This window comes from Mesoplodon densirostris, chromosome 16, assembly GCF_025265405.1.
Source record: "Mesoplodon densirostris isolate mMesDen1 chromosome 16, mMesDen1 primary haplotype, whole genome shotgun sequence".
NCBI lineage: Eukaryota > Metazoa > Chordata > Mammalia > Artiodactyla > Ziphiidae > Mesoplodon > Mesoplodon densirostris.
In genome coordinates, this window is record NC_082676.1 from 86,702,978 (window position 1) to 86,769,833 (window position 66,856).

General features: G+C 54.3%; 2 protein-coding genes across 9 annotated transcripts; one reads left to right on the top strand and one right to left on the bottom strand.

Moving 5' to 3' along the window:
- Positions 1-2,964: 2,964 nt before the first annotated feature.
- BRAT1 (BRCA1 associated ATM activator 1) lies at positions 2,965-17,144 on the bottom strand. 8 transcript variants are annotated; one of them, XM_060078106.1, is made up of 15 exons: positions 17,119-17,144; positions 16,116-16,303; positions 15,890-16,032; positions 12,135-12,289; positions 9,714-9,861; positions 8,840-9,212; positions 8,447-8,560; positions 7,315-7,406; positions 6,489-6,607; positions 6,228-6,414; positions 5,925-5,998; positions 4,761-4,863; positions 4,540-4,638; positions 4,194-4,360; positions 2,965-3,874 (listed from the first exon to the last, which is right to left on the bottom strand). In XM_060078106.1, exons 3-15 carry the CDS (start codon positions 16,014-16,016, stop codon positions 3,176-3,178), a joined length of 2,457 nt encoding a protein of 818 aa, XP_059934089.1. In that variant the 5' UTR covers positions 16,017-16,032; positions 16,116-16,303; positions 17,119-17,144; the 3' UTR covers positions 2,965-3,175. The 8 variants fall into 8 exon arrangements, with proteins under 8 accessions (XP_059934089.1, XP_059934090.1, XP_059934092.1 ...); XM_060078107.1 differs by lacking the exon at positions 17,119-17,144 and adding an exon at positions 16,890-17,112 and having other exon boundaries at positions 16,116-16,252; XM_060078109.1 differs by lacking the exon at positions 17,119-17,144 and adding an exon at positions 16,890-17,112 and having other exon boundaries at positions 9,714-9,858.
- An 83-nt stretch (positions 17,145-17,227) lies between these two features.
- IQCE (IQ motif containing E) lies at positions 17,228-58,584 on the top strand. The gene is made up of 22 exons (XM_060079540.1): positions 17,228-17,312; positions 18,300-19,523; positions 26,750-26,797; positions 28,066-28,111; positions 30,536-30,664; positions 32,209-32,279; positions 32,994-33,107; positions 33,245-33,295; positions 36,527-36,597; positions 37,928-38,000; positions 38,199-38,248; positions 39,472-39,635; positions 40,887-40,942; positions 42,375-42,574; positions 44,151-44,255; positions 45,525-45,615; positions 48,123-48,281; positions 49,890-49,913; positions 52,654-52,775; positions 53,430-53,530; positions 54,684-54,797; positions 56,069-58,584. Exons 2-22 carry the CDS (start codon positions 19,488-19,490, stop codon positions 56,194-56,196), a joined length of 1,953 nt encoding a protein of 650 aa, XP_059935523.1. The 5' UTR covers positions 17,228-17,312; positions 18,300-19,487; the 3' UTR covers positions 56,197-58,584.
- Positions 58,585-66,856: the final 8,272 nt, after the last annotated feature.

Sequence of the window (66,856 nt, forward strand, 5' to 3'; positions counted from 1 at the left end):
TTTTATCACCAGGCTCTCCTGTTACGCTTGTTAAAAATGAAGATTCAGGACTTCCCTGGTGGCACAGTGGTTAAGAATCTGCCTGCCAATGCAGGGGACACGGGTTCAATCCCTGGTCCAGGAAGATCCCACATGCTGTGGAGCAGCTAAGCCTGTGCACCCCAACTACTGAGCCTGCACTTTAGAGCCTGCAAGCCACAACCACTGAGCCTACGTGCCACAACTACTGAAGCCTATGAACCTAGAACCCATGCTCCGCAACAAGCCACCGCAATGAGAAGCCCACGCACCACAAGAGTAGCCCCCACTCACCACAACTAGAGAAAGCCCTCATGCAGCAATGAAGACCCAATGCAGTCAAAAATAAATTTTTAAAAAATGCAGCTTCACAGGCCCCACTGTGGACCTCCTGCTTCAGAAACTCAGATAGAGGGCCCAGAAATCTAAGCACTGCCAAGCGATTTACATAGTCACACACTGGCGATTTTCCAGGGTATAGACTAAGGTAGGGCTTTGCAAGAGACTGTGCTGGAGATGTCAGGTGCCCAGCCTGAAGGGTCTTGTGTGCCAGCCTGCTGACAATGGGGAGCCACGGTAGGGTCTAGGCAGGGGAGTGAGAATGACCAGGTTGCTTCAGCAAAGAGGGTAAGATTAGAGGAAGGGAAGGCTGCTGGGAGGAGGCCCTTTGAGAAATGACTGCAGGAATCCACGAGAGAGGCAGTGGATGCAGCTTAGTGTTGTCACACGTGCAGGGTCCTGGTCCTATCCCAGTGCAGCTGACCCACTGGCACTGGACGTGCAGGTCCAGGGCTCAGAGCAGTCTGACAGGAGTCCTAACCTTCAGTGTGAGGGTTGTGTGTGAAGCCAGGGAACCGAATTAAATCACTCAGAGGAGGTGGGCAGAGCAGGAAGAGAAAAGGCTGATCCACACAACCTTGGGAACAGCAGTTAAGGGAGAGGAGGGACTAAAGGAAGAAGCTAACACCTTCTTGTTGACTATCTTCTTTGTGAAAGTCACAATGTCAGGCATTTTATTCACCATGTCTCCGTCAGTTCTCAACAGCTTGGGGAGGTCCATCCCCATTTTATAGACAAGGCCAGGCTGAGCGGAATTAAATGACCTGCCCAAGGATAGAGCAGCCTGTAAGTGGTGAAGCCAGGGTTTGACCAGGTAGGTCCGTCTGATGGGCGTGTGCCTTAGTGAAGGAGTGAGAAGACAGACCTGCTAAGCCTGCACCAAGAATGCAAATTCTGCCCAAGAAAACACCAGCTGCTTTCCACAGGGCACAGGATCTCCTAGGAACAGGTCTCCTGCTGTCCATACACAACTATCCCTGCAGGAAGTTTCTATGACACAGCAAAGGACATGGGCCTTTGCAGAGGCTGTGGGGTCTTCACCTCTCAGCCCAATCTAAAAACTGAGGATAGTAAGAGGTTTTGCCAAATGCCTTTCCTGCAGCTACTGATATGATTGTGATTTTTCTGCTTTAACCTGTTGATGTGATGGATCACATTGATTTTCAAATGCTGAACCAGCCTTGCATACATGAAATAAACCCCACTTGAACTTGGTGTATGATTCTTTTTATACACTGTTGGATGCAACCTGGTAATATTTTTTTAAGGACTTCTCTTACCTATGATGATACTGGTCCCTAGTTTTCTTGGATATTTGTCTGGTTTCGGTATTAGGGTAATGCTGGCCTCATAGAATGAGTCAGGAAGTATTCCCTCTGCTCTATCTTCTGGAAAACTGTAGAGGACTGGTATAATTTCTTCCTTAAATGTTTTGTAGAACTCACTAGTGAAACCATCTGGGCCTCATGCTGTTTTGGAAGGTTGTTAATTACGGATTCAATTTCTTTAACAGATACAGGCCTACTCAGATCATCTATTTCTTCTATCAGTTTGGCAGACTGTCTTTCAAAGAATTGGTCCATCTCACGTAGGTTATCAAATCTGTGGGCACAGAGTTGCTCCGTGTTCCTTTATTATCCTTTCAATTATCATGGGATCTGCAGTGATGTCCCCTTTTATTTCTGGTACTAGTAATTTGTGTCTTCTCTTTTTTTCTTAGCCTGGCTAGGGGCCTATTGCCTTTACTGATCTCTTCAAAAACCAGTTTTTGGTTTACTTGATTTCCTCTATTGATTTCCTGTTTTCACTTTCATTGATTTCTGCTCTAGTTTTTATTATTTCTTTTCTTGTGCTTACTTTGGGTTGAATTTGCTCTTTTTCTAGTTTCCTAAGGTGGAAGCTTAGTTTATTGATTTTAGATGCTTCTTCTTTTCTCATATACGCATTCAATGCTATAAATATCCCTCTGAGCACTGCTTCTGCTGCATCCCACAAATTTTGCTAAGTTGTAATCTCATTTTCATTCAGTTAAAAATATTTTTCTCTTGAGATTTCTTCTTTGACTGTGCTGGGTGCTGTAGAACACTGAGACATTTACCTCTGGGAGGCAAAGAGTAAAATCCCCATTTTACAGATGGGGGAACAGGTCAACCCAGGGTCACATGGCTGGGAAATGGCAGGGCTCGGACTGGTGTACCATCTGTTTGGTCCCCTGAGGACCAGCCCAGAGCTCAACTCCCCTGACGTTACCGCTGACGACTCCACATGCCTGGTGAGTTGAAATGGTGAGCTCTGAACTGCTACAAGGTCAAGCTGATTCTGGGGGTTCGGAGACTGAAAACCTGGCTTGGTTAGACCTGGGGTCACTATCGTCAGGGGCCAGGGACCCAGGTCAGACACCCTCCAGCCTGAGCTGTTTGCTCTCTGACCTTGTGTGTCCCTGGGGCATGGTGGGATCCAAGCAGAGGAACCACCCCTCCATGCCAAGGAAGCACGTGGCCACTGCGCAGAGGGTCCCCCCCCACCCAATGTTTCTCCAAGCCCCCACCAGGCCTGGGGCCTACCCCTGGGCAGTCTTAGAACACTGTGCTCACCCAGTGGCACCGTCAAATCACATTTATTCTGAGTAGAAAATAAGCCACTTCTTCAGCAATACACCAAAATGTGGGGCTCTTTGCGCTTGCCGGACTCACCTGGTCCTGGCTTCCCTGGAGGGCCCCTTGTGCAGCCAGGCCAGACTAGAGCCCTCAGGATGGCAGGGCCCAAGGAAGGGACGTGGTGCAGCAGCAGGGTCCTGGGGAGGTTGCCACTAGGCTGGTCAGTAGCAGTCTGCCTCGTTCTCCCCAAGGACGCCCACGGCAGCCAGCACGTCCTGCAGGAGGGACTGGGGGCTCTTCTCCACATGGTCACTGCTCTCAGCCAGAGTGTCCCGAAGGCCCTCCAGGTCTATAGACCTCAGCACAGCTACGACGGCCCTGGGCTCCAGGTACCCCAGGGGCTGACCCTGCTCACCTGCCTGCCATCTCTGCAGGGTGGCCTCCACAGAGGCCACGTTGGGACTGTCCCCCGCCTCCTGCGGGCTGCCACAGGGAGCAGCCTTGGCCCTCAGGAATAGGAGAAGATCACAGGACTTCTGGGCCACAGCTCGGTCACAGTCAAACAAGGCACGGAAGGCAAACTCAAAGAGCTGCACACGGCAGAGCAGCTGCAGGGCCTGGGCCAGCATGCCAGGTGGGGCTGTCTCAGGCAGGGCCACGGCATAGGGACAGTGGGAGCCGCGCTGACCCAGCAACTGCCCCAGGAACACCAGTGCCAGCTCGAGGCCCTGGGCCCGCACCTCCCAGTCCAAGTCCCTGCTCGCCGCGCGGAGCACTCTGGCCACAAACCACTCCACGTCTTCAGCTACGTCACCACGGTCATCCCTCAGCCACTCAGTGAAGACCTGCATGACGGCCCTCCGGGGGAAGCCCTCCGAGTCTGTGGAGAGGACGTGTAGAAGCTCCGCGAACTGGCTCTTCTGGAGGACAGAGTGGGAAGAGGGCGGAGGGGCCGGGGAGTCGAGTTCCTGCTGACGGGCTCGGGGTGCAGCAGGGAGAACCCCCATGAGGACCCCCTGCCACGCTCGGCTTCCTTCAGGCGATGTGCCCTTCAGCCCCCCATCTGCCCACCGTCAAATGGGGGTGGCCGTGTCCAAGTGACAGGGCTTCCGGGAAGCGGAGCCGGAGATTCAGGGGACCCGCCTGACCCCGAATGCCACCCCTAGGCGGCAGACCCACTCCACCCTGGCATGAGGACAGCCGCCAGGTGGGCCCATGGCCACAGGACCCACTGCCTACCTGCTGAGCCCCTGGGCACTCAGGGCTGGCACACAGGCCCCAGGTAGACAGCTGCCCTGTGGCGGTCACTGCGCTCGCGCGGACGTAACTCTCAGGGTCTCGCAGAAGCTGCTTGGTGAGCTCGGGCACCTCCGAAGCAAGTAGCACTTGTCTGAAGCCGGCCCGCCCTGGGGGTCCAAGAAGCCACAACCAGCTGTGACCAAAAGCTGAGTCCACGGCCTCTCCTCGCTCCCCAAAGGCAGCCTAGGTAGTCCGAGTTCCCAACTACCTGGGACAACGGTGTGCCAAGGCCAGGCCAGCCCTCCCACAGGGACCCCCAGCCCCCGGCCCCGCACCCTGCACTCACCTCCCCAGTGTCTGGTCATTTGGGTCAGGAACTCGAGGCCTGAGTCCCTCACCTCCCAGCAGGGGCTGCACAGGCGCTTCTGTAGCACAGGAAGCAGCTCTGGGGCAGGAGGAACGGTTCAGAGGGGCCCGGGCCATGTCCACCCTGCCTTCCCACCCAGCCCCCAGTAGCCTCCATCCCTGCTCCTCCCTCAGTTCACCCCTGGGAGGGGTTGGGATCACCTCTGAGGAACAGCTGGGTGTGGGGGTCCAAGTCGCAGCAGCCGGGGGTCTTGGGTGAGCTCAGGAGCCACCTCAGCGTGGCCTGGAAGGCCTTCTTCAGAACCTGGAGCGGGAAGAGTGGGGCTGCAGAGCCAGGAGGGGTGAGCTGGCCCGCCTGCCCCCGTCCACCTTCCAGTGCCCCTGCCCCCGCCCCCACCCTGGGGTGTAAGATGGGGACGGGGTACATGGGGAGAGGGAACACTGGACTTCATTTTTACGAGGCAGAAGCCTCTGGAAGCAGCAGACTGGCATCCACGACTAGAGAGAGAGAAGAGAAGGGGGCGGCTCTTGTCAGGAAGCCCCGCTACCGGGGAAATGAAACTTCTGCACCAAAACAGGAGGAACTACCCACGGCACCTTTTCCTGAAAGCCCCGGAATCTGCCAGGCTTATCATCCAGTCTCCCCACTGCCTGCTCAGTACACGTGCTAATCCTGCACCCCCAGAGCATGACTCAACCCTGCGGCTACAAGAACGGGGAGATTTGCAGGAAACCTCAATGAGAGCTGGGACTCCAAGCGTTAAGGCCCACCTGGTTCTAGTTTACATCTCTCATGGAGAATTCCTTGTAAGACTGCATCCTCTCCCTGCTTTCCACGGCCCAGTGACTGCTCACTCAATCTCCACCAATGCCAGGCCCTGGGCCGAACCCTGTGCAGCTGCCTGCCCCTTGAAACTCACTTTAAGAAGAAATTCTGGGGACTTCCCTGGTGGCGCAGTGGTTAAGAATCCGCCTGCCAATGCAGGGGGCACGGGTTCGAGCCCTGGTCCAGGAAGATCCCACATGCCGCAGAGCAGCTAAGCCCGTGTGCCACAACTAGTGAGCCTGCGCTCTAGAGCCCGTGAGCCACAACTACTGAGCCCGCGAGCCAGAACTGCTGAAGCCTGCTGCACCTAGAGCCCATATGCTCCGCAACAATAGAAGCCACTGCAATGAGAAGCCCGCACACCACAACGGAGAGTAGCCCCTGCTCGCCACAACTAGAGAAAGCCCGCGTGCAGCAACAGCCAAAATTTTAAAATTAGTTATTAAAAAAGAGGCAATTCTGGCCCCCAAGAGGCCTGCAGGGGTGCCCGGCCTCTGCCTCCCCGCCCCTTCCCTCCACCCTGCACCCCGTGCATGTACCGTGGAGCTGGACTCAGGGCTCACGAGGTACTCCAGGAGGACGGAAAGCACCTGCGTCACCAACTCCTGAGGGCCTGAGGCAGACGTGGATGTGGCTGAAGCACCCCACCTCCGAGCCTGGGGCCTCCCCAGCCCACAGGTGCGGCCACCCAAGGAAAACAGGGGACAGAACCCATGGGTCAGCTGAATCCCAGCCCCTGCCCCAGAGGAGACATGCAGAAGACAGCAGTCTTGGGACATCTCTGAGTAGCTGTGGGGCTCGCCCAACACCCAAGCTGTGCAGGAGAAAGCATTCTCACTTACCGGTCCCCTGAGACAGCGCCCCCAAGAAATCCAGAGCAGCTCGCTGGACCCGGCCACAGCCCACCAGGATCGCACAGAGACGGCCGCCCACGTCGGAGGTGGGGGCCGCTGAGCCACTGCAGAGCCGCAGTATTCTCACCACAGCCTCAAGCAGGGGCGCCTGCGGCCAGGGCGAGGGGCGCTGGGGCTGGGGGAGAAGGGAGGGTCAATGCAGGCCACAAGTCCCACTGCCAGTGTGGACCTGGGCCGGGCCGTACCTACCAGCGGCTGCAGCAGCCCCAGGTGGGCCAGAGAGCAGCTCAGGAGACCCACACAGGCCGACTTGGAGGAGAGAAGCGTGTCCACCGTCATCGAGTCGCCTGCGGCCGCCTCCAGCAAGCCTAGAGGGCGACCAGAAACAGCTCCCGGTTAGCGGGCACCTCCTGTGTGGCCACTGAAGGCCTTGCCACTGGTCACTGCTTCATACCAGAGACCAGGCCCGGAGGTTCTGAGCAGGTGGCTCGTCCAGAGTAGGGTCCAGCCGGCCGGAGCTGAGGTCTGAACCTGGCTGCAGGGCTCTCGAGCAGTCCCACTCTCCCTGCAGCCCATGCCTGGGCCAGTTTCCGCCAGTCAGAGGCCCATCTCTACACTCGACGTGGGGCTCCGAGGCACAGCTGGGCCCCCTTCTCTAATCCTCACCCCATCGTGCGGTTGAAGCAAGACGAGTTGCAGCGAGGAAACTCACTCTGCCATCACAGACCTGACCTTCTGGGAGGACGAGTGCCAAGCCTGTGTGCCTGCTCTGGGTCAGGAACCATCCACGTGGCCCAGGCCCCCGGTCACCACCACCAACTGCCAGGGTCAGCTGCTCTGGGGGCCACTCCAGCTGATGCCCACAAGGGGCAATGCTGCCCTATGAACTCCCAGGTGGGGACGTGAGCAGCGGTCACACCTGGGACGGCAGCCTACACCGCAGCCACCTTCACTCTTAGGTGGGGTGGCAAGCCAGGTACCCCGCTGCCCATCAGCCCACCCTGGCCCCAAGGACATTCTCAGGACCCCAGGGTCCTGCCTTCCTGCACCTGCCCACCCTTCCCAAGCAGCCTACCTGGGGGTCCAGGGGCTTGAGCAGCAGCTTCCAGGACACAGGCCAGGGGCTGGAGGAGGAGGCCGAAGGCCTGGGTGCTCAGTGCCTGCGGACTGAGGGCAGAGGACACGGTGAGGGCTGCCCCGCCCTCAGGCAAGCTGGCTACCCTCCTAATATCCCCAGCGAGTCTGGGCCAAAGGGGTCAGTGCTCGGGACCTGGACACCCCCTTGAGAAACAGCCTCCCTGTAAGCACTGTGACCAGCACTCACACCACTGGCATGGGACTCCAAGGAGCTGCTCGAACGCGCCACCCAGCCCCCAGGAAGAGCCTGGGGAAGCCTGGCCACACCCACCCCGATGGGCGGTGCCTGCTCAGGGCCAGAGGGATGGGATGCCCCACCTTCTGATAGTACTCCCAGTGCTGAGATATCCTTTCCTACGTTCTGGAACGTGGTCTCGCCGATGTGCTCAGGCCCAGAAGCTGGTACAGAGCTCGCCCCCCAAGCCAGCCGCCCAATCCTTCCCTCTCCCTTCGGACCACTCCCTCTCTCTGAACATCCGGAGACCCTGGAGCCCAGAGTCAGGCTTGCATCGTGTCCCCAGCGCCCTGTGCCCACTTTCACCCCAGACCTGGGCCAAAAAGACCAGCTCTAGTCCGCCCGAAACCCTGGAATGATTTCTCTTCCTTCCCACCTCTCCGGACCCCACACCCCCTTCCTGGTAGGGCGCACATCTCTCTCCCTCTGGGAATCTGTCCTGTCACTTCTGTCTACTGGGTCCCCCTCCACCGTCCCACAGCCCCTAGTACCCCCCCCCCCGCAGTGGCATGCACACGGGACGGCCCAGGATCCACAAGGTGAGGCCACTGGGGAGGTGGAGAAGGCAGCTGAGCAGGTCCTGAGTATGAACCCAGCCCTGCTCTGAGCACGGCTGCTCCAAGAGTCTCTTTTATCTTTGGGGAGCCTGTGAAAAACCTATTCCACCACTAAAAAATATAGAAGCCGGAGCCTATGCCAACACCTTGGTGATAACCCACGGACTGCCCGGCCACGCCCCGGCCAGCTGCCTCTGACTGATCTCTGGTTCCAGGAGCTCCCCTGAAGTTCCCTGACCTCTGGGCCCGCCTCACACAACATGAACCCCAATCCTTACCAGTCCTGCAGTTTCAGGATCCCCAAAGCCAGAGGCCCTGCATGTGTGGGGCTCAAGCGGCTCAGAGTCTGGGCCAAAGTCTCCCACAGGCCATGGTCAGAGCTCGGCGCAGAACTGCAGAGGAGGAGCCCAGGAAGAGAACGTCATTCCCCCGTCCAGCCCACACCGTGCCCGGGGGGCCGCCGTGGCCTGGGCTGGGTGTGCCAGCTGAGACGGAAGGCCCTTCCCAGGTGTGCGGGCTTTCAGATCCCCTCTGGTGTCCCCTCTACTCGAGGCAGCGTTCTCGGGCAGCCAGGGAGATGTGGCCCAGGTGTGATGGCTGCCCCAAGACTTCCCGAAGAAAACGAGCCCCCCCTCCTGCCCACCCCACCAGCTGCGCCCCGGGGGCCTGACCGGGCCACGCTGAGAAGGAGATCCACGAGCGAGTGTGAGGCTGGGACAGGGTCTTTCTCGAGTAGGCGGGCCACAAGGGGGCTCAGCCGCACCCAAAGGCCTTGCGTCCAAAGGCCGTGGCAGTGCCCAAACACGGTGGTCAGGACACTCAGGGCCTGTGTGACCTGCGGGGTGGCTGTGGAGCACAGGGAGTCTTCGATGTGACCCACAATCTTCTGGGCACATGCTGGCCAGTCACAAGCCTGCGGACTACAGCGACCCTCGGCTGGGCCTCGCATTGCCAAGTCCAGGATGTGCACCAGGAGCTGCCCGGCTGCCGAGGCCACAAACAGGCTGGGATCTCCCTGCAGGGAGAAGATGGTGTCAACAGCACCTGGTGGGGGGAGGGACAACGGGTGGGGAGAGAAACAGGGTTCAACTGGACAGAGTCCATGGTGACAGCAGAGACGCTGAAACCGCTGAGCAGCTTCAACCACTGGACTTCAGACCCTCACGGGCAGAACTCAGAAACCACCCAATGCGGAGGCACTGTCAGAGGCCCAGCCTCCCCGCTACCCAGAGGCAAAGGAATCAGAGTGGAGGGTTCACAGGGCGAGGGGCTTTAGAACCCTGTGGCCACTTGGGATTCTTCTCATCAGTTTCCAAGCCACCCCAACCGCTGGGTCTCACCTACAAGCCACAGGACACTGTACACCCTTGAGGGGCCTCCAACCCTTGGTTACCCCGAATGTTCCTCACAACAGCCCTGCGATACCACAGCCACTTTCACGTCCAGAGGAAGAGAGCCGGCAAGGTGCAGTGATTTCCCAGGAGTCGCACAGCATCAGGCACGGCCAGGGCAGAGGCAGAAGGCAGGGCAGACGGGGGCACTCACCACAGGCGGCAAGGAAGCGCAGGGCACTAGGATGCTGTGCCAGGGTGTGCAGGCCCTGGATCCAGCCGCTGCGCACAGTGGGGGCCGTCCAGGCCGCTCCTCCCAGGGGGCCCACCTCCCCAAAGAGCATGGGCAGCAGCTCCCCCTGCTGGGAAGCAGAGAAGGAAGTGGTGACCTGAGCAAGTTCCCAGGGAACCACACATCAGAGATGGCTTTTCTATCGTTCACAGCTGGTCGAGGCACTTCTTTGGGGGAATTTCTCGTGAGCTGCCGACACAAAGAGCCCGTGAGAGGTGGCAGGTGGCCATCAGAGCCAGCCGATGGCGGCCACAGCACTGCGAACTCTGCCTTCCAGGGGAGAGAACTTCGGAAGGGAGAACTGGGTTCTACATAAAGGCGCATCAACCCTGTCACAGTTCACTTCAGAAACCCTTCCCCCAAATAGCCCACCAACTGCAACGCCAAAGGTCCCCCTCTGACGACGACATGCTGCGCTCAAGGACCCCCAAAGGTCTCCACAGCCTACTGGGCTCTTGTGCTTGGCACTCGGGGTCCTCCAGGACAGCTGCCCTCCTCCAGGTGTCCCCTACCCTGGATCACCCAGCATGCCCCGTGAGTCAGGCCTAGCCCCGCTGCAATACACCTGCTCAAACCCCTTACAACCCAGCTGCAAGACCACTGCCCCTACAAAGCTGACCACCCACGCCGTCAGCAGGCAGTGGCTAGCTCCCCGCTCAGTCCCCACCTGCTCGTGGACGGCCACGGGACAATAACGCATTGTCCTGATCTGCTGCCACGTGCACAAGATTCTTGTTCACTACACGGTGCCAACACAGTGAGTGGGAAACTCGGGGGCTGCCTCTTACCAACGGAGCCCCTCACTGGTGAAGCTACTAGCTCTGAGCCTTGTCTATCTTGACAATAAAATGCTGGTCCCCACCCTCAAGTCACCTCAGACTCCAGGGTAAGGGACCACAGGGCCTCGGAGACACGCTTCCAGTCACTCAAGGGATGACTCTAACTCCGCAGTGGCCTCGAGGCCTTGAGGGGTGTTGCTGGAGGCGGCAGCTCACAGGGCAGGCCCTCTGTGGGATCTCGCGTCACCGAAATGCGCCCCCAGAGATACAGCCTCTCCCTGGGGGAAGCTCGTAGCCAATGGGAAGGTAAAAAGGCTCAGGCCCCTGCCTCAAGTAGTTTGTCCACATGTCCCCTGCCCAGACACCATCTTCTGATGAGCATCTGGCTGCTGAAGGGCCTTAGGGCTGCCAGACCCCCTGGGAGTCTATGAAGGGCCAGGTGAAAAGGGAACGGGAGCCCAAGCCAGTGCAACGGGCCCAGGACAGAGAGCAACCTTCCACTGCGACTCAGAGCCCGAACGTGCCCGTGTCCCTCGTCCCCATGTACAGGGGGCCAACCACCAGACTGAAGTCAGTGGCCTTCTAAGCCTCTAAAGCCATGGTCAACCTTGGGAAGGAAGAGGCGGCCGTGGAGAAGTAGAGATGGGAACTGGGAAGTACTCAGGAAATCAGTGAAGTTGGGGAAGGCCATGGGACTGGGACTGAGGATTTACTTTCAGAGAAGCAGATGGTGTAACAGAGCATTCGAACAGTGTGACTCTTCAGGGTCTAGTGTGAGCTCTGCCAGTTCTGTGGGATTCTTATATTGAGCCCTCACTGTCTCCTAATCCACGAAAAAGATGAAGACTCCTGACCTGCTTACTGGCCAGGGCGCCCAGGATAACATGAATGTGATTTTGTAAACTGAGGTGTTTTACCAACCGCGAAGCACCAGAGGTATGGGTGGATTATCATACATGAAGTCACTTCCTAAAACACGCTTCAGTGTGGACCATCCTGGGAAGCCTGTCCCACGGCGAGCTGGGGTGGGCTAGGCCCCCGGAGCCTGCACTGCTGAACTGAGGGACCCCCAGGAAGGGCAGCGTCGGAGCAGAGAGCCGGCCCCAGCTCTGCCGTATTCTAAAATGTTCACCGTTCACCCCAACATCACTCCTGGTGAGTGTTTCAAAGGAGAATTCTACTCAGGAATAAAAACCTTGCGGCAGGGCTTCCTTGGTGGTGCAGTGGTTGAGAGTCCGCCTGCCGGTGCAGGGGACACGGGTTCGTGCCCCGGTCCGGGAGGATCCCACATGCCCCGGAGTGGCTGGGCCCGTGAGCTATGGCCGCTGAGCCTGCGCGTCCGGAGCCTGTGCTCCGCAATGGGAGAGGCCACAACAGTGAGAGGCCCGCGTACCGCAAAAAAAAAAAAAAAAAAACAAACAAACAAAAAAAAAACAACCTTGCGGCACACGTCAAGATACGGGGGCAAAACAAGCTTCGGAGACGTAGGGGTCATGGCAGCCACGACTGCTTTGTGTACCTGCAGGAGAAGGTGGGCCACTCAGGTGGGAGGACTCAGGCTCACCTGAAGATACTGGAAGCAGTTTTCCTGGGCTGCAAATATCCCTGCGAGGCGGAGTGAGAAGGAGAGGATTCTGGAACTTAGGTCCTGGGATTTCACCACGTGGAACAGCAGCTCTACCAGGCAGGGATTTTCCTGTAGTAACAAGAGACTGGACCCTGGAGACAGGCCCAGCCGGGAAGCATGTTACCAGGGGCACAGTGCACGCCTCCCTAAGGGACCATTCTTCTGGCAACCCCCAGACTCCCTTTCTCTCAGGCTATTAGACTTAGCAGTCCAACCGGGAGGAAATAGTTGCAACAACCGCCACAAAGGAGCCATAACTTTAATTCAATGAGGGGAGACAATATAGAAAGCCAATACCTTAACCACAGGCAAGGGACCTGGACAGAATATACAAATGGCCAGCAAACCACAAAAGATGTCCTGCCTTGCTGATTATGAAAAAGAAATGCAACTTAAAGCAGAAGACAATTTTCACCTCTCCAATGGGTACTTTTCTCTTCAACTGAGAATACGAAAGCAAGAAGCACAATGGAACAGGCATTCTTTTCCAGACGTGGCATCTAAAACGTCTATACGTAACTGCTCTGTCATTCCAAAGCACGGATAGGGTGGGGGAGGGGGAGGGGAAGGAAATCTGGGGCAGCACTTGGGGGGCTTCCACTGCGAGGCCCTCGTGAAAGGACAATGAATGGCACAGTAAGGAGGAAAAAAAACAGGCTGAAGGAGAGAGAAGCAGGAATCAAAGAAACCAAAAACGTGTGGGCAAACCTCAAAAAGCACTGACTTTAAACATTAAGTAACTTTTGAAGGAGTTTAAAACAAAACAGAATCAAAATACCAGACAACAAACTACGGAAGACTGGACTGAGCTGGAGTTAAAGTGCCCGAGGCTCCGTGTGTGGTTGGCGCAGAAGACAGAACTTCTAACTGACTTTCAACTTTTAAAATCCAGTTTGCATGTAAGAGTAACCCCTAAAAACGTAAGTGGACTGCTTCAAAACTTCACTTCAAAACCAGAAAGACTGAAAAAACAAAAGCTTTATTAATCCAATGCGGGGGGCGCAGAAAAGGAGGCAAAAGGCACAACGACAGGCATGGAAAAAATGTTTTAAATGCAAAAGAATATAGTAAAAACAGGTTCAAATGTAACAGTAAACTCAACAAACTAAACTGTCCATTAGAATAAAGAGCTGTGCAGACTAGATCAAGAACCAAAGGCTAGCATCACACTGTGTGTAAGAAACAATGAAGCGTGACAACACAGAAGGCCAGATTTGTAAAGGCTGAAAAGATACAGTTGGCAAATCCTAATTTTTAAAAAGCTGCTGCAGCAAGAGTAATATCAAACAAAACTGACTTTAAAGCAAAAAGCTCTGTTAAGAGCTTTAGAAAGAAACTCATTGCTCAAACAGCCAAATCCTGGAAGATACAACAGTCTAAGACTGTACATATCTAACCTAACTTCAAAATATACAAAGGGGGAAAAAAGACAGAATTTCAAAGAGAAATTGTTGAATCCACCATCTTAAAGATTTTCACATATCTCTCAAAAACAATTAAGCAAACAAATTAGCAAGAACATCACAGGTTTTAACAATGTAAACTTTAAAGGAACAAGTATGGAGACTATATTTTTTTCATCATGTACAACACTGAGGAAAATACATACAGGCTGGGGGAGGAGGGAATAGAGGTTAACTGCTAATGGATACCAGGTTTCTTCTAAGGGGATGAAAATGTTGCAAAAATAACTTTGGATGGTGGCAAAACTGTGTGAATTTACTAAAAACCAGTGAATTACACACTTTAAATAGATCAATTTCATGGTATGTAAACTGTATCTCAAATAAAGCTATTTAAAAATAATATTTAATAGAGTTACCATATAATCCAGCAATCCCATTCCTGGGCATATATCTGGAGAAAACCATAATTCGAAAAGACACATGCACCCCAAAATTCATCGCAGCACTATTTACAACAGCCAAGACATGGAAGCAACCTAAGTGTCCAGCGACAGATATGGATAAAGAGTGTGTGTGTGGTGTGTGTGTGTGTGTGTGTGTGTGTGTGTGTGTGTGTGTCTGTGTCTGTGTCTGTGTCTGTGTGTCTGTGTGATGGACTATCACCCAACCATAAAAAAGAATGAAATAATGCCATTTGCAGCACCATGCATGAACCTACAGATTATCATACTAAGTGAAGTAAGTCAGACAGAGAAAGACAGATATCATATGATATCACTTATATGTGGAATCTAAAAAAAGATGATACAAATTAACTTATTTACAAAACAGAAACAGACTCACAGACATAGAAAACAAACTTATGGTTACTAAAGGGGAAAGGGGGGTATAAATTAGGAGTTTGGGATTAGTAGATACAAACTACTATATATAAAATAAACAATAAGGTTCTACTGTATAGCATAGGGAGCTAGAGTCAATATCTTGTAATAAACTATAATGGAAAAGACTATGAAAAAGTGTGTGTGTATATATATACAAAAAAAAAAAATCGCTTTGCTGTACACCAGAAACTAACACAACACTGTAAATCAGCTATACTTCAATTAAAAAGATTTTTTAAAAATTTAACTACTAGGCCACAATTGAGGACTCTATAAATACCAAAAAATAATATCCTATAGAGAAATCTATAGAATATGTGCAAAAATGGTCTGTGTACTACGCCACGATAAAAGCCTCAACAGATATAAAAGAATCAACATACAAATACTTTCTAACTCCAATGAAATAAATTAGAAATCAGTAATAAAAAGACTGAAAAAAAAACCCATGTCATGAATCTAAAGATACCCTTTTAAATATTGATAATTTGTGGATGAAGAGATATTATAATGAAAAGTACGAAATATTTGGAAGTAAATCACAACAAAAGCACCGCATAGTAAGACTTGCAGGGTGCAGCTAAAGTGATACCTTCAGAGACATGTGTAGCCTTAAATGCATCTATGAGAAAACAAAACAGACCTAGATATTCAACTCAAAAGAGGGTAAAAGAACAGGGTAAACGAAAGAAACAAATAGCAGAAATTTATGACACTTAATCCACACTAAAACAATTATCAGTCAAACATTTACACGAGCAGATTTACGTCCAAAAAAAGCCATTATGTCGTTATTTATAATAATGACACATTAGAAACACAGACATCTAACAACAGTGGACTAATTGTAAAATTAACGTCCATTCACAGAGCAAACTGACATAGTCAATAAAATCAACGTGTCAGTGGGTAAAACACCCACTAGGACAGTAAGAGAGAAAAAGCAAGATATGTTGTATTTACGGTGTGACCTCATTTTTATAAAAAAAGTACAGAATTATGATGTGTTAAGAAAAAAGGCTGGAAGGAAAAAAATGTTTGGAGTGGTTTAATCTTCCTCTTTACTCCTCTATGCTGTTCAAGTTTTATTTAAAGAATATGTATTGCTTACATAATCAGAAAAAAAAAAAACCGATTTCTTAAAACAAAAAAAATGCAATGCAAACAAGATAAGTTTGTCCCGTGGCCTCGGCAGCCACCTAGCGTGGCCTGAATAACAGGAGGTCTGCAGCTCAAGCTCTCCTGATCATCCCCTTAGGTTCAGCTTGCCGTGCCCCCAAAGCCAGAGGGAATCTTTAAGATATGAAGGAAGGACACCGGATAGACAGTCCTTCCCGAGCACAGGGGAGCCCGGCACCCTCTGACCTCTGGGGAATGTCAACAGCAGCACCCTCACCCTTACCTGCTTCGGTTATTGTTGTAAACCAGTCCAGCAGCTTCTCCAAACAAGTGTCATCTGCCACAGGCTGCCTGGGGTCTGCCAAGACGGCACAGAGAGCAGGGAGGAGCCGGGAGCACTCTGGGTCCATGACGAGGCTGGGGTTCCTGCAAAGGCAATGTCAGGGCCAGACCCCACCTGCCCTAGCCACAGGCAGTCCCCATACCTGCCCAGGCCCCAGAACTTTCACCTCAGGCCAGCTGACCACAATCTTCAGACGGAAACTCCAAGTTGCCGGGATGGATGTAAAGCCTCAGCTCAGGTGGGACCAGAGGTTGTCAAGAGCAAGCAGAGCCCTCAATTCTAGCGGTGAACGTGGAAGGGAATCTAAAGTACAGCATGAGGCCTAAGCAGCTCAAAGTCGGCCAACCTGGGACTCTGGTGGGAAGGGAGAACGAAGGGAGCATGAAGCTGACCGAGGCTGCAGGCGGGCCAGAGCGAGGGGCGTGTGCGCGCTCTGGGGCCGGCCACGTGTAGGAGGCAGAGCGGCTCAGTCCAGACTGGAGGTGTGTGTCTGTCCCTCCCAGGGTCAGTGTAAAAACCCTGCAGCAGCAGTGTGCGGGGGGGAAGGCGCCCTGCCCACTGCCGGTTCCTCCCGGGGCGGCAACTGGACCTGCGTGTCCGGCCTGGGAAGGGTCCAGGGAGCCCGTCGGTCCTGTGCGCAGGGTGGGCTCTTGCAGGGGGGTGGGGTGGCCAATGACTCTGTCTGCCGGGTCAGGAGCAGGCCTGCCTGGGCTGGGGCGCCTGTCTGTCCATCCCTGGCCAGGCTAAGTCCTTGCGCAAGGCGCCCTCCCTGTGGACCCCGCTGAGGACGCCAGGCCGGCGGCCGCGGTGGTGCCGGGGCCCAGCCCGGGCCACGCACGCGGCCCCCAGGCTGCTATCCGGCCCTGGTCCCGGGCCCCGAACCCCGACCCCGCGGGGCCTGCCACAGCGACCGCGACCCCTTCCCTGGCGCGCGCCTCACCCGCTTCGCGTCCGTCACCGCTGCAGGCCCCGCCCCGTACAGTGCGACCCGCCGGGCTTGGAGGGAGCGAGGACGGGGACGGCGGGCGTGGGGAACCGTGAAATCGCCCTGGAGGCGATTCTGAGAGCCCAGAGGGCCCAGGCTCGGGGAACGAGCTCAGGCTGAGAAGGACAGGCCACCGCCGAACGCGTCCACCTGACCCATCACCCACCCCCACCGGGACGCTCACAAATACGCGCTCGAGGATCCGGCAGGCTTTGCGCCCGGAAGGCAGGGCTTTTCGGCGGAAGGGGCGTGGCTATGCATGAAGGGGCGTGGCCTCGCCGGCCAAAGGACCATGTGTCTGCGCGGGCAAGCGAAGCAAAGCGCCAGCCGCGAAGTAGACAGATCTTCCTCCGCTTGGAATGGGGTTTCATCCCGTTTGTAAGTCCAAAATGCATTTAATGCCCCTAACCCACCCAACATCATAGCTTAGCGTAACCTACCTAAAACTTGCTCAGAACAATTCCATTAGCCTACAGTTGGGCAAAATCATCTACCTCAAAGCCTATTTTATAATAAAGTGTTGAATATGTCATGTAATTGATGGAATACTGTACTGAAAGTGAAAAACAGGATGGTTGTCTGGGTACAGAATGGCTGTACGTGGATGGTTTTTTACCCTTGTGATTGCGTGGTTGACTGGGAGCTGCAGCTCGCCGCTGCAGCCCAGCGTCACGAGAAAGGATCCTACCTACCGCATATCGGCAGCATGGGAGAAGATCAAAATTCCAAATTTGAAGTACGGTTTCTACTGAATATGAATTGCTTTTGCACCACTGTAAAGTCAAAACACTGTAAGTGGAAGCATGGAAATTCTGGAACCGTCTGTAACTAAGAGAAAGTAAGTGAAACAGATGCAGGAAGGGCAGGGGGTTTGCGGAGCCCCAGGAGAGGGAGAGGAGCAAGAGGTACTGGCGCATAGGTAGTTTAGATCGTGAAAGCACTTGTCTGCCACGTGAACAATACCCCGAGGAAGCAGATGGAAGTTAAGAAGGTGAGAGGCCTGGTAAGATTCACCTTTTATAAACAACTCTGGTGGCAGCTCAGAGGAGAGCGTGTGGTTTCTTTTAGGATCCATCAGGGCAGGTGTAAAGAGGGAACCAGAACTTGGGGTACAGACTGTATCTGACACCACTCCGGAAACGGCTTCACAGAGCAGAGGAGCGCCAATGAGTGAAGGGGATAACTTCAGAACAAATAAAATTTTGCCATTTAAAATACCATTCAAGTAATTGGACCAGCGGCAAAGCGTTATCTGGTAGCTTGTTTTTTTGAGGTGCTAACCATGTGCCAGGCACCATGCTGAATTTTAGCTGTGTTTTCTCCTTCAGTGCCAACAAAAGCCCTGAAACTGTTTCTACTTTGCAGACAAGGAGACGATGGTGAAACTACTAAACCTGGGCTCCTGAGCACTAACCAGCTTGTGGGGAGACAGCGTCCGACCACCGTGTGGCTCACCCGCTTTGTTGTACAGATGAGGAGACTGAAGAAACGAGGGCCATGGACTCATAATAATTGGTGGTGTTAGGATTCGAACAGTAATAACCCGCCAGGCATTCCTCCTGCTACACCACGCTACCCTGTGTGGACACTCATTCATTTGTTCACCTCATAACAGTGTACTAACACTGTCACACTGTGCTCACTCTGGAACCGGCAACTGCACTAAGCAGTTTAGAGATACTGACTGATTTGATCCTCACCACACGCTTTTCTCCAATTTATATTTGAGGACACAGGCACAGAGAAGTTATGACTTGCCGGGCACCAAATACCTATTGATTGAGCACCTGCTATGTGCCAGACCCTGTTCCAAAGGACAGAGATACAGCCGTGAACAAAACACAGCCCTGCTCCAGAGAGCTTACATGCTAGACATGGGAACTTCTTGTAGATCATAAAGGCCAGGGGGCTGGAAAAATAAAGCAGGGCAGGGGGACAGAGTAGATGCCCTTGGAGGTCTGTATGAAAAGAAAGGGCAGGTTATACTTGCTAATAATTTAGATAAACTTTGCAGCCCAACTCGCCTAAAGATCTTCATGATGCACACTGAATACAGTGAGTGCGAACTCTTATTTTTTATTGTCCTGTGGCTACATCAGAACCCTTGAGCCTAAGGTACCGAGATCAGGAAGATGGTTTTCTGAATGCCAGGCGTTCAGAGCTGGCAGACTGTGGACATCGCAGAAGCCCCTTGTCCCTTCCAACGTTAACCTAATAAATATTAATATCCGGCTCTGCTGACTAGTGAACAGGCTCGCATTGCAGCCTCGGAGGCGGCTGGACTGTTCCAGCTCCGCCCCGCTCTCCGCCCCACACTCTGGGCGCGCAGCCTGTCGACCCGCCGGGGCTCCCCGAACACGCTTACGGTCGGCCCGCCTCGCGGGGCGCCGGCCACATCCGGGGCTCGGGGGCCCGCGCGGTTGCCATGGCAGCGGGGTCGCGGCGGGCTCGCGGGCAGGCCCGGAGGCTGCTGGCAGCCAGGCGGTCGGCGGAGCCCCAGAACCGGACGGCCGTACCTGCAGCGCCTAGGGGCGATCGGGCAGCGCCGCCGCCATGTCCCTGAGCACTGGGGAGCCTGCCTCGGAGACGGTAAGCGCGGAGGGCGGGGAGGTCCCCTGGCTGCCTCTCCTCGCCGGGGCGCGGGCTGGAGGAAGGGGGCGCAGGGCCGGCGATCGCCGGCGACAGCTGCCATTATTGGTACCGCATAAGAGCGGGCCTCCGGCCCCGGCCCGCGTGCGGCTGGCCGGGCGTCGCCGCCCCTCGCCCAGCCTCCAGCCGCCTCTAGCCCCCCGCTCGTCCTTGCACTGGCCGTCACTTCCGGAAAGCCCTCCCGGACACTGTGCCCTCGCTGGTCGGCGCCTGCGAAGCCGGGCCTGTGCCGAGCCAGCGACCGCAGAGCTCACTGCGTAAGTGTCCGCCCACCCCGTGCCTCCAGGGCGGGGGACTTGGTTTACCTGGTGTTTCTGGCGCGCCAGCCATCTGCTGGAGACACTATTGTGAATGAATAAACTGCATTCCAGTGGCGTGGGGTGGGGTGGGGGAGAACAAGGTAAAAAACAGATCATGTCCATCAAGTCAGAAAGCGGAAAGTGCGCTGCAGAAAATACAACAGCCCATGTGACGGAGGTGGACTGGGGAGGCTGCTTTAGACTGGGTGCCAGGAACAGCCACTCTGAGAAGTCGGAGTGTCCTGATGTCACTGATGAGAAGGAGGCAGTCTGGTAAAGATCAGAGAGCAGTGGGACCAGCAGGTGCAAAGGTCCTGGGGTGAGAAAGTGCAGTGGTGCCAGGGCCTGGAAGAAAGCTTGCTGGGATCTCCTCAAGGGCATGGGTGTGGATGGAAGGGAGCCATGGGCCTGACCATGGAGAGCCTTGCAGGCCATGCACGGAGTTTGAATTTCTTCGGGCCACAGTGGGAAGCCTTTGGAGGGCTCCAGACAAAGGGAACTTGGCTCACTTTGCCTCCTTCTCCCAGAGATGGCAGTACCCTGCATGGCTGCACAGAGCTCACCCCAAGCAGGGGCTCAATGCTGCTGCCACTGGAGCTGCTGAAGTTTCCTACGTGTCCCTCAAGGCACCAAGTCCTGCCTCATCTGGAAGGCCTGCCCGTCTACAGTGACCCCAGTTACTGCTCCTTCAACTTCTCATATTGTGATTATAAACGTTATTCATGCCCAGTAGAGAAAATCAATTACCCATGATCTAACTGCCTACAGAAAACCACAGCTAATGTTTGGTGTATTTCCTTCTGACCTTTTTTCAATGCATCACTTTGTTTTCATATGCTTTTTAAAACTTGAGATCATATTTATATTGTTTTGTAACCTTTGCCATTTCATTTATTCCTAGCATCTTCCCGTATCCACACATTTTCAAAAACATGATTTTTAAAATTCTAACTTTATATATATATACATATAACTGAATCACTTTGCTGTACACCTGAAACTAACACAACATTGTAAGTCAACTCTACTTCATTTAAAAAACAAAAAGAAATACATCAAAGACAAATACTGCATCATCTCACTTATATGTGGAATGTAAACAGCAAGGATTTACCATATTGCACAGGGAACTATATTCAATATCTTGTAAATAACCTATAATGGAAAAGAATTTCAAAAAATATATGTCTAATATAACTGAATCAATTTACTGTACACCTGAAACTAACACAATGCTGTAAATCAACTATACTTCAATTAAAAAAAATTTTTTTTGAAACTCTAACGTGGGAATTCCCTGGCGGTCCAGTGGTTAAGACTCTGTGCTTCCACTGCAGCGGGCACGGATTTGATCCCTGGTGGGGTAACTAAGATCTCGCCTGCCGTGTGGCGTGGCCTAAATAAATAAATAAATAAATAATCTCAACAATTATTACTCATGCAAAAATGGAAAGTAATATTTTTTAAAAATAAAAATTAAAACGCTAACCTGGGCTTCCCTGGTGGTACAGTGGTTGAGAGTCCGCTTGCCGATGCAGGGGACACGGGTTCGTACCCCGGTCCGGGAAGATCCCACATGCCGCGGAGCGGCTGGGCCCGTGAGCCATGGCCGCTGAGCCTGCGTGTCCGGAGCCTGTGCTCCGCAACGGGAGAGGCCACAACAGTGAGACGCCCGCGTACCACAAAAAAAAAAAAAAAAAAAAAAAAAAAAAAAACCACTAACCTAATAGGATACCCCTCTTTTAACTCTCCATTTCCTTGCTTTTACTCTTTTTTCTTTTTTAATTTATTTATTTTATTTACATTTATTTTTGGCTGCATTGGGTCTTCATTGCTGCGCGCGGGCTTTCTCTAGTTGCGGCGAGCGGGGGCTACTCTTCCTAGCGGTGCGAGGGCCTGTCATTCTGGTGGCTTCTCTTGTGGCCGAGCTCAAGCTCTAGAGCACAGGCTCTAGAGCACAGGCTTCGTAGTTTTGGCGCACGGGCTTAGTTGCTCCGTGGCACGTGGGATCTTCCTGGACCAGGGCTCGAACCCGTGTCCTGTGCATTGGCAGGCAGATTCTTAACCACTGCACCACCAGGGAAGCCCACTTTTACTCTCGTTTTCACGTTTGTGCTGTTAGAAACAATGCTGCTGTAAACGTTCTTGCACATAGAAGCGTTTGTTAAGCCCCTTATACATGCCGGCCTCTGAGGACACAAAGACAAGCTGAGCCCCAGTGCCTTGGGCTCCAGGAACCCAGTCTGTGGAAGAGGCTGGGGCAGGGCTCTCCGGGCATTTAGGAGACTCGCCGCCTTTGGCCCAGGCTAACTGGCAATTTCTCTGCTGAGCTTACGTCTGTTCTCAACCAGGCAAGAACCTCTTGGGAACAGGCACTGTCCAGTCTGTCCAATCCCCCGAGTCCCTTGGAACACAGCCGCCTCTGGGCTTGCTCGTGAACTTCACAGAGCACTTACCGCGGTGCCAGGGAGCCCACTGTGCCGTGGCCGTGAGCAGGCCCCGCTGGCCAGGGCAGAGCCACAGGGGTGAAGTGGAGCCTGGGCGTGGTCCCTGGTGATTTAAGGGCCAACACTACTAAAAGGGCTCACAGTTTCTAGAGCAAGATAATAAGAGCATTCACAGGGCGTTTACTACTTGTAAGATTCTCTGTTCCCTGCTCTACGGCTCTCCCTGCTCTAGAAGCCTTTGTCCGCCAGGTCCATCATCTGGGCCCTTCAGAAGTAGTTTCTATCGCCTGCTCTTTCCCCCTGTTTATTGGTCACACTTTCCTGTTTCTCTGTGTGTCTCATCGTTTTTTGTTGAAAACTAGACATTTAGATAATATATTACAGCAACTCCTCCCCATGGGGTTGATGTGGTTTGCTCAGTCGTTGGTTTATGTGCCGAGTGACTTGGCTGAGCTAACTGTGTGAAGTCGATTTCCCTGCACCGTGCAGCCTCTGTTTCCCTGCTCAGATTTTTTCTTGTTTAAATCATTTAGCCCAACTACCTAGGGGTTACCCTTGGGTCAGCAGAAGCCACTTGTTGGTCAGAGGTTGGATTTCACCCCCTGGGCCGGCAGATTTTTGCCCTTGACCACTGAGTGGTGTGTGTGTGTGTGTATGTGTGTGTGTGTAGGCTGCTGTCACAGTTCAGGGGTTTACATTTTTGCCCACGTGCAACGGGGAACTAGCGCATATGGGTTTTCCCTCTCCCGTCTCTCCTGAGAGGGCAACCTTGGACACGCGTGTGGTTCTCTGGACTTCGGGGATGCCTGTCATTGTACTTTGAAGCCTGGCTTCCTGGGGTCTGCTCTTGGGTCAGGGTAGTTTATCATTCAGCCAGGGTTTGCTCAGCAGTGGCGCCAAAGCCCCAGCACCACCAGGGCTCCCGCCCTTTGGTTGATGTGGGTGCAGCGTGGGGACTGTGTCTGCAGCAGCCCAAGCCTGCTCTGACAGGAGCACTCCAGTGCTTGCCAGCAGCCTCCCTGAGCCTCGGGGCTGCCTGTGACCTCAGGAGGGCGCTCTGGCCTCTTCACCTTCTGGTTGCTCTGCCAGTGTGCTCTCTGCTGCGTGACCGTGGAGTTGGGGGCCTCGGGATCGCTCCCCACTTTGTCTTCAACTTGGCAATGGCATCAGGGACGCGTGCAGTTCTCCACTCTCTGATACAAATACAGTCAGTCCCCTCGGCACAGCTGTCGTCCTGCCTCTCCCTTTGGGGAGGACCTCTGGGCCACTGCACAGCAGGGACAGCGCAGTGTTTCCCCGGAGTGACACTCCTTCTGGGCCTGCCCCTCCCTGCGTGGACCCTCTGCCCTACAAGCACAGGGGAAGTCTTAGCCTGCCGCCTCTGGGGTAGAGCTTACACCCTACTTCTGGGAGCTGGGGGCAGGGGATCCACCACCACCCCTGTTGTGTTGACTGCACCTGCCTGGAGGAGAGCTCTCTGGAATCCTTTCTATCAGATGGAGACGGGGAGCTGAGGGGTGCCCCTGACGCTTGACGTTCTTCCCTGGACTTAGTAGATTTTTTTGAATGAATTTTTCTCCATAGCTGTGTGCTTTTAGGTCAGTTTCCAGAAACTGCAAAAGATTGATTGTTTCGTGGCTTCTTCTGTTAAAGGGTTGTTTTGTTGAGGAGAGGGCCTTCCACACTCCTCACCCCACCGTTCTGGAAGATGCCTCCTGGGTGAATGCATTCCTTCCCCACTTTTACCATATACTAAATCCCCGTATGTTCCTGCATCTCTTTCTGGACACTATGTCTTTTTTCCCCAGTGTTTTAATTAGTATATATTTAATGTTTTAAAAATCCTGGTAGGAGAACGTGTCCTCCTTGTCGACGAGGAAGCTGAGATGCAGAGGGGTGAGGGGCGTGACCAGCATCACCGCCCTGCGATTCCTGACTCACGGTGCTTGAATGCGATTTCATGTAGGAATGCGTGGCAGCTCAGATCATACTTAGAGAAGGAAGAATGACTCGGCCGTTAACGTGCTCTTTTGTTTCTTTTTTTAACACTGTGTATGGTCTCTTTCATGCTGCTGACTGAAGGGGTGGATCTTGAGCTGTTCTATGATTTCAGATACTTATACTTTGCTTGTTTAGTTCCTTCTGACTGGCAGCATGGAGGGTAGCAGAGTTTGAGGGGGACTGACTGGGGGGGAAGTGATGGTGTGGGTGAGCCCACCTATGAAGACAGAGACCACTTCGCTGTGTTCACCACACACGTAACCTCATTCCCTCGTAGAAACTGCAGGTCCTTAAAAAGTTTTCAAGACTTTATTCAGAACAAAGAATAGTGACAAGTATTCACAAAAGAAAGTATTGCTACTTTTCTATGCAGTTGTTAACAACGCACCTTCATGGTTGGCGGGCTGTCCTTTGTGATGCCAGGGGACTAAGACTGAGCTTTGACTGGCTTCCCTGATCTCCTACATCGTATGTATACCAGTTCCCTGCCTTCCCTGCCTCAATCTTGCACATCATTTCCATATACTTGGTTCAATGAAAACTTTATAAGTATCGTTTGCTATTTATACCTTAAAATGTCACCTGTTTAATGACATCAGAAAACTAATTCAGTGGCTGATTTTTTAAAGAGTCTGTTTGTTTGGAACGCACTACCTCCCCCTCGCCCCCCGAATCCAGTCCCTCTGCAGCCTTACGCTGGACTCTCCTTGTTTACGAGGTGCGCACCGGAAGGGTGCCCCCCGTTACAGCTGCCCCCCGTCCGTGTGATTGTGCGGCCGTACGTTTTTAATAAAAGTTCAAGCGGCCAGCAGAGCTGTTGCTAATGTACTGATAGTTAACCTTGCAGACGATACACGTGCTTTCCAGAATGCAGTCCAGTCCCGCTACAGCACTGCATGGACTCACCTGCACTCCAGACAGCTCGCTGAAACGTAGTTACACCGCCACCCAGATATGGCATTATTGGCTCATAATAGGGGCATTCAGTCCTAACTTCAGTATCAGCATTTTAGGTCAACCGTACAGTATGGTGAAGGGATTTTAGAAATTGTTCTGCTTTCTCTCTTGGTAGGGTTTAAACCTGAGTAAGTGTGTTAACACAGACACATCATTCTCTTGGGAAAGTTCCCTTTTCTCCTTGACATGCTAGTGCTGATGTTAGTACAGGTTTTATTTTACTCCCTGGGCCAGGGCAGATCACTGGAATCAGAAGGTAGGAACCTCTATACGCCCAGATAACTCGTGTACTGATGGATACGTGAATGACTTTGATTTGTTCTCACCAGGATGCAGTCACAGGTTCCTTGTGCTTTGATACAAAGATGAAATACTTTTATCAAGAACCGTTCATTGGGGGAGGGATAAATTAGGAGTATGGGATTAACAGATACACACTACTGTATATAAAATAAACAACAAGGATTTACTGTGTAGCTCAGGGAACTATATTCAGTATCTTGTAATAGCCTATAATGAAAAGAATCTGAAATATGTATATATGTAACTGAATCACTGCTGTACAGCTGAAACTAACACAGTATTGTAAACCAACTATACTTCAATTAAATTAAAAAAAAAAAAAAGAAGCATTTGTCAATTCTGTGGAGATGGTGTCGCTAGACTGACAGGCCTGGAGCAGCCCTGCCAGCAGAGTTTTGGTTTGTTTAGTTTTTTTTTTAAACATCTTTACTGGAGTATAATTGCTTTACAATGGTGTGTTAGTTTCTGCTTTATAACTAAGTGAATCAGTTATACATATACATATGTTCCCATAGCTCTTCCCTCTTGCGTCTCCCTCCCTCCCACCCTCCCTATCCCACCTCGGTGGTTTGTGACCACCTAGAGGGGTGGGGCCGGTAGAGTTTTGTTTTGTTTTGTTTTGTTTTTTGTAAGTTTTTGTTTTGTTTATTCTCATTTCTTAAACTGATAATACATGGTACAAAATTAAAAATATATAAAAGAGTATATGATAAAGTGTCTTCCCTCTCCTGTTCCCCAGGCACCTTTCCAGAGCTACTCATTGTTACTTGTTCTTGCAAATCTTTACAGAGATTTTTAAAACACTTTATCGAAGTATACTTTACATACCATAAAATACATCCATTTTAAGTATACAATTCAGTTATTTTTAGTAAATTTACAGAGCTGTGCAATCCACCACAATCGAGTTTTAGAACACTTCTGTTACCCAGAAAAGGCCCTTATACCTGTTTGCAATCAATCCACACCGGCAGAGTTTTGTTCTGTGTCCCCACCCGTTGCTTCGGATGCGACGGGACAGACTGGCTCCTCCTGCTGTGGGTGTTGTGGACCGAAGCTCTGAGTTGGATGGGTGGGCCCGGCTGCTCCCACTCTGTCAGGGTGACTGTGGAGCCAAGCTGGCGCCTGAAGCTTCCACTGTTTGCATCTCTTCCTCCAGGGGGATGACAGCCTGTCTGCAATAACCTTCGACTCTGACTCAGAGACGGTGAGCTATCGGGGGAGGGGAGGCGTGCCTGCCCCGGTTTCCCCACGCAGCCTCCCACAGATACTGTGTTTAGCGCCCCGTCACAAATTCCAAATGCTGCTCCGAGTTTGAAAAGCTCAAAGCCCTCTGGTGGATTTGAATAACTTAGATTATAATTTTAAAACTTTTACCCAGAAGTGAGTCGTGAGCTGAGTACTTCTGAGGCTGATGACAAGTTCCTATCCTGCATCTGGTTTGGGCCTGCACTCCCCCCGCCCCCAGCCCCCCAGTCCTGACACGTAACGGGGGTGCGGGGGCGGAAGCAGAGCTCCGTGATGCAGTCGGAGGCTGAGGTGTGAGAAAGGAGACCTTGGCAGGGGCTCGCCTCCCAGCAGATAAATTCTAGCCCAGGGCTTCCCTGGTGGCGCAGTGGTTGAGAGTCCGCCTGCCGATGCAGGGGACACGGGTTCGTGCCCCGGTCCGGGAAGATCCAACATGCCGCAGAGCGGCTGGGCCCGTGAGCCATGGCCGCTGAGCCTGCGCGTCCGGAGCCTGTGCTCCGCGACGGGAGAGGCCCGCGTACCGCAAAAAAAAAAAAAAAAAAAAAAATTCTAGCCTAACCGCAGCACGTAGCCCTGGGGGAAGGCGGCCCCAGCACGCCCCACCGCAGCTCTGGGGACTCCAGGGGCAGCATCCTGGGCCTGTCATCTGAGGCGCAGGACCTCCGCAGAGCTAAGAGTGTTCCCTCCACGCCACTGGGGGCATGGGCCCAAGATGCTCCCGGGAGGAGGAGGGATCCGGACCAATCTCCTGGGGGAAAGTCAGCCTGCACGGAGCACTTCAGTGTTTCCGCTGGCAGGGAAGTAAGTGGGGTTCTCTGTCCGGTGTGAAGCAGATCGGGGAAGAAGGCATGGAAGGGGCCCCCGGGTTCCAGGCGGGCCACTCCTGCTGCACCTTCCCCTCGGCTTCACTCTCAGGTTTCATCTTGCTGAGTCCCCCCTGCGGACAGTCACAGCCCCGTGCTCCAGGGGGGCGTGGGGACCGCTGGTGGTACCTTCAGGGCAGATCTGAGTGCGCGCACCTCCGTCTCTGCTGGACGCAGGCTGGGCTGCTGCTCCTGTGTCGGGGGCACCTCCCTGTGGCCTGTTCCCTCCTTTGCTTGCACTCCGCTTTGGCCAGTGAATCTACCGGCCCCGCCCATTCTGAACGCACTGGCGCTTCCGGGTTGGGACCGCTTGGGCTGGTCAAGAAGGCTCAACCTGCTTTCCATCGTTTCTTCTTCCTTTCAGAAAGCAAAAAGGAAGAGTTTCCACAGACCTCCCCCTACATCGCCGAGTAAGTATGACCAGGCCCCCATCCCTCAAGTTTCCACAGTTTAACTCAGAAAATGGTGGTTGGAAGCCCTCCTTCCCCAGTGTCCTGCGAGGAAGATCAGGACCGCTTTCTTCTCTGAACCCGTAGGGTCACTGAGGCACGACCCTTCTGCCACTTGGCCCCGTTTCGTGTTGGGACCTCAGGCGCTCACTCCCGGGGTCACCGCCCCCCGCAGGCGTCCCAGCGGGAGGAGGCCCAGCGAGGGCTGAGGTCCTGAGCTGTCACTGTCCCATTGAGCCCCCCTCCTCCCTCCCAACACACACAGTGCTTCTCGGCCTTTCATGTTCTCTTTCTCAAGTCGCCATACGCTTCCCAGCGCTGCCAAAGTGAAGAAAACGCAGAATTTATTCCCCGAGACACAGAGCTGTTCATCTGGGTGCTATGCTGAATTTTACGTTTCCCGAGGCCTTTGTGACAAACCAAATCCTAGATTGGCTTCCTTTTGCTGCCCACAAGCCTGTGGCCTTGCCTGACTTATTATCTATGTGCGTATGTACAATATGTGTATGCTTACATTTCTTATATACATAAGTATTTGAAACATACTGTCTTATATATGACACACTCAGAGAATACAAGTGAACTTTCATATTAGCTCAGGAACAACATAATCAGAAAGATAAATTCCTGCAAAGAGAAGAAAGCATGTTTTATATTACAAACAGATACAAGCATTAGAAACAAACCATCTAGCGATCTGGATTTTACAGGTCCTGGCTCTCCTTCCGTGGAGAAAATTGAGACTTGATATAAAGTGAAAGTATGGGTGTTTGTGTTTTAAACCTTCTCTTTTCAGACCACTTTGTTTCAGTCCTTCTTGTCTAGAAAGTACCTAAGGCAAATGTGAGACATCTCTCATTATTCTTGCTGGACGTCAAGCATTTCAAGTGTTGAAAATGCTAGTAATCAAATTACTTTTATCTCGATTTCTATAAATGTCAGAATTGTGTTTCACGTAATTTAGGATGGCCAGAACCCCCAAAGCATTAAAACCCGCTAAGAGATGTGCTCTGTGGCTCAGTGGCTCTGGCCCTGCCTGCCCCCCACCGTGCTCTCCCCCGGCCATGCCTGACGCCTGTCCCCGCACCAGTGCTGACCCCAGGTACCTTGCTCATCCAACATGGACACTGCGACAGGACGCTCTGTGTTCCCTCCCTGGGACACCCCCAGCCTGCCCTCCTAACACTCCCTTAATAGGTGTGCGCCTGTCTGATTTCCGGGCCGTGACAGAAGGAATCAAGCCTGTCCCGTTCACTTCATAAGTGGTTCTCTTCACTGCCCAGTCCGGGGCCACGTGGGTTTGCAGCTACCCACGCTCTGAGATTTTCGGGCCTCACAGTGCTCTGAGGCGGCCAGTTTCCGGTCCTTCCACGCCGACAGGTTTCCACCGCCTGCTGCCTTTTTTCTTCTTCCTTCGCAGCTCTATCCATAGGTGTACATGTTTGGGAATCCTTACTACTTATCGATAAATCCCATACATTTAGGAGGGAAATGTCGTTAGTGGGTGTTTTCCGATCACTAATATACCTTCATAAATGAGCACTTAGATGCATGTGTAAAGTTTGGAAGGCCTTCCACGTTTCCTGGAAGTGGAGCACAGTGGTCCTGGATGAGTGGAAATGCCTCAGGGTCCAATGTGTCTTTACTCCTTCACCCTAAACAATAATGGGAAATTTTCCATAAATTCTGAAGCCATGGAAAAATCTTAGAAATTTTAAAAATTAAATGTATTAGATTTAGAATCCCAGGACCTTCTACAGATATAAATTTCTTTGGTATTTAAGAAATATAAGCATGTTTTATGAATAGCTTGGTTTTGCATAAGTTTGCATAATCTCTATTTCACATAATTAGAGGTAAGATTCCAGATTAAAATATAATTTTAAAACCTTTCCGTTGTTTTGATGACAAAATCAAAAATGCCCTGGAAAAATATATTTTTTTTCTCATTTCTTCTAGCCGTTTTGCATATCAAGTTCCAAATATTATTACTTGCACGCTATGTATTGACAGCAACATGAAAAAATATTTACAGTGTTAAGTATAAAGGATACAAAATTGTGTGTGCACTATGACTGCAGCTGTATAAAAACACATACGCATCTGAAAAAATTGAATGGGAAATTAAGGACTGTAATATTGGTAGAATTTTAGATTCATATTTTAAAATAAATGTCCCGTTATTTCCCTATAATAAAAAGTAAAAAACAAACGTAAGTATACCTACAAATCATAACTATAGTTTTAATTTTTGTCAGAATGTGTTCCTCTGGGGTGGTCATGCCCTTGTGAATCTTTTGCTTTATCATTTTTGTCTCTCTGAAGCACATATGTTGAGCGGGCATTGATACTTTGCACCTCTAAAACCACACATTGGCTTTTTAGAGTCACCTTATCACTCTAAGCCGAGGAAAGTGGCCTCCTGGAGGTCTCTGAGGACAGCGGGCAGTGTGCCTCTCGGGAGCCGAATGTCCTTAACCCCCCAGAAGCTGTGTCTGGGAAGCACAAAGCAAGGTATGTGGTCGCCCGGGAGAAACCCTTCCTGCTCAAGGGGAGCGTCTTAGAAATCTCGGGTGGTGACTTGGCATAGGGCGTTTAATACGACTCGTTTGAGCCGCACTGGTTTTGATCTTCTCAAAGACATCGCGCCTCATGTCTCTTACGCAGCATGTGGTGTGGTTCCTGACGTTTGCCGCCTGGGTCCTGGCTTGTCTGGGCACTGCGGGCAGTCGTGTGTTGGAGCTGCTCCTGCTGGCTTGAGGAGTTATGTGAGCTGTCCCATGTCACACCGGCAGCTTGAGATTGGGTGTGCCGGGGATACGCACACCGCGGGAGTGGGCAAACGCCACACATCAGGGCTTTGTTTATTTTGAGGGCCGGTGGCTGGACGTTTCTCACACACCACTGGTCTCCCTAAGCTTTCTTCAACCCTGAAGACTGATAATTAGAGGCAGTGCCTTACGTTGTCTCTGCTTGTACCTGTCATATTAAATCCATGCACGTTGAAACCAGGAAGTCTGACCCCAGCCCTGAAATCAGACCTCACCTTGGAGTGTGCATGGACCAACCGCGCCCCCCGCCCCACCGCCAGCAACACCCCTGACTATTTGACCGGAGCTGAAAGAATGCAGAGGTCAAATCTCAGGCATTCTGCCAGCCACTGTGAGCACGTTGATGGTGACACAGCCACGACTGAGGAAGAGCAGAGCGGAAGGGCATGGGGATTGGTGGGTGTGCTCTGACAAAGTGAGATCTGGGGCTCCCTCAGTCAGAGTGTCCTGAGGACAGTGACCCCTGAAAGTCCATCCTGCCCTCCTGGAAAGCGGCTTTCCCGATGTGGACAGAGACATTGTCCCGGGCTTCAGTGGTGCCTATCTCCCTAAACTTAGGGTTGTATTTAAATTTGTTGTATAAACAATCTCAGAAATGAAAACTGCAAGTATAATAAAACCCCCAGATCTCACCAAAAAGAATCGGTTGGTTTTCATGTTTCTGTCTTCCTATCTGGTCTTACCCACGTGCTTCCTCTCTCAGCTTTACTGCTTTGCTTGTCGGCCCTGGCCCCATGGGAAGCACAGAGGAACCTTGTCCTGGTGCCAGGGATGGTCACCTTGCCACACTGCTAGCTGGCAGCACTGTTTCAGCCTGGTGTGTTTGAGTCCTGACCCGTTAGGGATCACATGGAAGCAGAGAGCAGTGTACACTGTACCTACCGTTAGCCATCGGACTGGGTGCTGTCATCTGCATGATGACATGACCACGTTTGTTTTTGTTTGTCTTTTTATCTGTTTGCTGTTTAAAATCTAAAGACAGCACTTCTCCTTTTGACCCCCTCCGTTAATCCTTTTACTATAATTAAGCCCCGTGGTCACATCTTTTAGTTTTCTCTTGCTTCTTCTTTCTATATCAATACCAGTTTCGGTTTCCTTACTTCTGGGGAAAGAAGTAAAAAAAAAAAAGGATAATTTCATTAACCTCCAGGTTTCCCTTAAGGTATGGCCAAGAATTCCTTCTACTTTGCAGACAGTCTTTTCAGAGGGTTGTGTGTCTCCCTGCAGGTTATGTTCCTGGGACCCCTGTCTACAGAGAGAAGGAGGACATGTATGACGAGATCATTGAGCTGAAGAAGGTAGTGTTTCCCTCTGTTCTCTGTTGACTTTAAGCGGGAAAGCCCTTGGTAACGTGGGAAAAGCTTTTTCAAGTGAGGACGTTGAAAACAAACTTTAAAAATACCCTACCATCACCATTTCATAAAAGAACTATATCTGTCCGAAATAATAGGAAGGGCATAATTTCAAAATACAGGAGAGTGGTAAAAACTGAACAAACTTAGTTTTATGAAAAACTGACAGTCTTCCCTCTAAGTTCACCACAGACTGGTGAAAAGTTCATCCACAGCTATACGTTTGGGAACCACTGCTCCGACCAGCTGAGCCTTAGTTGAGGATAAGAATTTTAAATGGACATAAGACTACGATGGTATGTGGTGTGTGAAGAACATGGGCTTTGTCACACGGACATGGAGGCGAGCGTGTCACATGGGCACCTTCCAGAAATGCTGCTGGCAGTATCGACTGGCGGAGCAGCATTTGTCTGTGGCAGGGGTGCTGCTGGCATTGTGTGGGGCAGAGTTCCTAGTTGCCTGGGTAGCCCTGCACCTAATGGGGTATTTACTCCCCGGCCCAGCCTTCACTGTGACGTCCAGACCTCCCTCACCCACTGCACACGCGACGCCCTGATTGGGAACCAGGCAGCTTGTGAAACACCTCTCCAACTCAGTGTTTCACCGGGATGTGTGTGTGTGTGTGTGTGTGTGTGTGTGTGTGGTCCTTCTTTCCTTCAGTCATTACACATGCAAAAAAGCAACGTGAATCTGATGAGAACAAAGCTTCGGCGCTTAGAAGAGGAAAACAGCAGAAAGGACCGGCAGATAGAGCAGCTTTTGGATCCGTTCCGAGTAAGTTCCTGGCCCTGCACGGCGGTGCCCCGAGGCAGGCGTGGGGCGTCGCCGGCTCCTCTCAGCAGGCCAACGGTGGGGGGGTGGGGGTGGGCTAGACCACGTCTTGTCTTCATTCCTCAATCTACTTAACACAGGGCCCGGATTATGTTCGGACGCTGGCAGAGAAAAGGCCTGATACTGGCTGGGTGAGTATAATCTCCAGCAAAACAGGTAACCTGTCCACTGGAACCTTACCTTCAAAACAGCCTTTAGCGAGATGCCTTTTCTCTACAGCACTCATACCAGAGGAGGAGCAGATTAGGGGAAGGGCTCGGGACTTCCTGAAACCCTACTCCAAGGAGCCGTAGGGATTACAAGAAGATGCTGGGGGGACTCTTAGTGGGAGTGGGAGGGAGGCTGAGCCGGCTTAGCACCAAGGCCGGAAATACACTGTAGCAAAAGGTAGTCACAATGGGGGACTTACCCCATCACACCTAAAAAACACACATCAGGCTTAACAAGTGATACTGATTTAAGACAGAGAAACAAAGCAGAAATAGAATTAGACCTTAAAACACATACAAACCCCTCTTGTATGTTATGTAATAATACATAACAGATTGAATGAAACAAAATTACGGAAAATGGAGCCATTATGATTAATGCTATGGCAATAAACTATAGCAGTTGGAGAAAAATGTATCACAATAAACCTCACATGAGTCAAGGAAGTACATTTTTAAAAAAAATCTGATACGCTAAAAGAAAACTGGAAAGGATCCAATTTTGAGATTATTGAACACTAAAATCACACCAATGATGAAATTAATAATGGGTTTGATAACATAAAATTTATAATAAAAACCCATAAGACTATAATGGAAAATGGATCAGTATATAATGGGTGAGGGGGGAAGACATGATTGATCAATAAAACTGTTTTTATCCAGAATATGCAAAGAACCTGTACTAATGTTTAAAGAATAAAGGCAGTCTGTTCTGAGTAAATGATCACAGCCTAGTTCTGTGCCTGAAAGAGCACAAAGTAAATACTTAAGTGCTTGAGAACGAATCAACGTGTTTTTCACAAGAAATAGTTTTAAAATAATAGCCACTCTTAAACACTGTATAGTTGTACAGTTTGCATGTACAAAATCTTGTTTGATTTTTTTGTAATAGGGACTTCAATCCCCATTTTTAAAATCAGGAAACTGAGGTTAAGGGATTTGCCCAAGTTGGGTTCATAGTGAGTGGCCGTCGGCCCTGAAGGCCGGGGTGGCGTGACCGTGCTGGAGCCACGGTCTGTAACACTGCGCCCACCATGTGTCTAACAATGCTCTTGAGAAAAAAATCCAGTACTAAAGGCTGTTGGCACAAGATATTTACAGCTGCCCAATTTGGGGGGAAATTGAGGAGGAGCCACTCAAATTAGAATACCACTATAACAAAACATCTTCAGGAAAAAAAAATTTTTTTTTTTTTGGCCTCGCTGCGTGGATTGCAGGATCTTAGTTCCCCAACCAGGGATCAAACCTGTGCCCCCTACAGTGGAAGTGCAGAATCCCAACCACTTGACCGCCAGGGAATTCCCCGGAAAGAAATTTTCAAAAAATATAAAACAGCACAGCTATGTTCAGAAATGTCTACATGGTTAATTTGGGTGAGGATGTTGAATTCTGTAAGTAATGGATGCTTTTATAGAGAAAGGGCTCTTTGTATTTTTGTTGTTCTGTTGCTGTGTGGAGTTATTTTTGTGTTTGCTTTTTTGTTTTTGTTTTTTTGGCCACGTCGCACAGCTTCCAGGATCTTAGTTCCCCGACCAGGGATTGAACCCAGGCCACAGCGAGTCCTAACCACTGGACCACCAGGGAGCTCCCTGGGGTTTTTTTGGGTTTTGGGGGGTTTTTTGTTTTAAATATTGTATTTATTTATTTATTTGGGCCCTGTCTCGCGGCATGCGGGATCCTAGTTCTCTGACCAGGGATCAACCCTGCACCCCCTGCAGTGGAAGCGCGGAGTCTCAACCACCGGACCACCAGGGAAGTCCCCCCCCCTTTTTTTAAATTAAAGTTGATTAAAAGTAAAAATTCTAGGGCTTCCCTGGTGGCGCAGTGGTTGAGAGTCTGCTTGCCGATGCAGGAAACACGGGTTCGTGCCCCAGTCCGGGAAGATCCCACATGCCGTGGAGCGGCTAGGCCCGTGAGCCATGGCCGCTGGGCCTGCGCATCCGGAGCCTGTGCTCCGCAACGGGAGAGACCACAACAGTGAGAGGCCCGCGTACCACAAAAAAAAAAAAAAAAAAAAAAAAAAAGTAAAAATTCTAGATCATAGGGTACGTGCAGTTTTCACTCCACTACCCTTTGCCAAATCACCCTTCAAAGTGGCTGTGTCCTGTGACTGAACATTTCTGCTTGACGTCATCTGCCCTCAAGAAACACTTGCCCGTGTACCCAAGGAGGACCGGCCTGGGGTTTCTGCAATAGCAAAAGTGGGTTACAAATTAAGCATCTATCAGTAGAGGAACGGGTAACTAGAATAACATCGACCTGTAATAACTAGCGGGGACAGATCCCCAAGACGGCCTATTGAGTGAAAAGAACAAGCTGCAGAGTGACGTGGGGGGGGCACCGTTTGTGTCAACAGCAGCGAAATGCCAGGCTTTCAGGGGCTGTGCACACGTGTGTGCGCGTGTAATAAGGCCTAGAAAACACACAGGAAGTTGATAACAGTATTTAGTTGACGGGTCAGCTCAAAGGGTATAGTGTCATCTATAATTTTTTTTCAAGGAAATGTATTCATGTATTACTAGTATAATTAAAAATTACCGTAAAATCCAGTTAAAAAGTTGTTTGACTCTTGAAAAAGAAAGGAAGGGATGTTCTTTCGGGAATACAGGGTGTTATCTCCCAAAGTGCCCCATGGACAGGGAGCAGGAGGCATCGAGACGGAAGGGCGTCTCAAGGCCTCTGTCCGGCTGCCCGGCCTCCTCCAGGCCCGCTCCCTCCCAGGAGCGTGCTGGGGACCGGGGTGTCCTGGGTGGGCTAGGCTTGGTGAGTTTTGCATCCAGGGACTGAGGTGGCTTCCTCGAAGGTAACCAACCGTGCAGCGTCCTGTCCTTCCTCCAGAGGGTGGCTGTGGAATGGGATGGAGGGGATGGTGGCACCTTTTGAGCGGGAGCATCCCCCGTGGCCCCACTCACCGGCCCCTCTGCTCTGAGCGGGCAGGACAGCCTGGCGCTGTCTCTCCAGCTGAGTCTAGAAGAGACGCCAGCACGGATGGGGAGGACAGCTAGGTATGAGGGCGCTCTGGCAGGAGGCTGTGCAGATGCTGCCGGGTCAGCAGGCCGGGGATCGGGGCCGGCTGAGCCGCTGGCGGTGGGGGAGGGCGAGGCCACGGCCGCAGAGATGTCAGCTTGACGCGTCGTGTTGCCTTGGCAGGTGATCCGTGGGCTGAAGCAGAGGATTCTCAAGCTGGAGCAGCAGTGCAAGGAGAAGGACCACACTATCGAGTACGGAGCCCTGGGGGGCCGGCCGGGGTTGGGGGGGGTGGCCCAGGCTCGGGAGGGGCCCCCTGGGCGCGCACCTGGCCTGCCTTCGGCTCCGCGTCCACACTTGCTGTGCCCTCAGCTCCAGCTTCCGTTCCCACCCTGCCCCCACGTCTGTGTCCAGCATCGCCTTTCACCAAAACAGGAGCGTGAACAGCCGCGCCTCTTCCACCCGTCCCTAAGGAACAGTGTTCCCCTTTCCTCTTTTCCTGCTCCTGTTCCACTGAAGAAGTGCTTTCTCTCCTCAGTCTTCTGTGGTCACTTTTCATCTCCAGTATGAATTGTACAGACCTTGATACGAGCCCTTAACACTTGGGCATCTCCCCTACCTGCTTCTCTCGCTGTCACACACTATCCTGGTGCTGGGTTTCTTTACTTTTTGGGTTTTTTTTTTGCGGTACGCGGGCCTCTCACTGTTGTGGCTTCTCCCGTCGCGGAGCACAGGCTCTGGACGCGCAGGCTCAGCGGCCATGGCTCACGGGCCCAGCCGCTCCGCGGCATGTGGGATCCTCCCGGACCGGGGCACGAACCCGTGTCCCCTGCATGGGCAGGCGGACTCTCAACCACTGCGCCACCAGGGGAGCCCCCCCCCGCCGGTGCTGTTTTTAGGGCAGCAACGTGGACTCCTTTCCTGCTGTTTTATCACAGAGTAGAGCCTTTCCTCGCTGTGTTTGAGTTTACTTAAGGAAATCTGAGTTTTCACTTTCTGTTGTATCCTCTTTATACAATAGAACCCCCCTCCTTTGTTTCTTGCTGGAATCGTCAACTTTAAAATTTTTATCATTTGCTGATTTCTTCTGTGTCTCAGAATCCTGAACTCTGTAACTTTACTTTCATTTCTCTGTTAGAGCCTTTTCCCTAAAGTCTGTTGAGTGTTGAGAACAAGGAGAATTATACAGACAATACAACTTGAAAAAAATGATTCTCTTTCCTTTAAAGAACCACTCCCCCCACCTTCCCCAAAGATGACTTGTCCAGTCTAACCCTGAGGTCTTTCTTCACAATTACTGCGGTTTTTAAAGACTGGCCCTTGTTAGCAAAGAATATCCGCCGGGGGTCGGTTACCTCACCCTGGAAAGGGGCAGGTCCAACAAGGAAGGGCCCTGTAGGTGTGAGAATGCTCTCCTCGGCCTTGTGCAAGGCCACGGCCAGCTGAGGGCCAGCTCAGGCTTCGCTTCCCAGCCCGGTTCTCTTCCAAAGCCCATCCTTCTCCCATGTTCCGGGAAACAAGCTTCCTCTTGCTCTGCCCGGGAATGCTGGCACTGCCATGTCAACTCTGCACTTGGGTTTTTAGCAAACTGCAGACTGATATGAAGACCACTAACTTGGAGGAGATGAGGATCGCCATGGAGACGTATTACCAGGAGGTGCGGGCCCTCCTGCCCGGGGCGGGGGTCGGGGTCGGAGGGTGGGGGGCCAGCTGCACTGAGGGGCCCTCTTCTAGTTCATCTTAACTTGAACACAAATCAGCAACTTAGTGCTCACTTCCTGCCACTGGGCAGAAATCAGGAATCATTGCAGTTTTTTCATTTTGTATTAAATGCATTTTAATTTGGTGTTTACAGATTCATCGTCTCCAGACTCTCCTGGCAAGCTCTGAAACGACAGGAAAGAAGTATGAGCCTCTCCTTGGGAGCCATGTTTCCTATGTTGTTTTCATGTTAAACTGCTGTCAGAGCAGGGTAGGCCTTATGTGGAGCCTGCAGACACTGCCCTGCCTTTGGCGCCTGCGCCCATGTTACTCATGGTTAGAGCTGGCATGTTTCCCTTTGGGATGTTACAGACGTGCCCTCACAGTTGCCATGTGCTGCCGCTATCAGCACAGTCGGTGCTCTGGGCTTTCATTGTTCGTCCTACTTCACAGCTTCCAGCTTAGACTTAGAAGACACTATTTCTCAAAGCAGATCTTCCTTTTCGGAAGACATTTAGTACCAAGCACAAGTTCATCTTGCCGAATAAATTTATTAGGAGAGACATCAAAGTTTCCTTATCTCGTGGATTTTCCCTTGTCCCTTTCCCAGGTGATCTCAGGCTTTCAACAAATTAGGAAAGGAGGGATCCCTCATCTTAGATTTGGTTGTGTCACCAGCCTCTGCAGTGAATTACTGACATTTATTGAGCATTTACGATGTGCCAGGCATGGTCTTCCCTTTTTTCCTTTCCTCCTAGTAGTTTAAAATGAGGGCTGGTCGGGACTTCCCTGGTGGCACAGTGGTTGAGAATCTGCCTGCTAATGCAGGGGACATGGGCTCAAGCCCTGGTCTGGGAGGATCCTACATGCCGCGGAGCAACTAGGCCCGTGCGCCACAACTACCGAGCCTGCACGTCTGGAGCCTGTGCCCTGCAACAAGAGAAGCCGCGATAGTGAGAGGCGCACGCACTGCGATGAAGAGGGGCCCCCGCTTGCCACAACTAGAGAAAGCCCTTGCACAGGAACGAAGACCCAAACAGCAAAACTAAAATATAAAAAAATAATAATTAATAAAACTCCTACCCCCAACATCTTCTTTAAAAAAAAAAAAAGAAAAAAAACCTATTATCTAAGGACTTATGGAGCAACAGAGAAAATACATTTCCACAAGTTCTTTAGAGATCCTGTTTAACGTCCATTGCTAATGACTGAACACAGTATTTTGTTACACAGGCTCGCTGATGAGAAGAACGGATAGCAGTCTGCTTGTCTGGGCTTCAGAGTTAGTGTTCCCTGTTTAATCGCAAACGTTCATCAGCAGAAACCACGCTGAGCGCCCAGGCTGCCGAGTGCGCACCCCTCACTTAGGACGCGTACTAAACCAGTTCAGGCACCAAACCTTAGCCGCTTGGTCTCGTTCCTCCTAGGCCTCCAGTGGAGAAGAAAATCGTCCTTAAAAGGCAGAAAAAAATGAGCAGCGCCCTCCTGAGCTTATCCCGGAGCGTCCAGGAGCTCACGGAGGAGAACCAGAGCCTGAAGGAAGACCTGGACCACGTGCTGAGCGACTCCCCCACTGCCTCCAAGATAAAGGGTACCCGCTCCCCAGAGCCGCCAAGGGGGGAGGTGGGGGTGGGGACGCCAGGAGGGGCCCCACGATGCGGGCGGCTGCGGCCGCAGGGGATTCGTGGCCCTGCTTCCCCCGCACACCCCGGGGCAGCGCTGCTCCAAGGTGTGTTCCAAAGCTGCAGGAGCCTGCTGAGTGCCAGGCGCCGTTCTAGACACACAGCTAGGGCAGTGAAGGCGCTCTTGCTAAGACAAGAAGCCAGCAGGTCACGTGCCAGCCAAGTGGTAAGAGCGCTGGTCAGGGGGCCGCGGCGGGGGGGGGGGGGAGAAGGGGGGCCGGGGGGGGGGCACCAGCAGGCGCAGAGCCCCCAAGTGTCCCGGCGCATCTGAGGCCGGGGACCCAGCCTGCGTACGTGCTGGCCATGGACACAGAGGGGAGGGCGGGGGAGGACAGGGCCCTGCAGGCCACTCAGGGGACAGAGGGCTGGAGCAGGGCTGAGAGGGTCTGCCTCGCCTCTCGAGGACCTCCCCGCTCCTGTGCTGAGTGGACGCCATGTAGGAAAGGGCCTTGCAGGGGCTGCTGGTGGCCTGGCCCAGGTGGCACAGCAGTGGCGAGAGGTGGCCGGGCTCCGGTGCACGTGGGGAGCGGGTGCAGCCTGTGAGGGACACGGGGGTCGGGGCTACTGAAAGGACAGGCGGGGGTGGGGGACATGGAGCGAGTGTGCCGGGGGGGTGGGTAGGTGGCCGGTGGAGGTCGGTGCGTCGGGGGTTGGGCGGGGCCCTCGCAGGAGGACTGGTCCTGGAGGCCGTCGGGGACCAGATGACCCGGCGAGAGTCCGGTCACCCAGCGAGTGAGTCGGGGGAGGGAGGACCAGCTGAGCCGCTTGAGGGGCCGCCAGGGGCGTGTGGGTGCTGGGGAACACGCTGGTGGCCTGGGGGCTAGGACTGAGGCCGGGGCCTGGGATGTGGCGGAGTGGACTTGCTGGTGACCTGGAGAAGGGCTGTCTTGGCAGGCTGGTGAGGCCAGAGCCCGATGGGGTGGAATTGGGAGAGAAGGCCACACTGAGCCCTCTCCTGATCGTTTGTGTCGGTAAAGCCACGGTGAGCCGTGGAGCCGCCCTCGGCACCGCAGGTCTGCCGGGCGTGGGGCCGCCGGCCATGGGGGCCAGCCTGTGGAGGGGACGCCGTTGGGCCGTGCTCCAGACGGGAGGTCCGGGCTGAAGGGGCCCGTCGGGACGGCTGTACGAAGGGCGCCCGTCACACCCCGCTGTTCCATCAGGCTCTGTGGAGTGGAGCAAGCCTCGGCTGCTTCGGAGGATCGCAGAGCTGGAAAAAGTGAGTGGAGTCCCGCCACGGCACCTCCCCTGCTCAGGACCTGCCTGTGCGAGATCAGCGGGTCTTAGAACACGGGACAGACATAGCGCCGCTCCTGGGACTTACGCAGGGAGTCGAGTTGCGCTGAACATGTAAACGGTGGCCGTCTGTCTGCAGACGGCATGAGGACATGCTGGCAAAAAGAGACTCTTACGGGTCCGGACGAGACCTAAGGGTGTGTCATGCCTGTCCCTCGTGTCACAGACGGCAAAGCGTGGTCACACGACACACCGAAACGTCTCAGGCTCTCGTGGGCACCCATCGCTGGGTGCGTAGGATCCCAGAGCCTTTCAGACACCCAGCCTGCTGTGCACATGGGGGCTTTTTACTGCCAGTCACTTACCAGACTGTGTTTCTCATCACTCGTATAGTATTTGAATTCACAGAAAACTGTGCATCTGCACTTTGCCGACCAGGAAAGTTAGGAAGTTAACGTTTCCTCATATCCCCCATGTGAATTTCCAAATGTAGTCAATCTGATTCTGTTGAAATGGGTCAGAAGTGTCCCTACCTTTTGAGTACTGGTACAGCATCAAGTTAGAGCTGTCAGTTATTTGGCTGAGCAGAGTAAACCTAGAGGGGAACAATAAAAAAAACCAATAATTTCACGTATTTACAAAGCAGAAAACTTAAGAAGTGTCTGTAAATTGTGGGTAGTTCAAGAATAAAGCTTGGGACTTCCCTGGTGGCGCAGTGGTTGACAGTCCGCCTGCCGATGCAGGGGACATGGGTTCGTGCCCCGGTCCGGGAAGATCCCACATACCACGTGCAGCGGCTGGGCCCGTGAGCCGTGGCCGCTGAGCCTGCACTCCACAGCAGGAGAGGCCACAACAGTGAGAGGCCCGTGAACTGCAAAAAAAAAAAAAAAAAAAAAGAATAAAGCTTGTTAGGAAAGGGCAGCCAGAGGTGGTCCAGAAGCCCATGGGGCGGCGCTCTGCTACTCGGAGAGATGCTGGTATCAGCGGGAACCTGAAGGTTCTCAGCATCTCCAGCTGGCAGAGCTGGATCGTCTTTGACGCGTCAAAGCACAGAGGCTGAAAATTCCAGACGTCTTAGGGAAATAATAGGGTAAACGAGCACGAAGAAAAGCAGTTTACGATTTCACTTTCCGTGCCCTCTGCTGTCTGTTTATTACCGCACCTGCCCCATCCCAGCTGGGTCTGCGTGCTCCCTGCTCCAGAGGAAGAGAGTTCGGGGCGGGGGGGTGCCCTGCCATCACCCCCAGGACTCTGGTGGAGCAGAATTGTCCCCGGTCAGCGTCCCAGGTTTCTCAGATCACATGCAGAGCTCTTCCCATTCCCTTGCTTGGGATGAGTTTCCCCTTGGCCATTGTCTCTTTCCTAGGAAAGTAAAGTAAGAAATAACGTCTAACAGATACCTGTGTTGCCTCCAGAAAATAAGTTTGATGGAAAGCCCCAAATCCCGCACTTCAGAGGTGGTCAGGTCTACCCCGCCGGCTCACTCGGTGTCCAGCTCCACGATGCACCGGCAGCCGCGCCCCGACTGCCAGGAGGAGAGCGAGCGATTGCGGGGGGTTGTGAAGAGCCTGAAGGGCGAGCGGAATGCCCTGCACACCCAGCTGCAGGAGCGAGAGTACGTTGTCCCGCACGGCTGGCGCCCGGCCACCTCCGGGAGAGGTCCTGCTCCCGTGACTTGTGTAGTTGCTGGACTTGAGCTGTTCTGGGGATTTGGGGAAGGCTCAGCTCATAGCAGTCATCACACAGATACATTTATACAATTCTAAAACTTGTGATGTTTTAGTTGTGAAATGAAGGCAGCTGTAGTGGGGAAAAGGAGACACTGATTGGCCGTATTACGTCACGAAAAGCATGGGGGTCCCATTTAATCTCTTTACACGGAATTCCAGAGGGCTTTCCAGATTCTTTTTTAGAGAAGGATTGACTGTGATTGATTCGTGTAAAATAATAGGCCATCCATCAGATCTCTTGCAGAAGGGTTTAAAGATTCAGTACTATGTTTACAACATCTAATCTGTGCATCAAACAAGACACAGGTGCTGTGGCGTGTGGAGTATTCAGTGTGACCATAAGAGTGTGGAAGGCGAAGCCTCAGGGTTCTGCTCATTTACCCTTTGTTCTCTAGTGTCTCGCTCTGTAGCTCCCTTAAAACGCTCCTGTCTCCTCCACCCGTTGTTGTTTACGTGTGGCTTCTCCAGTTGCAGTTCTGTCGCAAGCAGGCTAAACCCATGCATCTTCCGAGATGGTGTTTCTGAGACCTTGCTACTCAGAGTGTGGCCTAGGAAGCCAACGGCCTCAGCGTCAGCTGGGGGCTGGTTAGAGATGCAGACCCTCAGGCCCTGCCCACCCGGGGCTGGTTACCTTGGCCTGGCCCAGATCTCCTGAACCTGACTCTGCATCTAATGAGACCCCCCCGCCCCAGTGATTCATGTGCACGTCTAGGTCTGAGAAGGACCTGTCTCTGCTGCCTTCTGTTCACAGCAGAAGGCAAATCCCTTCCCACTCCACCTGCTTTTTCACCTCCAGTCGAAGCCTAGTAGTGCATCCATGTGCTAGGTTCTTTATAAAAATTAGGCCAGTCATTTTGCACGGTAAATAGCATCTCTGATTATCTCTTAAGCCGTCGCATGGCATGATCATAACTTCCACTCAGTGAGCCCTTACCATGTGACACTCCTGGTGATGCATCTCATTCACGTGAGGTCACCACCACGGGGAGCAGTGGAACGTTTTAAAGCCACGTCCTTAGCGAGGCGTCACCTGTGGGGCACAGGCAAGCTTGGGTGGAGGTGCCTGGGTAGCCTCTTGTCCTCGAGGCCTCAGCTCAGGCTGCATCACCGTCTGGTCCACGGCGGGTCCTGGGAGCTCTCATCTCAGGAGCAGATTAGGCGCCCAACTGTGTGACCGCTGGGTTAATGCCTCTCCCCGCGGGACAGTGACGCCGTGAGAACAGGGCCTGCGCCTCATCCGGTAGCCCTGCTCCGTCCGTTGCCGGCGTGCACGGAAGGTGCTCAGTGGCTCTGCCCCCAGATCCCTGCAGTTACAGAGAAGGGCCTTTCTTCATCCTCACCCACGCATAAGTAAGGAGGTTGGACCGTTACTTTTTCTGAAAGCTCTTCTTGCTCTGGTGACCCAGGTCACTGTGAGCCTTTGTTTTAATGACGCTGAAATATCTCTGGTTCCTCGTTCAGTCTGGAGGTGAAGCAGCTACTGCAGACAAAGGCCGACTTGGAGAAGGAGCTGGAAAACATGAAGGAGGGTGAGAAGGAGGGAAGAGAAAGAGAGGAGGCTTTGAGGTGAGTGGACGAAGTCAGAAGACACGCAGCCCCAGGCCCTGCTTTCTTCCCCAGCCCCGCCCACCCCGGCCCATCCGCTCTCAGCCCATCAAGAGCGGCCCGTAAAGCTCCAGCCCGATCACATCGCTCCTCTCCTGAGGTCCTCCCGTGGTTTGCTGTTTCCTTCAGAGTAAATATCCGACCTCTGGGGAAAGGCTGCTCGCGGTTGGGCCGGTGTTTGCCGCTCTGGCATCACGGTCAGCTCCCCGGCCCGCACCCTCCTCCAGCACGTCCGCTGCGGGCAGCCTCAGAACGTGCCCTGGTTCCACACCCTGGATCCAGACAACACCTCCCATCCTCCTTCATTGACCTCTGTCCACCGTAGATAAAAAGTGGACACGTGGCAAATGTCCATCAGCTGGTGAAGAGAGTCAAAACGGAAGTACATCCGTACAAAGGGATGAGGTCTGACACCTGCCACGACGTGGATGAGCCTCAGAAACACGATGCTCCCTAAAGAGGCAGACAGAAAAGCCCGCACACTGTGCAATTCGGAAATATCCGGAATGGGCCGATTAATAGAGAAGACAGTGGATTAGGGGTTGCTGGGGGGGGAGGGGAGAGGAGGGAGCGGCAGGTGAGGGGCTCGTGTTTGGGGTGACAGAACCGTTCTGGGGTTAGATAGTGAGGATCGTTGCACAGCGTGGTGACTACACTGAGAACCACTGAATCGCGTATTTTAAACAGTGAATTTGGGGTTATATGAATGTTATCTCAGTAAGAAATGCCCAAAAAAGTAGGTTAGAAATCTGCGCAGAAATATTTAGCACTCGGAATAATTAGTAAGACACGGATTACTGAAATGAATACCAAATTTTATTTTCAGAATAAATGTGACTAGACTTTGCCAGAAGCCTAGAATTAAAGTAAATCAGAACGGGCGGATATACAGTGAAGAATTATTTTTACCTTGCCTTTAAAATCTGTAGCAAGCACATGAGTCGTTTTTCCTTCCATTCGCCTTGCTTGTTAAAAACCCCAAAAGATAGCCATGCATCGTTCACGCAGTCGGTATTTTTTCCGTTCCTCCCATGTGTCAGGAGTGGGGTCCGGAGGGGTCGCCCTGGGCAGTGCCGGCTCCTGGGCAGTCAGGTGGTGGCGGGGCACCCACCTCATTCCCGGGGGGGCATCCTTGCCAGCTCTGCAGGCCGCCACCCCTCCTGTCACATACAGACATCTTACAGAGCATCATGGCAAGTAAGGTGTCACTTTCTTCCCTTCCCACTTTAGGGAGGAAATTCAAGCACTTACCAGGAAGTTTCAAGAACTGGAAGAAAGTAAGAAAGGAGAGGAGGAGGATCCTGAGGAAATGAGTCCTGAGGTAGGGTTGTCTGTGTTTTTACCTCCTGTCCGGCATGGCAGGACCCTGAGCTGATGTGTTATGGTTCTGACTGTCTCCGTGCCCGGAGTTTCGCCTGAATCCAATGTTGACAGTCCACTTTCCTTCTACCATCACAATCGATTTCTATAAATTGGGTGTATTGAATCCTGGAGTTCTGGACTAATTGACTGTCAGTTAATTGACTTTTCAAACTAGTGTTCGCGTCTTAGATAGTTAAGCTGGTGAGTGAAGATCTTCCCCAAACTTCAGATATGTAAAAAGTTTAAATATCCAACAAGGGTTGCTGTTAGAAGGTGAGAAGGAGTTTGGGAAGGCCCGAACTCTCAGTGACAAGCCGGGCGGTTCAATGTAAGTTGCAGAGTCTGGCACTGACACAGGGGCTCGCCGGGGCTGGCACGGCCCCTGCCCCTACCCCTAGGCCGGGGGTTGGGGGACTGGGGAGCCGCAGCTCCCTCCGCAGGGCCTGTGGGCAGGTAGGCAGGCGGTGAGTCTAGGCTGACCCTCCTCCCTGTCCCCTTGCTCCCTCCATTTCTATGGACACGATGGCAGGGGACTCCCCTGGCCCCTCCCTGAGCACCTTCTTGAACCAGGGGAGCCCTCTGGCCCCCGTCGGCCCAGTGCTGCCTATGCTATAGGACTTCTAGTGGCGAGAGTGTCTCCTCGCTAATCCTTTTTTTTCCAATTAATGGATTCCCCAGATGGCAATTATATCTGTTAACACAAAAAACTAATAACTGAGGTATTAAAATCCTGTGGCTGCAGTTTGCCCCAAGAGGAGCCTGTCGTGTGAGTGTGTGACAGGGAAGACCAGCCTGGCCGGGGCGTCCAGCGTGGGTGCACGCTGAGATGGGCAGCCGTGCCGCCCTCTTCTGCGACCCTTGCTACAGATCTGAGTAACACGCCGAATCCACCAGGACGGCCAGGCTTTACCCGGCACACGTTTTAGCCGAGAAGTTCTGTTGCTTCAGAAAGTGACTTGCTGTTTCGGTAGCCAATAGCCTGCTGGGGACTGGCCTCTAGGAGAGGGAGGGCGTACCAGGTGCGGGATTGACTTGTCTGCTGAGAGCGGAAAAGTGTTTGGGTTTTTGTTTTTGTTTTAAATCTAGACGGGCCTCCCTCTGACAAGGCTTTCTCATTTAGCTGGAGTCCTGTTTTAAGGCCTCATCTTTCAGCATCTGACGCTACATGTACTTTCACCCCAGCCCAAAAGGGAAAGAGAAAAGCCCTAAAAGGGAAAGTGGAGAAGCTGACGAGCATGTCTCTCTCCAGTTACAAGTTGAGACAAACCCCAGGCCACCGACTGATTCGGTAAAGGAAGGGTGGCTCTCCTGGTGCGTGTTGGCTGGAGCCCCGTGGGTTGTGCGGTGCCCTTGACCCCGCATGTCCGGCTGGCCACACGTGGGGTGGACGTGTGAGTCCATCTCAGTCCCTTCCGTTGTTCAGGAAAGTAGACTTTCTCTGTTACCTGTATGAGTGCATCTCCTTGGCGGCTTTTCCAGTGCTTTAGATAATGTTCGGAGTCCTGCAGAGTCACTGTCCTCCTATCCAGGAAATTGACCACCCTGCCCGATGGGCCCTTTTCAGGAGACCCCTCCCTACCCAAACGCCCGCGCTGTCGGCCCCAGGTGGCTGCGGCGCCGGGCAGCTGACCGCCCGGCGTGTGGCGGGCAGAGCTGTGCCATTTGTCTCCTCAATGCTCCTTTCCCAGTGGGGTGCTCATGGTGCTGACCGACCCGTACCTTGCCTGCCTCAGGCAGCCCTGACCCCTGGGGGGCATCCGACACACGTGAATGTGGATATTTCTGCTTATTCCTGAAGCTTTCCCTTAGGGAGAAAAAATATTTTCCACGTCCACCGGAATTGGCAGTAAAGGCTTTGTCTGTGCAATTCATCTGGTTCTGCTTCTACCTTAAGACCCCCAAGCTAGGGGTCTTCCCTGGCGGTCCAGTGGTTAAGACTCTGCACTCCCACTGCAGGGGGCACAGGTTCGATCCCTGGTCCAGGAAGTTCCACGTGCCGCAGGGTCCGGCCAAACAAACAAGCAAACAAACAGAAAACCAAAAAACCAAGCTAGGAATCTATTGCCTTTTATCTCAGAAGTCCCATTTTTGTAATCCAGTATTAGACGAAAAGGAAGCTGGTAAAAGGACCTCCCGGGAAGCAGATAATTGATGCACTGACGCACTGATGTGACTGAGCTCAGAAGGTGCATCGTGGTTATTGATGACACCACGGGTCACGTTACTTCCCCTCCTCGCGGGAGAGCGCTACCCCCAGAGTTTACAGGGTTAACGAAAACCGACTTTCACCCCATTTACTAGCGAATGTGTTAGTTCTCCAGAGACTTTTTCTGTCGTCTGGCATGCTGAGCGGAGTGGACACTGGTTTTTTTCCTCTAAATTCGAGTCTAGTCTGAGAAGCTTTGCCCGCATCCTAACATCCTGCCTCCTGGCCTGATGGCCGGCTTCTTTGCCCCCATCCTGCAGACCCAGGAAGCGCCCCGACCCCCCGGTCCCTCCCAGATGGACTCGGAGCTGGACACGAGCGAGGGGGGCTCCTCCCGGCCCCGCTCCGGCTGCTCCCAGGGGAGAAGAGACGCCGCCGCCCGGCTCCTGCAGCGCCAGTGGAAGGGGCACCAGCCCCGGGTGAGAGTTCCCTCGCCCGCCGGCCCTCTGCTGCCCACATCCTCACTTGCCAGCCCTTCCTCCGTCCCTCTGCCGGGTGGGCTCCGTGCCAGACGCCCTAGACACATAGGAAAACGCAGGGACGCAGAAGATAGCCTCCGGAGACCCGGGGTCTCAGGCGGCGAGGGCGGGAGGAAGGCCGCGCCTGGAGCCCGTGTGGGCGCGCTGGGGGGTGGCTGCCGCAGGCCGGGCAGTGGCTGGTCTGGAAGCCTCTGTCACCTCCCGACGGGTCCCAGGGACGTGGGCTGTGGGTGCGGCGCCCCTGCAAGCACGGGACTGAGCTTAGGGGTCTCCCTGGTGGTCCGGGCTCCACGGCAGCCCTTCGCTGGGGCTTCCGGGATGGCCGTCTTGTCAGGAACAGGGAGAGCCTGCCTCGGGGCTGCTCCTCAGAGGACAGCGGCGTGGGTGGCGGGACAGCAGGGCTGCGCGTGGGGTCTCAGACCCGGGGGTGGGGTGAGTAGGGCAGCAGGGGCCGCAGGCTGCGCACGACAGACCGGGAGCCGCGATGTCCCGCGGTCTCTCTTGGGGGAGGAGTGGGGCTCCTCTCATCAGCTCCTGGGGGGGCTCGCGGAGATGGGGCTCGCGGAGACGGCAGCTGTTAAAGGAGACGACGAAAGGCTCTAAAAGAGCCCCTCCCCCCGTTTGATAGAACGCAGCATGACCCTTGTTCTCCCAGCTGAACAAACAAACAAACACTGGAGCTCCCCACCTGCCCGAATAGTGTAAGATCTTAGCTCCAGAAAGCCGCAGGTGGAGGTTTTTTTTTAATCATGGCTTCTTCCCAACTCCGATTATGAAAATTTACAAAACATAGAAAGTTGAAAGAATTTAGTATATTCAGCGATGTACTAATTCTTGCCCACCACCTCGGTTCAACAACAGTGCACGTTTAGCCACCTTTCTTTTCTGCACGTACTGTTTTTTCCAGAACCGTTTGAAAGTAAGTTTTAGATGTTATGAGACTTCAGTGCGTATCTTCTAGGAATGAGGATGTGCTACTTAACCGTAGTACCATGACTGCACTGGAGAACTGTCCCCGCCGTCCCGTGATCTTGACGACTGGTCAGACTTGGGAGTCAGTGACCCAGACCCTGCACGGGGGTCCCCTTTGTAACATCACCAGTGGGCAGTGTCCAGCCGCTCTGAGGACATCCACAGAGAACACTGCATGTTATAGGACAGCTCTGGCTGGGGGAGGGGCTTCCTCACGTGGAGCCTAAGACACAACCCCGTCTCGGTGGTCCCTGCGAATCACTTCGCCGCGCAGCCGGCCAGGAACCGCAGACACCCTCGTGGCTGCCTGGGCTTCAGCTGTGATTCGCCTCCCGGTCACGGTCACGGCCACTTGCTTCCTCCTTCGCTGTTGCAGGCGGGTCTGCATCAGCTCCATCAGCCTCTCGCGGAGCCCCTTGGGTATGGGTGGCGGGCAGGGGGCTGTCGGCGAGGGGAGGGTACCCGACTCTGCTGTTCCGTCGCTGTTGGCTGTGGCAGGGGAGGGACCAAGGGACGAGTACGGTATCACAGAAAACTCATCCTCGTGTTAATTCATAACTGATCTCCTTATTTCAGAAAAAGAAGGCCGTTCTGGACGAGGTAAGTCAGTTTTATTTCACTAATTTCAAAATACGTATCTTTACTTTGGTTCAAGTGACTGTGCGGAGATCTCAAGAAGCGTCATTGAGTCCGTGTTTTCACGAAGCCAGGCCAGGCCCCAGCACTGAGTTAAAATTCCTAAGTGATGTCAGCATCCAATAAATACTTGGATAGTTTCACACTTTCATAATTCATTCAGTCATTCATCATTATCTCAGCACGCTTTTATTGATCATCAGTTCCGTGTCAAGCAAGCTGTGGGCCCTCAGGACACAGAGAGACATTAAGCCAGGCCAGTCCAGGATGGAAGGGGGGTTTAGGGGCATGTCCACGGCGCTGTGGGGTTCCTGCTCACCAAGGCCGGGAACGTCCCTGCAGGGGGGACGGGCCTTGAGAAGGAGAAGGACTCACTGAACTGGGGAGTGAGAGGAAGGGCATCCTGGGCAGGAGAATTCATGCCAACAAAGCCCTGGGTAAGGGAAAGGGTGTGGCTTGCCCGGGAAAAGGAGAGCAGGGGTGTGACGGAATGCGGGTCAGAGCAGAGGAGAACAGTAGGGTATGTGGTAGACGGTGCACATCTAAGCCGCTGGGACCCTCGCCCGGCCTCCCCACCGGCCCCAGCTTCTACTCTGCCCTCCCACGGCCTATTCCCTATGCAGCCACCTGGATAATGTTTTTAAATGTTAAACCACATCACTCCGTAATGACTCCTCTCACACTTGGAACAAAACCCAAAGCAGTCTGGAGGCGTCTCTGGCATCCTTGAAAATATCCAGGCTGCTCCTGCCACAGGGCCTTTGCACCTGCTGCGCCCTCTGCCTAGAAGGCTCCTCCTCCAGACACTCGCATGTCCTGCTCCCGGCTTTACTCAGGTCTCTGCTGAAACACGACCTTCCCTGGACGCTGCACCGCCGGCACTCCCCAGCCCCGTGCCCTGCTTTACTCTTCTTCTTAGCACCTGTCCCTACCCGATACTTCACCCTTTCTGCAACTGCTTGCCTCTCCCATTAGAATGTAAGTTTTGCGGACGCAGGGACCATCCCGTGTTTCTGCTGCTAGGTCCCTGGTTCCTAGAGGGGTGCCTGGCGTGCGGTTGGCATTCAGTAAACGTTTGTGAGCGACTGAGGGGACGAGGGTCCCTGGAAGGACCGTAGAGCACATTTATGAAGCAGGCGGCGGCCTGTGTGCTGCCGATGGTGTTCCGCCCTTTCCCCTCCTCCCTCAGCCTCCAGGGTGATGACAGATCCACCGTGCGGGCTGTCGTGTGGGCAGCATGGCGTGCAGGACGCCTGCTCCCCTTTCTGCCCTGCTCGGTCAGCACCCTCACCCCTCCAGCGGGTGCGGTAGCTTTCCTGTGAGCCACGTGGTGGGAACCTTCCGGGTTTGTCTAAATACTCATTTGCTTTTAGTGAGTTATTTTGTCCTTGGTAACTGATGTTCTCTCCCCTCTTTGCTGTCTCCTAACCCCCTGTTTGTGGCATTTCCATCACTTTGCTGTCAGGGAAGACAAAGATGTTTTCTTTTGGTGACTTGATCATGGAAGCATCTGAACCTCTAAACGCAGGTTCAACAGTGGGACTCGGTGTGCTAACGTGTTGTTCTCCTAAATGTTACGGAGCCGCAAGCCCATCCTCAGCACTAGAGGCAGGACCCCTGAAATAAAAGAGCCGCCCCTAAAATCCGAAACGTTGATCTCAGAGCTTACAGAGCATCCATATGTATCTCTAAAGAAAATGATTTAAGATTAAGGTCGAAGGATACGTAATTCCTTTGTCATAGTTTGAGATCATGCTCCACCCTACTTGACTTTAGAAGATGTACGTGGAAAGCGTATGAAGTGGAATAACTATTCCAACACGGAATAAACGATCTCAGCATGAAAACATAACTACGTGTAAAATATGGAATCACATTTGCAGCTAAATGTAATAGCGTTGAACAGGGCCTTTCCCCCCCAGAGCAGTGGCACGTTTCTCGCTGTAGGAGGTTGTGGCGAGTGAGGGAGAGAGGCTCCTTCAGGCGCTGCCGAGATTCTGCAGCAGAAAGGGAGCCCTCTCCTTGGCCGTTGGAGCTTCTCCCTCTGGGGCGCCCCGGCCCGTGCCCGCCGTCTTCCAGGGAAACCGACACCCATCTCCCCTCCCCGCCCCCCCGCCGCCCCCACTAGGCTGCCGTGCTGCAGGCGGCTTTCCGGGCACATCTGGCACGGGTGAGGCCACTGTCTAGCAGAGTGTGCAGCCCGGACCCCCCTGCCGTGCCAAGCCCTCCCACCCAGGTAACCCTCAGGGGCTGCACACGGGCCCAAGTCCTTAACATTCTCTCGCCATTTCTTCCCACACTTCGTCGGCGGGACAAGCGCAGATGCCTTTGGGTCCTCGCGTCCCGCCTCGCCCTGGGCGTGTGCCTCGCCCTCCAGCCCCTGGCACCCATGGCCCCCCCAGGGTTGAGCTTCAGCAGCCAAATGGCGTTGAGGTGCTGGGACATCGAGTACCGTGTCCATCTTGGGGTCAAGACAGAGGCTTAAACTACAGCAAAGATAGGAGTCCCTCCCCTGTGAAAACCACCAGACACGATTCTAAGAATCTCTAGAGGCCAAGTAACCTCCAGTCAGGAAACTGCTGACGAAATAGTAACGAGGGCAGCCACCCGAACCGGAATTGCACTCTTAACCTGGCGCCGAGGGTCCACACGTAGGAGGTGGCGGGGGTTCACGCGGTTCTCTTCCCCACTGTCGCTGCCCCAGGACTCGCCCAAGCCCCGCGTCCCGAGCCCCGTCGTCCAGGCCGAGGGGGACCCGTGGCAAGAGGAGGCCGTCACCGTCATCCAGTCTGCCTTCCGGGCACACCTGGCACGGGCCAGGCACAGGTAAGTCCACCTGGCAGGCCTTCCTCTGTTCTGTATCTCAGGGCCGTGCCGGACACCTGCGGGGGCTGCCCAGCCAGAAAGGCACAGGGTGTGTCGCCAGAGCATAAGCTATACCCACCCACCCAGGTGAGGTGGGCCACAGGCTCCGGTCCTCAGAAAGAAGCCTTTCTAGGACCGTTTCCTCCTGCTGGGAGAAAACAAATGGGAGGGGCTCGGTACCGTGCGGTTCGGGGAGCCCTCGGTTTGCAGACCGCCTGTGGGCCTGTGCCGATGCCTTGCCCCTTCCTGAAGGGCACCGTGGCATGACCCGTGTTCAGGAGGACGTGGGTGTCGTCAGAAGCCTTTCTGCAGCAACACACTCTTGTCAGTGGCGCTGTGCCTGCCAGTTCCGCTGGGGCTTGGTCGGGACTGTCCCGGCTGCAACGAATCAGAACCCTGTATGAGTCACCTCGGGCAAAGAGTGGGGCTTCCGGCGGGCCAGGGGCCGAGCTCGGGTTGGGGCCCGTCCCTGGTGCACCCTTCCACGGCCGGGGGTGCAGGGGACACGCCCGAGGCCCCTCACAGCCCGCCTGTCTCAGGGCCTGGGCCCGTCGGCCTCACACGACGTTGGCCTTCCCTGGAGTCAGAATCAGCTAGTCTCTCTCTCTCTCCCAGTGCTGCTGGTCCACGAGCTGCCACTGCAGCGTTTCCCGACAGACCTGCTTGGGCCCCACACAGCGCACCCTCCTCTCCGCCCTTGCCTGCAGCCTCTCCTGGTAATTGCATTTCATTTTGGATTTCACGCGAGGGGCAGCTTCCTCCGAGGTTTCAGCCAAAAGAGCTGCCACCGTCCCGGAAGTTGGGACCTGTAAAGTCGTGTAGGGGGGCTCATCCCGCGGCCACCTGCGAGCTGGGTAACGCCTTGGCCACACCTTCCTGTCACAGCTCCGTCCCCTGTCCCTTGGGTCGTAGGGGAAAGAGCCGGCCCCAAGCGACTCCCCGGAGCCCGACAGGCTGGCCGGTTCTGGGGTCGGTGACTGCAGGCCACGCAGTAGGAGCTTCGTGGTTTTGATTTTTAATCTCAGCTCTAACTAGAGCGAGGCGGTGTCTCTCCTTTGGGCCAATGTTTTTCCTGTTTTAAGTAAAACTTTGCTTGTATTTCCTTTTCTGCTTCATGAAGATCCAATAACAGTCAGTGGAGAAATCCCTGGACTGGCAGGGGCGCACAGCCCACGGCGAGGCCCGGTGCCAGCTCTGCTCCCCTGCAGACACGGGGTCCTCCCTGGGCTCACTCCTCCTGTGCGAGAGCCGGAGAGTCGGGCGAGGCCACGTGCAAGTCGCTTTCAGTCCCCAAATGTATGATTCTGCCTGTACTTCAGGTCCTCCCTCCCTCAGACTGTAACCGGGACACTTGCTTGGAGCGTCTCTGTACGCCAGAGGTGGCACAGAGGTGGCCGTGTGAGGTCGGGGACTGTCACTAGACAGAGCGTAGTCTTTTTTTTTTTTTTTTTTTTTGCGGTACGCGGGCCTCTCACTGCTGTGGCCTCTCCCGTTGCGGAGCACAGGCTCCGGACGCGCAGGCTCAGCGGCCATGGCTCACGGGCCTAGCCACTCCGTGGCATGTGGGATCTTCCCGGACCGGGGCACAAACCTGTGTCCCCTGCATCGGCAGGCGGACTCTCAACCACTGCGCCACCAGGGAAGCCCCAGAGCATAGTCTTGAGTCTCGTTTGCGAGCGTGGCGCACAGGCTGAGTTCTGAGGTCGTAGTGGTGCAGTCGGAGGGCAGGCGCAGGCAGGCCGTGGTGCTTCAGAAGGAGGGAGAACTGCAGAAGGCCCAGTTTTTCTGAACAGAAGTGTGAGCCTCGGAAGACGGGTGGGTGCGACGAGCCTGTGAGGATGGGAGCCTCCCACGTGCCTGTTGTTTCAGGGCAGGAAGACAGCGAGGGGAGCAGCGGGGAGACCGCAGAGGCTCCGGCTCCCGGGGATGGAGCGCCGAGGCCATGGGGGCCAGGGGCGCCGGCAGCCCCGCCGCCCTGCTCTGGTGAGTGTCGGGTCGCGGGGGCCCTTCTGGGGCTTGCCTGATCTGGAAACCGCCACGTGTGAGAAATCGCACTCTGTCCCATTCGGTCATCTTGTCTGGCTTTGTCAGAGCGAACTTTGAACTTTGAGGTTCTCTCCAAAATCTCCGTCTGTAAAGCTCCCCAAAGCCTGCATATTATTCTCCAAAAACCAGTTTCAGTCTGATTTCACCAGACCCTACGTTTGGCGACCTTTAGATTCTTCGATCAGGGCTAAAGTGTCTGTGTATGCCGCCCTTTTCTCCTCTTGTTAAATGCGTGTCCTTTCAAAGTGGCAGCTCATCCTCCTGCCTGAAAAGTGCCACCGCCGGCCTCGTTTGGGCCCTTGTTTACACGAGGAAACGGTCTCTGTGAAAACTGCACATGGAGCCCTTGTTTGATCTATTGTGAAAGTGTTTTTAAAGGGAAAGAAAAACTGAAGCTAACCTTGAAAACTGATGTTTTTAATTTCGTGAGTTTTTCCACTCTCATAGTTTTCTTGACAGTTACAGAAAAAAAGCTGACACAGTTACAGTATCTGCAGCACGTGGAAAAGCTGACACAGTTACAGTATCTGCAGCACGCGGGGTGGTGATTTCCTTCCCTCTTTTATCTCAAGTCAGGGATTGGTTCCTTTTTTATTGGCACTTTACTTTGTGAAGCAGTCGGAGCAGAGGCCGTCTTCTGGGGCTGGGAGCACCGGCCCCAGGCCCCAGGGGAACCTGACCCTTCCTCACATACCATCCAGATGGCCACTGAGGGCGGAGGGGGTCTGCAGGGTGGTCGGCAGGCACATCCCAACCTAGGGTCGATTACGATTATGGGATGTGAAGAGTTTAGATGTGCGTGAAGAAAGGCGCTAGAGCTCGCGGGTGGTCCCTGGGTGTTGGCCTGGCCTGGCCCGCCCCCTCCTCCTGCGGGGGGCGTGTCCTCCCCAGGAAGCCGGGGGCCACCGGCTGCATCTGCCCACGAGTCACAGCCGGCCACCCGGGCCGCAGACTCCCGGACGCTGCCGTGAGGGCAACGTGCAGAGAATCCCCGCCGCCGCCGACTTGAGCCTCCCCCGTGCCGCCAGCCTTCACCTTTCGCGGCTGTTTTGCTTTGGGGAAACTGGCCGACGCTCGGGAGCTGGGCGCAGAGGGTGCGAGTAGGCTCTAACGAGGGTGGCGTCCGTCAGGCCTGCGCCGCCGTCCCTCGCGTGTCCGCCCCGCTGTCCCTGAGCGTGGCTGTGACCGCCGTCCCTTCTCTGTTTCAGCGGAGCCCTGTCCTTCGGGGCCGCAGCGCGCCGCGACTCCGCCCGCGGAGGACGTGAACTCCGACGACTCCGACGAGATCGTCTTAGCTCCGCCTCTGCCCACGAAGAAAATCGCCTCCCCGCCCTAGGCCCCTGCGGTCGCCCGGCACGTGGCGATGCCCTGTCCGGGCAAGGTTAGGTTCAGAGGACAGAAGCACTCAGACAGGAAAGGAATTTATCTTGTGAGGAGGAGGAGAACCGTACCTACTTGACACCTCACCTCCGTCCCCGGTTTTTCTCTTTCGTTTTGCCAGTCTGCTTGTTTGTTCAGGGAACCCCTAATGCCTTTCTTTATTTTATCTCTGGGAAGGGGTCGCCTACGTTCCGCACCCTCGGCTGCAGGCCCCCCCCCCCGCGGTGGTCTTCATGCCGGACAGACACACCTGCCCAGGCTGGAGGGCAGCAGGGGGCCCGGCTGAGACACGTCCTCTCGGGGGACCTCTGGCCACCTGCGGCCGTGCAGGCGAGGGCTTCTTCATCGGCGCTGACGCCGCACGGCCACCGCCTCCAAGACAGGCAGCGCGCCTCAGAACCCTTGCTCTCAGCCCAAACGGAGGGCCCTGCGCACCGGGGAGAGCTTAATCCCGGGCCACCCCTCCACCTCCCCGGCGCCCCGACGGCACGGCAGCCCTTCTCGTGTTGCACCTCAGGGGCTCCGGCTCAGACTTGTCCTTCTTTCAGAAACTCCTGGGCCCTCCTTACAGAGGTCAGAGGCTCCCGGCTCCAGCACAGGCGAGGCGTGTGGCCAGGAGGATCTGTGCTGCCCTGTCCCGTGAGAGAGGTGGACGGATCTCCCAGACCCGCCCACTCGGAGTCAGGCGGGGGACCCGCCAGCCCCTTTCACCGCTTAGGTGCCGGTCATACAGTGGGTTGAAAAAAGTTCAGCCAGGGGGCCAGGCTTGCGTCATGTTTTCTTTACTCGGCCCGTGAGCTGCCAAGTCCGTTTTTTCTTCTGTTTCCGCCGCTGGACTGATGGCTAACTCGAGTGAACTCGCTGCTGACCTTTGCCTTGTTTCATCCACTGGGTCTGTTCCTCGTCTGGGTGCCAGCTCAGCTAAAGGCCTGTAGGAGCCAGTCCACCAGTCAGGTACCCAGAGGGTGATGAAGGCGATGCCCGCAGCCTGCAGGTCCCCAGGGGGTCATTCTCCCCCCCACCCCATTCAAAAATGGGCATTTCTGCATTACTCCTTGCTCTGAGGAGCCCAAGGCACTGGGGACCTATGACAGATGGGTCAGTGTCAGGACGTCCTCGCCTGGTCCTGGAGGAAAGGGCCGTGTGTGCAGCGGGCTGGCCGTCGGCAGAGCTGGGATGGGCAAGGTCAGCCCCGGGACCTGAGTTTTCCAAGAAAATGCTCCTGAGAATTGCAGGTATGTACATTTGTCTGCCTGTGCTCCTTGGGCCCAGCAATGCTGATCTAGTAAAAGTAAGCAGTCTTGAAGCCACCTCAGTAAATGACTTAACTCAAGGCTATGACCCTCTGACACTGTGTGGATCTGTCCCCTGGAGAATGCCGGGTGCCCAGTGTGCTTGCAGGGCCCACGGCTCGGGGCTGGGGTTCTAGGGCTGCCGGAGCAGCACAGGGCTGGGCGGGACAGGGGCCTGGGGCCTAGAGGGCCTGCCTTCTGCTTGCCTGCCTCTGTGCTGCCCCACTGGACGGGCCCGTCCGCCCTGCAGACAGACCAGAACCCTCGTCCCAGCAAAAAGACCGAAGGCATTAGGAAAAGGACGGCCACCTAGCTCAGAGCAACCAGCGTGAGAGCTGCAGAGCTTTGCTTCGTTTTTTTTTTTTTCTTTTTGCGGTATGCGGGCCTCTCACTGTTGTGGCCTCTCCCGTTGCGGAGCACAGGCTCCGGATGCGCAGGCCCAGCGGCCGTGGCTCACGGGCCCAGCCGCTCCGCGGCATATGGGATCCTCCCGGACCGGGGCACGAACCCGTATCCCCTGCATCGGCAGGCGAACTCTCAAACCACTGCGCCACCAGGGAGGCCCTGCTTCATTTTTAAGTAATAAATACCCTCTGCAGAAAGCCCCGTTCACCTTCAAGAGCTGAATAGAATTTAAATTCCACGAGAAGCCATCTAAGCCAATTCAACACCCCTCCCTGTGGTTTGGGAAGCAGTGTTTTCTCTCATGTGGTTCAGAAATTCTGAGGACTGGAGAGTGGACACTCAAACCTGCCTGGGGCCGTCCGGCTGCTGCTCCAGGTGAGGACCTCCCCGAGCTCCCAAGAGCCTGTTAGCAGCTGATCACGCCGGGTAAGCATCCTTTGAAGCAAGAGAACCCACACCTGGGAGTTGAAATGTGAAGCCATCAAGTGGCTCCAGGGGGAAGTGGTGGACACGCTGGTCTTCGACCTCTGTATTTAGGAGCACTCAGACCTACGCGTAATTTGTACACAAGTCTCTTGGAAGGCATAAGGCTTTCCCTCTGTGCTACTCATCACTGGCCTTTGTAATTGTAAATAAAAGCTGTTTTGCAGGGTCTTTGTCTTGATTGCCCTATAAACCCGTGACTTTTCATGACCTCTGGGTGTGCCATTGCCGTAGCTCATGCTGCACAAACCCCGTGCTTCTGGGCTCCTGGCTTTTGCTTTGGTCACAGCACAGCCCTGGGAGCGTACAGCCAGCCGGAGGGAAGGGTCCCACAGCCAGCTCCCTGCCGTGCGGGAACTCGTGCATCCGTCTTTGAATTTCTCTTCCTTGTTCATCAGTGAGGACTTGAGCATCAAGAAATGAAAATGAGGGAGGATTTCCCCCAATTCTATTTTTTGTTTTAGGAACAGGGAAGGAATAATTTACTGAGGAATCAAACAGATGTGAATGAGCCCCAAAAAAGTTGACTTCTGGAAGAATAATTGTTTTCCAATATTTTGTTGGAAAATCGCAGCACGAGGTGCACCTGTGGCTTTGTTTGCATGCAGCTGCTTGCTGGGCCCTCGAATTTGTCTGAAGCCCTTACAGGGACTGGTCTGTTGGCTCCAGCACTGGCCCGAGCGGATCACCGTGTGTCTTACGGGCAAATGGGCCACTTGGAAGACTTGGCACTTTCAGAGGTGCTGGTTGGCCCTTGGAGAGGTTGTGACAGAGGACAGCAGGGTCCATCAAACCCTTAGCCCGGCCACAAGCTTGCTGCCACCTACTCTCCCGTGAGGCTGGGGTCTGGCAGCAGAGAGGCAGCCTCAAGGGGGGGTGGGGTGGGGGTCTCAGCGGGAGCTGGTGAGAGGAGAATGGAGCACAGTCTTCACCCAGCAGGAGGAGAGCCGGCAGGAAGGTGTAAACGTGGGACACGTACTTGTGCACAAACACATGGGATCCCTCTCCCCACTCCTGCCACTGGCCTTCCTTGCTCTTGGCAGCTCTTCACTTCAAAGGTGGAGCCCAGCTTGGTCTGCACGTGAGCCTCCTTAAAGGCTGGTAGCCGAGAGTGACCCCCAGGCCTCCGCCCAGATGATCCTAAACATGAGGTTCCTCAAAATCGCAGGCTAAGGGGAGAAAATGTCAGAATGCAAATCCCTGGTTTCTCTTAGCTGCTGTTGGGTTCAGAGAATGAACGTGGGGATGAGGAACGGGTCCGTGTTTCTTTGCTTGGACGCCAGCCAACGGCCTTTGGCCAGCGCCTTCCGTTATCCTGGGAGCCCCGCTGGGCAGCGACAACCCAGGAGGCGGCCCCGCTAGACAGGGCCTGCCTGGGGGAGCTGGGGGCCGTTTCCATGGTGCCGTGTCCTTCCTGAACAGGGCGGTGGGGGGGGGGCCTGAGCTATTCGTTAATTAAGCCCAGAACAGCCTGGGATTCAAAGCAGAGGGCCCCATGTGTGCCAGAGCTCCCGGGGCGGCCATTCAGGCAGCCCCCCAGCCCTCCCCTCCGGCCCGGCTTTGAGGGAGTGAAAGCCGGGAAGCCCGGGGGTAGGTGGGCCGTGGGCGCAGCTCATGGAAGCGGCGGAAAGCCACTGTCCCTGCTAATAGCAGCCTCATCCACTGTCAGCCGGTCTCATAGGGCCCCCCCCACAACCCCGCTCAGCTCTGTGACGACCACTCTCTCTGCAGCTGGGGACGCAGTGGCCCCTTCCCCACCCCCTCCCCGTTGACAAGGGTTTTCTCCCGGCCTGTACCAGCCCTTACCCTGCTGTCTCTTAGACGTGGGCGTCCCCAAGGCTCTGACCCCAAGCAGACCCCACCCAGACCCGAAATGTCGACGTGGATGTCTGCACACACGTGCCTCAGGTGCCTCAAACTAGGCCTAGCCCAGCTCTGAGTTACCTTTGCCCCCTGACCTGCCCCCGGCCAGCGGTCCCACCCCAGGGGATCACAGCCTCTCAGTTGTCAGAGCTGGAACCAGGCATCATCCCCCTGTCCCTCCATCCTCCTCGCCCTCCACGGTCACCAGGCCCCAGCGGCTCCTGCTCAGAGCCCCCGACACCTGCAGCGAGGCTGGGTGACCCCACCAGGTGCCCCACGGACCCCAGGACGAAGCCCAACTCCTGAACACGCCGTGCCCCCCGTGCGCAGTCACAACACGCACACGATGCAAACATACAAACATGCATACACGCACAGGCATGCGCACACACGCACGTGCACACACACACCCCCTCTCAACTCAAGCCACCATAAGCTGTATGAGGCTCTTCCATCTTTCCAAAAAGGAGACCACAAAAAAAGACCAACTTGAAAGTTCCCACACTTTTCATAGGTGTGGATGAAACTATCAAATGCCAACTTGTTCGTGATTCATTAATTTGGTCGTACGTATTTAAAAATCATGTAAAATGAGACATCCTTTGGTTTCTTGAGTTCACAGCAGCGTCACACCCCTGGCCTCGGTCATTCCCACCCTGCGGATGGCTGCAGAATCCGCATGTAGCTCACTCGCCCAACTGTCTTCTGCGCTCCATGCCTGGCTCTCCAGCCGCCTCCTTACCATCTCCTTCTGGATGTCTCGACATCTCACCTCACCTTGTCCAGGACTACGCTCACCGGCCTCACACCCATTAGGATGGCTACTATAAAAATAAACAAACAAAAAAATCAGTGGTGTTTGTTGGTGAGGATATGGAGAAACTGGAATCCCATGTCCTGACGGTCTGAATTTAAGATGGCGTAGCCACAGTGGAAAACGGTATGGCGATTCCTCGAAAAATTAAATATAGACTTACCATATGATCCAGCAATTCCACATCTGGGCCTACACCCCCAAAGAGTTGAAAACACGGACTCAAACAGATCATAGCATTATTCACAGCAGCCAAAAGGTGGAAGCAGCCCACGTCCATTGATGGATGAATAGACAAACACAATGTGGTCCGTCCATTCAGTGGAATATCACTCAGCCTCAGAAAGGAAGGAGATCCTGACGCCTGCTGCAACGTGGACGGACCTTGAGGGCAGGATGCTCAGTGAAATAAGCCAGACACAGAAGGACAGATACTGTGTGACTCCACTCCTAGGAGGTCCCTGGAGGAGCCAGGTCCATGGAGACAGAAAGTAGAGGGTGGGGGCCCGGGGCTGGGGGAGGGGGAGGGGGGTTAGTGTGTAACGGGGGCAGAGCCTCAGTTTGGGAAGATGAAAGAGTTCTGGAAATGAACGGTGGTGATGGCTGCACAGCAGTGTGGATGTACTTGATGCCCCTGAACTGGACACTTGAAAATGGTTAAAATGAGAATTTTTTGTTATATGTATTTTACCCCAATTAAAAAAAGCGTTTTAAATGACACAATTCTCCCCTCCCAAGCAGGCTCACCCACAGGCCTCCTCATCCACCCCATCATCATGTGCACAGGCCGGACACCTGGGTGGGGAGTGTCATCCGTGACCCCCTTGCCACCATCTCCAATCCTTCAACAAAAAATCCTATTGACTTAACCTCCTAAGTACGGCTCACGTCTGTCCACTCCTCTCCATGTCCATCCCTGCCCACAACAGCCCAAACCACCACCTCAGCCTCCCCTGAATAGCTGCGCCCCCATAACCAGTCGGCTCAGACTCACCCTGGCCAGGCCCCATCTGCTGTCCACTGCTGCCTGGGGTTAGGGGGCAGGAACGTGGCGGATGTGCTGGGGACGGTGCCTTGCCCTACGAGAGCCAGCAGACCTTGCTCCCTGGAGATGCCCAACCCGGATGTGGCTGGTGCATCACGAATCCCCTCAGGGCCTCCTGCGGCCCCTGGCATAATCGCTCGCGGCAGGGATTCACTAAGCAGAGTTCTGCTTCTCTGTGTAAAGCCAAGATTATTTGATTGTTGTCTGACTCCCCTCTCAGACTCTCTAAGATAAACTCCGCACTGAGTTTGTGATGCTTACTGCTGTTCCCAAGGCCTAACACAGTGTGTGGTACACAGTAGGTGCTCAATAACCGTGCAGAATGGATAAATGAGGGGCCCAGCAGCTCTTGGCTGAGGTGCTTACCTCCCTCCATCGGTGCTCTTCCGTTGTATCCTCCGTCCCCCACTGGACCGAGAGATTCGTGAAGACGGTGATCATGGGATTCACCTGTATATTCGCACAGCAAACACAGTACCCAGCACACAAAGAAGTGCTTAATGCATGTTGAGTGAAGGATTCTACCGGCCTCCCAAGATAGGATCTCAGAGGGAGCCTTGACTCTCCTTCTCACTCCCCTGTCCCCCCATCAAATTAGCAGCCAAGCTCTGTGCATTCTGTCTCAGTGGATTCTTCAGAATCCGAGCCATCCTTCCATTTGTTAGACTTAGGTCGGGCTGGAGTATAACACCCCAAATAACAGTAACGCAAACAAGTTAGAAGTTTCCAAAGCCCCAAGGAAAGCAGTACAGGTGAGATATGGTAGCTGCATGATTTTCAAAGACCTGTGCTCTTATTGTTGCTCCCCTCTCCTGAACACAAGGCTTCATGGTCCAAAGTGGCTGCTTAAGCTCCAGCCACAACATATGCATTCCAGCAAGCAGGAAGGAAGGAAGGAAGGGGCATCCCCTCACTTGAGGACGTCACTCATATCCTATTGGTCAGAACGTAGTTGCGCATCCAGCTACAAGGGAGCCTGGAAATGTTGTCTTTTATTCTAGATGGCAGTATGCTCAATAAAAGTGAGAGGGCCTGTTACTAGGGAAGAAGAGAAGGATAGATCCCGTGGGATGGCCAGCACTCTCCTTCCTGTTCCTCGTCTCCCTCCAGCGTCAGGCCCTTGGGTCCTCCTCCCCACCTCCGTAAACACACACCTTCTCCCCTTGCTCAACAGATTCACTTAGATTCCACGGGGCACCCTGGATTCCCTCCATGCCCCAGCTCGGCCCCCATCCCCCGGCCTTTCAAGAAACACGAGGCCCTTCCCCACCTCTAGCTGGCCCCTTGCATGAGCTGCTTCCCAGCCAGGAATGTCCTTTCCACCGAGCCAGCCCCCACGGCCCCCGCTGCTGAGAGGCTCTTTGCAGTCAGCCCCTCCTTTCTCTGTGTTCTCACAACACGAGCTCATTTCGTGTGCTTTAAGATTTCCTGCACGTTTGCCTCGTGCCCGGCACTGAGGGAGGAAGGCACTTTGTGCACAGCATCAAGGGGTATTTCATCTGCTTGCGAGTCTGTCTCTCAGCTAGGCTGAGCTCTGTGGGACTGGAGGAAATTCCTTCCCTGCCCAATACCCACCTGCCCAGGTGCTGGGCCCCAAGTGGGCAGAAGTCTAGCCGAGCACCCCTCACCAGGGTGGCGAGGGCCCACGCGGAAGAGGCCCAGGGGCATGGTGTGTGGGGGGCGGTGGCCACAGGGTCAGGAACAGGCTGTTCCCCCCACACGCCCAGAAAAAGGAATGAGGGGCTGAGGCTGAGCCCGTGGGGAGGCAGCTCTTCCTGCAAGGGAAACAGCAGCCGTCACCTCCCCAACCAGAGCCGGAAACGGCACCGGGGCAGCTGGGGCCCGGGGGCCACGGAGTTCAGGAGGGAAGCGGAGGCCGGGGTGGGCGGGGGCGGGGGCGGGGGGCTGGGGGGGCATTGCACATTCTGCCGAGGAGTTTGGCCTTCACCCCAGGAGCCGTGGGAACAGGGAAGGGCTGCTGGCAGGAGAATGACGGAGTCGGATTTGCATTTCAGAAGGTGGAAGGCTGGCTGGCAGCCGGGAGGGCAGCACAATGGCCCAAGGGCTGGTGAGGAACCCCCCCACCCAGGGCCCAGCGGAGCCCAGTGAAGCCAGCCCCCTCCCCGCCACCCACCCAGAGAGGAGAGCGCTCAGGGCAACCCAGGCCCCCGGAGGGGGAGCAGGCCCGGCAGGCGGGGCGCAGCCATCCCTCCTCTGGGATTCTCAGTGGGGAGGAAGGTGGAGGCGGCTGCATAGCAGAGTGCGCCCCCAGAGCTGGGCCTCAGGCTTGGGCAGACAAGGGGGCGAGCCTGGGACCACCTGCTCCCCACAAGCCCCATGCCCACTCTGCAGACCCAGCTGGGACGTCTGCGGAGGAAACGGTCCCTGGGCCCACAGGCAGAAGAATCCGGGCTGAGGGTCCAAACCATCCTGGCTGGTGACCTGGGGTGAGCCTGTTAGCCATCTGTAAAAAGGGAGTGACTATGGCCGTGTCTCCGGGTGGCCTGGGCGGGCCTATGCCGGCCAGAGTTACTAAGACCACGATGGTGTCTGTTCCGGAAACACGCGTGGAGCATCTGTTAGGGCCCAGCTGTGATGGGTCGTCACCATGGCTTTGCTTCCAGAAGCCTCTGCCTTGCTTCTCACCTGACCGCCGCCCACCCTGTACCTCCAGGAGAGATGGGGCAGAGTGGGGCAGCAGGGGCAGATGTGGGTGCCTTTGGACTTGGTCCTGAGGCCCTGGGAGCCAGGGAGAGGCCAGCAGGAGTACGGCGCAGTCAGAGTCCTTCACAGAGACGCAGGCGCGGGGGAGAAGCTCAGGACCAAGGGCACAGCCCTTCCCGTCCGAGCTCCTGGTGGCCTGGACGAGGGGCTTCCTTTTCGGAGCCCAGGCAGGGATCACATCTCTCTGGGGAGCGGGAGGCCTCCGGGCTCCCCAGGAGAGACAACCCTGGCTCACCCTGACTCCCCGGACGCCCCCCTGAGTGTGCAACAGGCCTCCCCACGTGCAAGAACAAGGTCTGTCCAGGCCCGGCTTTGAATCTGGGGACCCAGTGTCCCCCACATGGGAGCCAGTGGCCGGCCTCTAGCAGGCAAGGCAAAGACTTCCCGGCTGTGGGGTGAGTGACTTGAGCTGGTCACTGGGGGACAGGTGACAGTGAAGGAAGGAAGCTGGGCTACAGCTGTGAGCACCCCCTTTCCAGCGTGACCCTGGGACCACCGGGCAGGGAGGTAGGACTGTCCTCCTTTTGCAGACGCGGAGACCGAGGCTTGGAAAGCTGCCCGGTAGAAGGGTCTCCGCTCTTGGAGGGGAAACAATGTCACCAGGCAGCCCAACCCTGGGAGCAGCTGGCGGGGGGTGGGGGGTGTGCTCCGGAGAGGGGGAAGTGTGCGTCTGTCCCTCCCACGGCCCCAGGCAGCGGGTGGGATGGGGGGACTCTAATTCCTCCTGGCCCTACTGGGCCGCTTCCAAAGTCCCGGAAAGGCGTCCCCTCTCCCCAAGCACAGGAGTAGTGCAATGCTTGGTCTACCCTTCCCAGCTAGCCTTGGTCACCGACACAGACCCCAGCCCATGGAGGGCCAGAGACCCACAGCTCCCGGAGATGGAGTGGAGGTTCGTGAGGCTGCCAGGAGGAGCCCGTACGCACCTCAGCCTCCAGGACCCTCCTCTCCCAGCTGCCCACACCCAGCCCTTCCCCGAGCCCACCAGGGTGGAAGGGAACTTACTGGCTGACCAAAGAACAGCCCCCAGAGCACCACAGCTTGAAGAAACCTTTCCCGCTTTGGGGAGTCCACTGAATCAAGGTGGTTGCAGCCACGGCCCCGGCCACACCCCGCTCTGTCCCGACTGCCCCTTATCCTTGGGCTCGGCTGTGACTGGCTTTGGCCGACGGAGCATTATTAAAGGGGACACAAGCCTCTGGCTTGGCCTCCCTGAGATGCCGGCTAAAGAAGCCCGAGGTAGCTGGCTGGAGCCACGTGGTCCGTTGAGTCAACACCAACCACCGGCCATGAATGAGGCCGGCTGAGACCACCCAGCCCCGGTGGAGCTGCCACATGGCTGCAGGTGCACGTGTGGCTCTGGGTGGCAGAGTAAGAACCACCCAGCTGGGCCCAAGCTGCTGACCCCCGGAGCTGCCAACAGACAACAGTGGTGGTTGCTTGAAACCACCAAGGTTTGAGGCAGTTCATTATGCAGCAGTAGATAACCAACACATCAGCCTTTTAAAAATACATCACTTAGCGGGTTGCACTGGGGAGAGAGTTAAACCAGAAATAAGAAAAGACAGGGGTTTCCATCTTGTCTCTGCACCCAGTTCTCTGAGCCTCTGTTTCCTTCTCTTAAAACAGGGACTGTGGTCGCCCGCCTTGCGCGAGAATTAAGTGAGACTCTGGGCACGAAAGGTGTTTGTGCAAATGTCGGTGTGCACGCACAGTCACCCTCTCCCCTGGAGTAAGACGGCCTCCTGAACACAGCTCCTGCTCTCTTCACGAGTCAAGGCTGTGGTTTGGAGCCTGAGCTTCCCCTGCTGTAAGATGGGGAAGCCGGGCTTGGTGAGCACTGAGGACCCTGAGGGCGACATAGGTCCCCACAGGGCTCATGGTTGGTGGCAAAACCTGAGATGAGCCCAGGTCCCACAGCTTGGCACAATACTCATCACAGATGCCAGGTTGGGCAGGGCGGGTGGGCAGGGATGAGGGACCCACCCAGGGA

What these genes read in the sequence shown, in the direction of transcription:
- BRAT1 (XM_060078106.1), bottom strand. Translation starts at nt 16,016, where the DNA reads ATGGACCCAGAGTGCTCCCGGCTCCTCCCTGCTCTCTGTGCCGTCTTG. An exon ending in ACTGCTTCCAGTATCTTCAG is followed by an intron (nt 9,862 to 12,134) that starts GTGAGCCTGAGT and finishes TCTGCTTCCCAG; the next exon opens with CAGGGGGAGCTGCTGCCCAT. An exon ending in AATGACCAGACACTGGGGAG is followed by an intron (nt 4,361 to 4,539) that starts GTGAGTGCAGGG and finishes TTGGACCCCCAG; the next exon opens with GGCGGGCCGGCTTCAGACAA.
- IQCE (XM_060079540.1), top strand. Translation starts at nt 19,488, where the DNA reads ATGTCCCTGAGCACTGGGGAGCCTGCCTCGGAGACG. An exon ending in TCGACTCTGACTCAGAGACG is followed by an intron (nt 26,798 to 28,065) that starts GTGAGCTATCGG and finishes TCTTCCTTTCAG; the next exon opens with AAAGCAAAAAGGAAGAGTTT. An exon ending in AGAAGGCCGTTCTGGACGAG is followed by an intron (nt 49,914 to 52,653) that starts GTAAGTCAGTTT and finishes TCGCTGCCCCAG; the next exon opens with GACTCGCCCAAGCCCCGCGT.